General features: G+C 48.5%; 1 protein-coding gene, 3 long non-coding RNA genes and 1 pseudogene across 4 annotated transcripts; 4 read left to right on the plus strand and 1 right to left on the minus strand.

Moving 5' to 3' along the window:
* The first annotated feature begins 5678 nt into the window (after positions 1-5678).
* LOC130366854 (uncharacterized) lies at positions 5679-6499 on the plus strand. The gene is made up of 3 exons (XR_008891951.1): positions 5679-5817; positions 5918-6082; positions 6185-6499. It is a non-coding gene; the product is annotated as an uncharacterized LOC130366854 (long non-coding RNA).
* Positions 6500-17069: 10570 nt separating this feature from the next.
* LOC130366855 (collagen alpha-2(I) chain-like) lies at positions 17070-20663 on the plus strand. The gene is made up of 2 exons (XM_056569231.1): positions 17070-18005; positions 20606-20663. The coding sequence occupies exons 1-2, from the start codon at positions 17172-17174 to the stop codon at positions 20639-20641; spliced, it is 870 nt and encodes a 289-aa protein (XP_056425206.1). The 5' UTR covers positions 17070-17171; the 3' UTR covers positions 20642-20663.
* Positions 20664-27172: 6509 nt separating this feature from the next.
* LOC130366856 (uncharacterized) lies at positions 27173-27854 on the plus strand. The gene is made up of 3 exons (XR_008891952.1): positions 27173-27330; positions 27431-27595; positions 27698-27854. It is a non-coding gene; the product is annotated as an uncharacterized LOC130366856 (long non-coding RNA).
* A 5719-nt stretch (positions 27855-33573) lies between these two features.
* LOC130267906 (U2 spliceosomal RNA) lies at positions 33574-33711 on the minus strand (annotated as a pseudogene).
* Positions 33712-54841: 21130 nt separating this feature from the next.
* LOC130368171 (uncharacterized) lies at positions 54842-55566 on the plus strand. Its single transcript, XR_008892313.1, has 3 exons — positions 54842-54961; positions 55062-55226; positions 55329-55566. It is a non-coding gene; the product is annotated as an uncharacterized LOC130368171 (long non-coding RNA).
* The last annotated feature ends 15591 nt before the right edge of the window (positions 55567-71157 follow it).

Raw genomic sequence — 71157 nt, forward strand, 5'->3', positions numbered from 1 at the left:
AAGGCCTGGGTGACTGCCAGGCCCGCAGGAGCCCGCCCCCCCGACTGGGGGGCGGGGTCAGCTGGGGCACGTGTCGTCCTCCTCCCCCTGGCCTGCTCCCCCATCATCGTCACTCCCATGGAGCAGGCCGCCGCACCACGCTCCCGTTGCAGTGAGCGAGGCGCGCCGCCCGCACGCCCCGCGGTCCCCACTAGCGCAGCATCCGAACCGGCAGGCGTTCCCCCCCGACAGCACACCGCTGGCCGCCACGGACCTCAGGCCAGCGGCAACGGCCGAAGGGCTCACCCGCCGGCGTCTAGCAGAGGGAGAGGCCGCAGGTGAAAGGTGCTCCGGAGGGCGAGAGCGCCGGCTGCTGGACCAGGGCCCGATCTCCCCCACCGACTGCGCCGCGAATCCCGGAAACTGCTCCGCGAACCACTGGGGCCCACGGAGCAGGGCCTCCTCCCTCACTCGCCTCAAGATCGCGTCCATGTCCTCCATCAGGTAGGGAGCTCTTCTCACGTTCCACCTCGTGTCCCGACTGGCCCTACCTACTTATGACCCCTGTACCTAGCTCCTCCCTTTCCTCCTTGAACCTCCCGCTGTAACCCATTAACCCTTTCCTCGCTGCCTAATCCCCCTGTCATGTGCCCCTACAGTCCAATGCTTTCCCTTCCAGGGCATTCTGTTCTCCTCCACACTGGTCCCTGTGGTCCGGTCAGATGGTTCTGGACTGGGGCTGAATGGTTGCTTGAGGGATTTAGTGGCAGATTTTTTTGGGACTTCAGTTGTTGGATGACCTCTCTTCAGTGGCTGCTGATATTCGTAGTGCAGAATTTACAGGTGTTACGTAAAAGGGGTACTCCGGGGGAAAACATTTTTTTTTTTTTAAATCAACTGGTGCCAGAAAGTTAAACAGATTTGTAAATTACTTCTTAAAAATCTTAATCCTTACAGTACTTATCAGCTGCCGTATGCTATAGAGGAAGTTGTATAGTTCTTTTCGGTCTGACTACAGTGCTCTCTGTGAGTAGGAGCAAATCTCCATAGTAAACTTCTCCTACTCCGGACAGTTCCTGACATGGACAGAGGTGTCAGCAGAGAGCACTGTGGTCAGACTGGAAAGAAATCCAAAAAGAAAATAACTTCCTCTGTAGATTACAGCAGCTGATAAGTATTGGAAGGATTAAGATTTTTAAATAGAAATAATTTACAAATCTGGCAAATTTCCCCAACCTCAAGGTTAGTGTTTAACCACTTAAGGACCTAGGGCGTATGGATAAGCTTTGACGTCCTGGTACTTAAGGACCCAGGGCGTATCCATACGCCCGTGGGAATTTCAGTCCCCGCCGCGCGCCGGACGGGGACCGGGCCGGGGTGACTGCTGATATGAATCAGCAGGCACCCCGCACAAATGCCCAGGGGTGCATTTGTGATGACCCCCCCCCATCGGTGATCGGCGCAAATCGCAAGTGAATTCACACTTGCGATTTGCGCCGATTCCGGGTCATACGGGTCTATTGTGACCCGGTGACCCGAAATAGAAGGGAGATCGCGGTTGTCTAAGACACCCACGATCCCCCTGTAGGCATAGGAGTGGGGTGGCAGGGTTGCCACCCCTCCTATCCCTGCTATTGGTCTGCTATTGATCGTCAGAGGGGACGACCAATAGCAGACCGGGGGCGGGGGGGTTAACTTTCATTTTCCCCGTCTTGTCCACCCACAATAGGCGGGGCAGAACGAGGAACCAAAGGGGACCGGGCGCCGACGTCCACTTACCCGTCACTTGCTTCTGAAGAGGACGGCTCCGGGGATGGTATGGAAGCCGGTAAGTTGATCTGGAGGGCTACAGTCTGAGACTGTGGTCTCTAACTGTAGCCCTCCAGATGTTGCAAAACTACAACTCCCAGCATGCCCAGACAGCTGTTTGGGCATGCTGGAATATGTAGTTTTGCAACAGCTGGAGGGCTGCAGTTTGAGACCACTATACAGTGGTCTCTAAATTATATCCCTCCAGATCTTGCAAAACTACAACTCCTAGTATGCCCACATAGCTGTTTGTTGTCTGGGCATGCTGGGAGTTGTAGTTTTGCAACATCTGGAGGTCCACAGTTTGGAGATCACTGTGCAGTGATTTAAAAACTGTAGCTCTCCAGATGTTGCAAAACTTCAATTCCCAGCATGCCCAGAAAACAAACAGCTGTCTCGGCATGCTGGGAATTGTAGTTGGGTATCTCAAGCTGTTGCATAACTACATCTCCCAGCATGCCCTTCGGTGATTAGTACATGCTGGGAGTTGTAGTTTTGCAACAGCTGGAGGCACACTGGTTGGAAAATACTGAGTTAGGTAACATAACCTAACTGAAGGTTTTCCAACCAGTGTGCCTCCAGCTGTTGCAAAAGTACAACTCCCAGCATGCACGGTCTGTCAGTACATGCTGGGAGTTGTAGTTTTGAAACAGCTGGAGGTTTGCCCCCCATGTGAATGTACAGGGTACATTCACACGGACAGGTTTACAGTAAATTTCCTACTTAAAATTTTTCCCCGCAGCGCAAACTCCTAGCGGGAAATTAACCGTAACACGCCAGTGTGAATTTACCCTAAAAACACTACACTACACTAACACATAATAAAGGGTAAAACACTGCATATACACCCCCTTACACTGTCCCCCCCCCCCCCCCCCAATAAAAAATTTAAAACGTCTTGTACGGCAGGGTTTCCAAAATGGATCCTCCAGCTGTTGCAAAACAACAGCTCCCAGCATTTCTGGACAGCCACTGACTGTCCAGGCATGCTGGGAGTTTAGCAAAAGCTGGAGGCACCCTGTTTAGGAATCACTGGCGTAGAATAGCCCTATGTCCACCTCTGTGCAGTCCCTAATTTAGTCCTCAAATGCGCATGGCGCTCTCTCACTTCGGAGCACTGTCGTATTTCAAGGAAACAGTTTAGGGCCACATATGGGGTATCTCCGTACTCGGGAGAAATTGCACGACAAATTTTTGGGGTCTTTTTTTCCCTTTACCGCTTGTGAAAAGGAAAAGTTGGGGGCTACACCAGCCTGTTAGTGTAAAAAAATAAAAATGTTTACACTAACATGCTTGTATTGCGCCATACTTTTTATTTCCACAAGCGGTAAAAGGAAAAAAAGACCCCCAAAATTTGTAATGCAATTTCTCCTGAGTACGGAAATACCCCAGATGTGAGCGTAAAATGCTCTGCGGGCTCACAACAAGGCTCAGGAATGAGAGCGCACCATGTACATTTGAGGCCTAAATTGGTGATTTGCACAGGGGTGGCTGATTGTACAGCGGTTCTGACAAACGCAAAAAAAATAAAAATACCCATATGTGACCCCATTTTGGAAACTACACCCCTCACCGAACGTGACAAGGGGTATAATGAGCCTGAACACCCCACAGGTGTTTGATGAATTTTCATTAAAGTTGGAAGGGAAAATGAAAAAAAAATTTTTTTTTTTCACTAAAATGCTGGTGTTACCCTAAATTTTTCATTTTCACAAGGGAAAATAGGAAAAAAGCTTCCCCCAAATTTGTAACCCCATCTCTTCTGAGTAAGAACATACCCCATATGTGAATTTAAAGTGCTCTGCGGTCGAACTACAATGCTCCGAAGAGAAGGAGCGCCATTGGGATTTTGTAGAGAAAATTTGTCCGGAATTGAAGGCACATGTGTTTACAAAGCCCCCATAGTGCCAGAACAATGGACCCCCGACACATGTGACCCCATTTTGGAACTACACCCCTCACGTAATGTAATAAGGGGTACATTGAGAATTTACCCCCACAGGTGTCTGAAAGATTTTTGGAACAGTGGTCCGTAAAAATGAAAAATTCAATTTTTCATTTGCACAGCCCACTGTTCCAACGAGCTGTGGGGTGTAAATACTCACTGCACCCCTTATTAAATTCTGTGAGGGGTGTAGTTTCCAAAATGGGGTCACATGTGGGGGGTCCACTGTTCTGGTACCACGGAGGGCTTTGTAAACGCACATGGCCCTGACCATTCCAAACTAATTCTCTTTCCAAAAGCTCAATGGCGCTCCTCCTCTTCTGAGCATTGTAGTTCGCCAGAACTTTCACAGAAAGAAAGCCGTTCACTGCGGCATCTTGGTCATTAGATCGGTCAGCCTGGTCCCAGCCGGAGTGGTTGTGGTGCAAAACTGTGCAGCTAGGAAAAAACCGCCAGTAAGTGCCCGCTGCATTCACCAGCACAGAAAGCCATATATGCCAGCGGAAAGCCGCCACATAAATGCTGCACGTGCTGTATGCCGCAACTATGCAAATATATCTAGCACAGCCTGCAGCCTGTTCACACCTATTGTGAAAACATTCATTTCAGCTGGGATTACACTTGGCGTGTTTGTCATAAAAAACACCATGCTCGCTGCGGGCACATGTTAGGTTGGAATCAATAGGGTAATATGAAACACCAGACACTAATGGGGGTTTCTTCATCCTTTTATGGTGTTTTTAGGCTATCAAATCTGTGGGATGCCGAGAGCATGTTTTTTTTTTTTTTTGGGGGGGGGGGGGGGGGGGGGGTTATTTTCTCACAATTTTTTTTTTTAGAAATCCTTCAGTCAAATGATGAAAGAATCACATGACTTGTAATTAGAAAAGCCAGAGGGAAAAAAAACACTAAAGAAAAAACACTTCCTATAATAATAATAATAATAATGATGATGATGATGATGATGATGATGATAATAATAATACACATTGGGACAGATGTATGAAAACCTGTGCAGAGGTCAAGTGGACCAGTTGCCCATAGCAACCAATCAGATCGCTTCTTTCACTTTTCAGAGGCCTTTTTAAAAATGAAAGAAACTACCTGATTGGTTGCTATGGGCAACTGGTCCACTTTCCCTCTTCCCTGGTTTTGATAAATCTCTAAGACAACCCCTCCCCCCCCCCAGTGCTTTTAGCAAAAATAACACAAGGATAACTGAGAAAAGAAATGAGGGGGAAGATTTTGATGTTTGTTTTTTTTTGCATAAAAAAAACAAAACATCAAACAAGAATTGTGTTTGTTCCTAGGCTTAGGCTGTGATTAAAAACAACATATAAATGGTGTTTTTCAAAGCCCACATTGCTTTATTTCTGGTGCTTTTTCCCCCCTTTCGACAGACGTCTGTCCAGCTATTGCAAAGCTACAACTCCCAGCATGCCCTGACAGCCGAAGGCTGAGAGTTGTAGTTTTGCAACAGGTGGGCAGCCACAAGGGATCGGTTTTGCAGTATGTCAATCTAGGGCCATGGTGTCTGATCTGGAACTGGCAGCAGGAGCCACGACCACTTTAAATCAATGGCTGCTGGGACGTCTGACTAGTGACATCCTTCGCTCCAGACCGCAACGTCAGGGACGTCACTCGTCAGACGTCCCGGCGGCCAGCGCTGCTCATTGAGCCTACCGGAGTAGCATTGATCTATGTAAGAAACCTATGGGCCCAGGCTGTTGGGGCCACCAAATGATATTACATATACAGAATGTCTGGTTAGGAGAAATAAATATAACGCACCCACAGGGAGTGGCGCCATTTTAATAAAAATTGTCAAAAACCTTAGATAACAGTCATACAGAATATATTAGAAAGCTTTTTTGATTTTCAGCCAATCAGAGAGCAGCACTACTGAAATAGAACTCCCAGGAGGTAACAGCGTGTCACACATGTGATGTCATAACCATTGTCCACCAAAGAGCAGCACTGAGCAGAAATAACACGGCTCCTGTTCATTCTCCATCAGTGAGGGGCCGGTGCTGGACACTGTGTAGGGACGCGGGAATGCAAAGTCATACACATGACTGTGACTGGTAAGTGTTACATTGTTGTGTCCAAAAGATCTTTAGTGCAGTTCCATGTGTATTTCTATGATAAACATGTAAATAATTTATCTTTTTTTTCTTATCTTAGATGCACTATCCCCAGGACATGGAGTAGCATTTCCGGACCTACAGCAAGACGTTGGATGAAGGCATAGCCCCAGAAATAACACTGGTCCTGTTCATCAGTGAGGGGCCGGTGCTGGACACTGTGTAGGGACACGGGAATGCAAAGTCATGCACATGACTGTGACTGGTAAGTGTTACATTGTTTTGTCCAAAAGGTCTTTATTGCAGTTCCATGTGTATTTCTATGATAAACATGTAAATAATCTATCTTTTTTGTCCCCTATCTTAGATGCACTATTTCCAGGACATGGAGTAGCATTTCGAGACCTACAGCAAGACGTTGGATGAAGGCACAGGCCTAGGAATCATGCACATACACAGAAACATTTGCCCAAATTCTAGAGGTAACCTCCTTTAGTATGCCCAGAGGAAGGGCCATACAGTAGCCATGGATTCCCTACAGGTTTCCTCCCCTCTGGAGGTTTTTCCTGTCCTGAGTATTAGTTACTGTACGCTCTTTGTGAGTGATGGGAGGTTACAAAAAATCCCCTACACAAACATTTTAATAAATAATAAATAAAGTTCCCCTTTTTTTAAACTGTTCTTTGACTTGTTCGACTCATTTATTTATTTCTGTGTGTGAAAATAGAGTTAGCAAAACATGGATGACCAAAGCTGCTCTCCTGCACGATCTGCATAATGCGGTGCGGAGAGAGGCAACTGGTGCTGGGTGGTGCAGCTTATGAGGCAAACGTAGAACACCCAGCAAGTTCCATGCACAAGCCTTTTTCTGATGAATGGGACTCATGCAGGGAACTTGCTAGGGGTCATACGGTTGCAAAGGATCAACTTTTGGGTACATGAACTGTCCCTTAAAGGGGTATAGATATCTTATCCCCTATGTAAAGGATAGGGGATAAGATGTCTGATCAATGGGATCCTGCTGCTGGGACCCCAGCAATCTCCATGCAGCAACCAAAATTCTAAATAGTATGTTTAGCTCACTGGTTCCTGTGGTGGGATTCGTGACATCATGCCACACCTTCTTGTGACATCACACCACCTCCCATAGACATAAATGGAAAGGGCGTGGCGTGAGGTCACGACCCGCACCACGAGAACCCAGAGTTCTAAATATATTATTCAGAACGCCGGGTGCTGCATGAAGATCGCGGGGGTCCCAGTGATCAGTCATCTTTTGTCCTATCCTTAAGGTAGGGGATAAGATATCTAGGGGCGGAGTACCACTTTAAGGAATTAGAGAGTGTAGGCATGCCTTACAAGCAGGTAGAAAAAGAACAGCTGGGAGAAATGACAGGACACAAAGCAATATTTGGCTGGGACCGATTTTGGGTGTGTTCTGGCCAATTAAAGGAGAACTATGGCAAAAATTAACTTATCCCCTATCCATGGGTTATGGGATAAGTAGCTGATCGTGGGGGGTCCCCCTGCAATACCTGGGATGAGACCCGTCGTTCAGTGAGAAGCGCTCGCTGCAGACGTCAAATCTCAATTTCCCTGGACCCCCCCCTTCCTTCATGTCCACCACAGACGCCCCCAGACTGCTGTCTCTTACAGAGTTTTATGCCCAGAAATGGTTGGCTACTCACTTTGTCAGTAGATTCTCATCCTAAATATGAAGACAATCGGGGAAATGTACCTGTGGAGAGGAAATGTTGTCCAGTTGCTCTTAGCAACCAATCAGATTACTTCTTTTATTTTTCAGAGGTCTTCTCAAGAATGAAAGAAGCAATCTGATTGGTTGCTATGGGCAACCTGATGAAAACATCTTTTTTTTCTTTAACAACTACAGTACTACAACTCCCATTGTAGTGTGTCTTTTCAACCTGTTCATCCTCCAACCCTGACCCTTAGGGTGGCATAGACGGACCACACTGGGGGTTGTAGTACTTTCATTTTTACAGTTCCCCTATAACTCTGCAGCTTCGGTAGAAGTATGAGGCTCAGCCTTAGAGTCAGTGTATCTGGCTGCTCCAGTGTTCTTCTCTTTTACAGCCTGGACACTGTTCTCCTCCACACTGGTCCCTGTGGTCCGGTCAGATGGTTCTGGACTGGGGCTGAATGGTTGCTTGAGGGATTTAGTGGCAGATTTTTTTGGGACTTCAGTTGTTGGATGACCTCTCTTCAGTGGCTGCTGATATTCGTAGTGCAGAATTTACAGGTGTTACGTAAAAGGGGTACTCCGGGGGAAAACATTATTTTATTTTAGTTTTTTTAAATCAACTGGTGCAAGAAAGTTAAACAGATTTGTAAATTACTTCTTAAAAATCTTAATCCTTACAGTACTTATCAGCTGCCATATGCTACAGAGGAAGTTGTATAGTTCTTTTCGGTCTGACTACAGTGCTCTCTGTGAGTAGGAGCAAATCTCCATAGTAAACTTCTCCTACTCCGGACAGTTCCTAACATGGACAGAGGTGTCAGCAGAGAGCACATCCTGTGAAACACAGCTGTTCAGTGTGAGAAGTGTGCGGGTGTGTCCCTGTTTGAGCTCTCCAGGACTTCCAAGAGAACTACAGAGGCAGGTGTTCTAACTGCTTTTCCCAGGAGGGTGGCAGACTCCTGGGGAGAGCCTCCCCTGCATGGAGCCCCGGAAATCTCGAGCCTCCACTTCCCGTTCTTCCAGGCTGGCGGGGGGTGGAGAGAAAACTGCAACAGCCATTGTTCCGGCCGGAGGAAGAAAATCTGGCAGAGTCTGCAGCAATGCAAGCTCTGCTTCCACGGCGACGGGTGCCAACCAGAGATCTGGAGGAAGCAAGGCGAGGAGGAAAAAAGTGGAGATGTGGGCCCAAGGAGTCGAGCGATACATACTGCTCCCGCATGGCCGCACGCTTTGCGGAATATGACCAGTGCGGTAAGGAGCTGAGGATGGCCAGGGAGGATCTACGTGTGGCTCAGAATCTGGTGAGCACGGGGTCCAAAAAGAACAGGCCAGAGCTAAGAAAGAGGATCACAGCGCTGAAAAGCGAGATTGTGAAGCTGGAGGAGAGGAGAGACGAGATCCTGGAGGGAAGCGGTCTTTTCCAGGAAAAGCTGATTAATGAAGACCGGTTTGCCGCCACGAAATCCCCAGGTAAGGTGGAGGTGGATGATGGGGAGAGTAGTGGCGGTGAACAAAGTGAGGATGGTGGTGATGAGGAAAAGGATGAGAATGTGGAGGAAGACGCTGTGCCTGTGGCTGCTCCCTGTGACACCCAGGCCACCCAGGACAGCTATATTGAACCAGCCCAGGTGGCTCTTCCTTCAAGTGAGAGCGGTGAGGATGATGTGGAGAGTGAGGCTGGGGGATTGCTAAGGGCGATAGTCATGCAGGAGTCCCCAGCCCACCTCCAGCATTTCACCTTTGGTGATGATCTCTGTGATGATGTGGCAGTTAAGAGGAAAAAGCAAAAGACACAAGAATCAGTGAAGTACGTGTTTGTTCCTTTCCAGCAGTCTGGGCCAGCTGCAAAGCTGGTTCAGGCTGCTGGGCCCCCCAGACTGCCAGACTCCGTTTCTGTGGTGGAATGGAGCCAGCATGGGGGGTACAGCATGGCGTCAGTAAAAGCTGCAGACGCAATAGATGTGAAGCCCACCCATCCTGCCGGTAGGGAGGGGCAGGATGGGCTTATGGTGGGAAGCGCGAGTTATGCCCCTGTGTGCTCGGGGGGCGGTTCCCCGAGTACTGTGGGCATTACCGGCACTGCGGGGCACTCCCCTGTGAGGGGGGGGAGTGTCCGGGCGCCGGGATTATCCACAGAGCCTGTGAAGATGGGTGAAGCAGGTGCTGGCGCTGTGGGAGGAGCTGGGGTGCGCCCGGTGGGGCAGCCCCAGAATCAAGATATGATATCAGCCATGAAGGCGAAACCATCGGCGTCGACCCCAGCAGCGGCTAAGCCAGCACAAAGGACTTTACTAAAGCCAGCCATACTACAAGTCCCAGCCAGCCCAGAATTTGTTAGTCAGGACAAGAATGTAGGATGTGATATTGATGGGTGTAGTAGTGTTGTGGGTGAGAGGAGTGTATGTGGGAGTGTCAGTGGATTGAATGTTGATGGGAGTGGTAGTAGTATGGCTGGAAATAAAGAGGTTGAGAGTTGTGGTGTGAATGGTGTTGTAAGTGGTTCTGGCTCTGGGTCTGGTCCGGCTGCCCCCCCGGCAGTGACTGCTCCTAGGAGCTATGCTAATGTCGCTGCCGGGGGTTCAGGGGGGTCCCCGTCTCCGTCCGGCCCTGGGGGCCATTTGCAACAGCGCCTCCTGGAGGCTCTACGCAGGGGTGACAGGTCGATCCAGGTAGAGGGAAGGGGTGAGGTCGACCTGTCTTTCTGGATAGAGAGGCACGGTTTGGGGGCTTTCCGAGAGCGGAATGGGGAGGTGGTCTGGTCCCTCCCGACAACCGGGCAGGACAATAACCGTAGGAATGTGGTCCGTCTGATTTGGAGGGGCGAGGATGCGTGCCCACCTCGCGCTAAAGTGGTTGAGCTCCTCCTTCAGATGGAATTCAGGGCGAGTGATATCTTTGCCCTGATTCACCCCTATGGATCGTCTGAGTTTGACGTCAGTTTCTTTCGGCCAGAGGGTCTCGAACTCTTCTGGTCGAATTACGAAGTGGCAAAAAACGAGCCCGGCTGGCGGGATTTCGCCGTAAAGGCGATTTCCCGTCAGAATGCTGTCAAGAAGGTGACCGTTTTGACCCGTAACGAGTCACTTTCTTGTTATGACATCATGACCTGGCTCGGACGGTATGGGGATGTGACGGACATGCCCAAGAAAAACTTGGATGAGCACGGGATCTGGTCCGGGGCCTGGACGTTTTCCGTCAAACTCAAGCGTTCAGGGAGTACGGTTGCCCACATTCCGTCAGCCGCCTTCCTTGGACGTGATAGGATCCAGGTCTTCTACCAGGGGCAGCCTAAGGTCTGTCACAGGTGTGGCAGCCCCACCCACTTTAGCGCAGCCTGTACTGTACAGGTCTGCGCTTTGTGTGGTGGGGTGGGACATCTGGCCGCATCCTGTAGACAGATCCGGTGCCACCTGTGTGGTGTCCTTGGGCACCCATTTAGCCGTTGTCCTAGCGCCTTCGCCCGTGCAGCGGCCGCTCCGGCTGAGGAGAGCTGTGAAGTTGCCTCGGCCGGGGAGGGTATGGGCAGGGATGGGGGTGCAACAGGGCTCGTGAGGAGGAAAAAGGGCCCCGCCAAACTAAGGCGGGAGGAAAATCGTAGAAGGAGTAGGGAGCTGGAGAGTGCCCAGGTGACGGGGGTAGCCCCGGCCTCTGCTCCTGAAGCTGGCCCTGTAACCGCTGAAGCCCTGGAGGAGGATGTGCTGGATGGGGAGATCAGGAGGCTTCACAGAGAGGAAGGCAATATGGCCGACCCTTCCGATTCCTCCCACTATGAAAGTGTGGATGAGGAGAGTGGGGAGAGGCCTAAAAAGAAAGACAAGGGCAAAAGGAAAGGGAGAAAGAAGAGGTCAGAGCCCTCTGTTCCTTGTACTTCGGGCCAGGTTCAAAACGGAAGCCTGACTGCCCCCCCTCTGGTTGACCTGTCAAACCGGTACCTCGTCCTCGATACCATCTCCTCCCCCTCCTTGGCTGGGGAGGGTGAGGGCGAGGTGCCTAGGGAGAAAGAGCCTCTGGGAGGAACTGGGCCCTGTCCTATTGAGGCACCTTCCTCAGAGGGCAGGGCTAGACCGGGGCCGGACGGAGACGGAGATAATATGGATCTATCTGAATCGAAAAAAAGATCCAAGAGTGGTCCTGCCCTCTCGTCTTCTTCGGGGGATGAGGGGGCAAAAAAGAAGGGAAAACAAAAGTAAAGGGTGTGGCCGTCTAATTTAATCACCCTGTATGGCGGCACTCACCCCATTGACGCTGGCATCTATTAATTGTGCCAGCATAAAGTCGGATACGGCTAGATTCGCAGCCTTTGATTTTCTCGGCCGCGTTGAAGCCGACATTTTCTTTTTACAGGAGACCAGGTTGTCAGATCTAGCCTCTCTGGTAAAAGCCAGAAGAGAGTGGAGGCGTGGTCCCTCCCACTGGTCTCTTGCGGCTGAGCCGTATAGTGGGGTGGCGGTCCTTTTTACCGCTCCTGTTGAATGCCGACGGGTTATTGAATTAGAAATGGGGAGGTGCCTGATCTTAGATGTCTTCATGAAGGGACAAGAGCTCCGGCTCATTAACATCTACGCCCCGCAAAGTAAGCGGGGCCGTAAAGATCTCTTTATGAGGATTAAGCCCTTTCTTTTTACGAGTCGGCAGGTGATCTTTGGAGGGGACTTCAATAATGTCACGAGGTCCCAAGATAGGAGAGGCTCCAATAGTCCGCTGACTTGCGATAGTGTGGCGCTGATTAGCATAGCTAGAGAAGCTCGCCTAGAGGATGCCCACATCCGGAGCCCCTCGGGCCACGCGGGTTTCACTTATCATCAAGGTAGTCGCAGGTCTAGGATAGATAGGTTTTATTTAAAGGAGGAAGCCGTCTCTTCTGCAGTGTCCGTGGTTGAGGTGGAGTTCTCCGATCACTGTATGATTTTGTTTTCCCTGAATGTTTCAGAAACCCCCCGGATGGGAAAAGGTTATTGGAAGCTGAATTCGTCCCTCCTGGAGGAAGCGGAGATAAGACAGTCCTTTGAGGATTTTCTTCAGAGTCAGGTACCTTTACTGGGCCTATGTAGTAGTAAGTCAGAGTGGTGGGAGATATTCAAGAAGCGGGTTGCGGGGTTCTTCCGCCAGCTCTCGAGCCTCAGGTCCCTGAACAGGTATCGCCTGTATCAGGGTCTGAGGAGGAAACTCGAGCTTCTTGTCTCGACTGGAGGTAGCCGGGAGGATATCTCCAGAGTGAAATCCTTGCTGATGAGGTGTCAGTACGATAGGCACGCATCTTTGGTTTTTGAGAGGGATTTCGGGAAGTACCGCTCGCCCGACCCTTACAGAAACTGTAAGATGTCAGTGAGTAGTAAAGTCATTTCAGGACTGATTGATAGTACAGGATCTCTGAATCGGTCCAGATCAGGGATCTTGGAGATCGTCAGATCCTTCTACTCTCACCTCTTGGGAAGGAAGGATCTGGATCGGGATGTGATGTCGGGTTTCCTGGCTGAAACCATTCCTGAGCCAGGGGTAGACCCCTCTCTTGGCGTTTTGGCAGAAGAGATCAGGGAAGAGGAAGTGAGACTGGCGATCGAGGGGCTTGCCCCCAAGAAGTCGCCAGGTCCGGATGGCTTAACATCTGATTGGTACAGGACCTTTAAGGAGTCTTTAGCTCCCCTCTTGACTGAGGTATTCAATGAGTGTCTCTCCTCGGGCACTCTGCCAAAGTCAATGAGGAGGTCAGCCCTGATTCTTCTCTCAAAGGGTAAAGATCCCAGCCGTATTGAGAATTGGAGACCCATAGCTCTTCTCAATACGGACAGGAAGCTTCTGGCCAAGATACTGTTTAATCGGCTGGTGAAGTTTGCACCCCGGCTCCTTTCGGAGGCCCAGCACTGCACTGTTCCAGGCCGAAGCACCTTAAGTGCTGTCCTTAGTGTCAGGGAGGCAGTGGAGCGGAGTAGTGCGGGTTTCTGGAAGGGGTACTTGCTGTCCTTGGATCAGGCCAAAGCATTTGATCGGTTGAACCACGAGTACCTCTGGTCCGTCCTCCTGAGATATGGCTTACCGAGTACTTTTGTTAATTGGCTTAAGATCTTGTATGCAGGGGCAGAGAGTTTCCCACTGGTGAACGGGTGGTCTGGCCACTCTTTTGGAGTGGGGTCTGGAGTCCGTCAGGGTTGTCCTTTGAGCCCGCTGTTATATGTGTTCGTGATCGATCCCTTCCTTAGGAGGGTGAGTTGCGGACCATTGGCGGGAGTCGGGATGAGTTTGGCGGAGCCGGGGGCCATCCAGGGGGTAGTGGCGTACGCCGACGATGTCACTATTTTCGTCTCCTCGAGAGAGGGGGTTGATGTGGTGATGTCGGAGGTGGAACGCTACTCGGAGGCATCCGGGTCTAAGATCAACCGGGATAAGTGTGAGAGTCTCTGGCTGGGAGGGGGGGATCCCACGTTTGATCTCCCGGACACCCTTCCAGGGCCCCAAGAATCAGCAAAAGTCTTAGGCATCACATTTGGCCAGGATGATTATCCCACCAAAAACTGGGATGGTAAGCTCCAGGTTGCCACTCAGAAGGTGGACCAGTGGAAGGGTTGGTCTTTGACCCTCAGGGAAAGGGTACACCTGATCAAATCGTACCTGCTCCCCTTGTTTATCTATCTGGGCAGCGTATGTATCTTGCCAGAGGCTTACTACACTAGGATCTACAGCCTGTTTTTTCAACTGTTATGGGGGAACAGGATGAACCTAGTCAAGAGGGAGGTTACGTACCGCACGAGGAGACTAGGGGGTTTATCTATGGTAAACCCTGTGGTGTTCTTAACAAACACCTTTTTAAAAGCTAACATCTCAAACCTCTGGTCAGAGAGGGCTTCTCCGTGGGTACTCTCCTGCAGGGAGTGGTTTCGGCCTTTCTTCCAGGAATGGGAGACAGGAGGGCAAGTGAAGGACCTCCGTACGCCCCATGGATATCTTCCGGCTTACGCTACCCCGACTCTGAAGGCGATACGTCGGTGGGGTCTGGGAGTGTGGGAGATCAGGACCCAGTCAAGGCAGTTCCTTGACAAACGGGTTCTGTTGACCCACTTCCAGAAGCCTCTGGCACTCAGGGACTGCCCAGGTCGGGATCTGAGGGTGGGGTTGTACCTTTTAAACATGAAAAGGATCCCCCAGAAGTTTTGGGACTTGGCCTGGCGCTGCTTTCAGGGGAAGCTATATGTAAGGGACAACCTGAAGTGCAGGAACTCTGATGACCGGGGATGTCCCCGAGAAGAGTGCGGGGACACGCTGGAAAGCATGGACCACTTCCTGCTTCATTGTCCCTTTAATATAGGGGTTTACAACCGGGTGGGCGCTTCCATCGGCTGGAGTCAACTTGCCGGCCTTACCTATCCGGAGTGGGCTTATGGGGCATTCAGGACACTGGGTGGCCGAGACCGGGGCACTTTATTCTTAGTTAGTTTAGTGGTTAGGTACTACACGTGGAATGCACGGTGTTTAGTGTCGACCCAGCAGAAAATCCTCTCCGAGGTGGAGGTCTGTAGGAATATCACCGGTGACCTCGGGAAGATCAGGTCTTTGGAGTATGGCAGTCTTGGTACCAGTAGGGCTTCTCTCCTGTGGAGAGGGTTTTCTTTTGATGTGCCCTAGGTACTAGATCTTTTGGGTAGAGTACCTTTATTTTGGATAGGGGAAGTGTGATAGGGATAGAGATAGGGTGAGAGTAGGGTTAGCTTTAATGGAGGGATAGAATTAGGGAGAATTGTAGGGGGAGTTAGGAAAAGAGTTAAAAATTATTTTGGTGTATCAAGTCTGCCATCCTTCTTTCTGGTGGTGGGCTAATGCATGTGCACGCTAGCTTTTTTGTTTTGTTTTAAGCTGATATGGCATGAAGGGCTTACAGGCGACCAAACTTGGGCCTAAAGTGGGTTGTGGTTCAGTGTCTGTTAGTTAGTATGTATAAGTTTGTGTATAAGTTGGTTGGGTGGAGTGCTAGGTGGGGAGGGTGTATTTGTGGGTGGTGGTGTGTTTTCGTGTTTTTGGGGGACCTGACATGGGTCAGTTAAGGACAGAACTTTGTAAACTGTAGAGGAACGGTATGGACTCTGACCCATGTGCAGGAGGGGTGGTGTGGGTGAGGGCACAGTTCTAGTGTAGGGATTTCCTGTATTTATTTATTTATTAATTTTTTTTTTCTTTTTGTAGGTTTCTGTAAATAGGGTGCATATAGTTATGTTTATATACTATATTTTATTAATTTCTATTAGTGATTTTGTATCTATTTGGTTTTGTATCTACATCGTTTTATATTGTCTCATATTATAGTTATGGCAGTCGGACCAGTTGTTGTGTTATGTGTTTGTTTATTTATTTATATTTTTTATTTTTATATTTTTAATTTATTTATTTTCCCCTTTTGTTTTGTTTCCCGAGTATGGATGGTTTTGAGTCACAGCCGGGTAGTGCTAATTTTATGTTTATGTTTAAGCCAAGTTGTGCTGTTTATTTTTATTTATTTATTTCTTTATTTTTATAATTATTATTATTTATTTATTTATTTATTATAATTTTTTTATTTTTTTTTTATCCCCCCCCCCCCGAGTATGGATGGTTTGAGTTACAGCCAGGTAGTGCTAATTTTATGTTTATGTTTAAGCCAAGTTGTGCTGTTTTTATGTTCATTTTTGGTATGTGTGTCAGTGTGTTTTTGTTTGTTTGTTTTCTTTTTGCTTTGCAAAGCTGGGCTGGCCGGTTAGGCAGGGTTTTGTTTTTGATTTATATTATAGCTGGTTAAGCTTGTTTTTTGTTGTATTGGATAAGTTTTGTATTTTTATAATAAAAAGAGTGTCAGCAGAGAGCACATCCTCTGAACACAGCAGTTTCAGTGTGTGAAGTTGTCGGGTGTGTCTCCTTTGAGCTCCAGACTTCCACACAGAGAGAAGCAGCGTTTTTCACCTGCCTTCCCAGGGGTGTGGCAGGCCCCTGGGGAGAGCTTTCCTGCATGGAGCCAAGGGAGTCTCGGGCTTCTACCTCTCGTTCCCGGCTGGCGAGAGGGGGGAAGATAGCATCTACAGCCGGTTCCAAGGTCGGGGTGAGGCGTTCCAGCAGGGCCCGCAGAAATGCGGAGCCCGCTCCCCCGTCCAAACCCGAAGGACGCAAGGCTACAGCCAAGAACAGCGGACCTTCTGCTACCCCTGAACCCCAGCAATGGGGGGTACGGGGTCCAAGGGAGTCTCTGGAGATGTATGGGTCACGGATCCAATCCAAGATGGCGGAGTATGAAGAGTTGGGAAGAAAACTTAGGAGCCTGAGGGAAGACCTGAAGTTTTCACGCTACCAGGCTGACAATGCCTCTGCAGGTAAGAGGCAGAAGTTTACTGCTCAGGTGCGGGCTCTTAAGGCAAAGGTGGCTGAGGTGGAGGAGGCCAGAAGGAACATTGCTGAGGATGCAGGGTTCTTTAAGGAAAAACTTACTAACAATGAAAGATTTAAAAACCCGCATGCATGTGCAGACAGCCATGAGGACAGCAGTGAGGAGGAAGATGGAGAGGAGGAAGGTGATGGAGAGTCAGGTGAAGCTGTGGAGAGTGAGGGGGATGCTGCCCCTGGTGCATGTGACCCCCAGCCCCCCCAAGATAGCTACCCAGAGCCCTATCAAGTGGCGTTACCTTCCAGTGATGGGGAGATGGAGGATAGCTGTGAAGAGGACGCAGCTAGTGGGGGTTTGCTGAGAGCTATTGTGCAGCAGGAGTCACCTACCCGCTTTGAGGATTTTGCCTTTGGTGAAGATCTTGGCAAGAATGATGTAGTGAAGAAAAGGAAGAAGCAGAAAGTTCAGGAAACGGTATCTTTTGTTTTTCATTCATTCAAGCAGTCTGGGCCAGCTGTGAAGTTGGTTCAGGCTGCTGGGCCCCCCAAACTGCCAGACCCCGTTCCTGTCATGGACCGGGGCCAGCAAGGGGGGTACAGCATGGCGTCTGAAAAGGCTGTAGGCGCAATAGATGTGAAGCCCACCCATCCTGCCGGTAGGGAGGGGCAGGATGGGCTCATGGTGGGAAGTGGCGAGGCAAGCTATGCCGCCGCGTGCTCGGGGGGCGGTTCCCCGAGTGCTGTGGGCATTACCGGCGCTGCGGGGCACTCCCCTGTGAGGGGGGGGAGTGTCCAGGCGCCGTTGGCAGAGAATGGTGGGTCCAGGTGCTCGGGGGGCGGTCCTCCGAGTACTATATGTTCTGTGGGCGCTGCGGGGCACTCCTCTGTGAGGGAGGGGAGTGTCCGGGTGTCAGAGTCTGCTGCAGAGCCCGTGCGGACGGGCACAGCTGGCACGGTGGGGATTCCCTGCGTGTCAGAGAGTGTGGGCGGAGCTGGGGTGCGCCCGGGGGGGCAGCTCCAGACTCCAGAAGGGACATCGCCCATGGAGGAGGAGCCCTTGGCGTCAACCCCAGCAACAGCTAAGACAGCAAAGAACATTATTAAACCAGCTATACTACAAGTCCCAGCCAGCCCAGAATCTGTTAGGCAGGTAATGAGTGGAGGATGTGAGAATGCTGAGTGTAGTAGTGTTGTGGATGAGAGGAGTGCATGTGGGAGTGTAAGTGGAGTGAATGATGGTGGGACTAGTAGTGGTAAGAGTGGAAAGTCGGGTATGAATGGGAATAAAGATGGGAGTAGTGGTGTGAGTGGCTGTACTGACGGTTCTGGGTCTGGTCTGGCTGCCCCCCCGGTAGTGACTGCTTCTAGGAGCTATGCCAATGTCACTGCCGGGGGTTCAGGGGGGTCCCCATCTCTGTCCGGCTCTGGAGAACACTTGCAACAGCGCCTCCTGGAGGCTTTACGCAGGGGCGACAGGTCGATCCAGGTAGAGGGAAGGGGTGAGGTCGACCTGTCTTTCTGGATAGAGAGGCACGGTTTGGGGGCTTTCCGAGAGCGGAATGGGGAGGTGGTCTGGTCCCTCCCGACAACCGGGCAGGACAGTAACCGTAGGAATGTGGTCCGTCTGATTTGGAGGGGCGAGGATGCGTGCCCACCTCGCTCTAAAGTGGTTGAGCTCCTCCTTCAGATGGAATTCAGGGCAAGTGACATCTTTGCCCTCATTCACCCCTACGGTTCATCCGAGTTTGATGTCAGTTTCGTACGGCCAGAGGGTCTCGAACTCTTCTGGTCAAACTACGAAGTGGCAAAGAACGAGCCCGGCTGGCGGGATTTTGCCGTCAAGGCGATTTCCCGTCAGAACTCTGTCAAGAAAGTTACCGTTTTGACCCGTAACGAGTCACTTTCTTGTTATGACATTATGACCTGGCTTGGTCGGTATGGGGATGTGACGGATATGCCCAAGAAAAACTTGGATGAGCACGGGATCTGGTCCGGGGCCTGGACGTTTTCCGTCAAACTCAAGCGTTCAGGGAGTACAGTTGCCCACATTCCGTCAGCCGCCTTCCTTGGACGCGATAGGATCCAGGTCTTCTACCAGGGGCAACCCAAGGTCTGTCACAGGTGTGGCAGCCCCACCCACTTTAGCGCAGCCTGTACTGTGCAGGTCTGCGCTTTGTGTGGTGGGGTGGGTCATCTGGCCGCATCCTGTAGGCAGATCCGGTGCCACCTGTGTGGTGTCCTCGGGCACCCCTTTAGCCGTTGTCCTAGCGCCTTCGCCCGTGCGGCGGCCGCTCCGGCTGAGGAGAGCTGCGAAGTTGCCTCAGCTGGGGAGGGTACGGGCAGGGATGGGGGCGCAACAGGGCTAGTGAGGAGGAAAAAGGGCCCCGCCAAACTAAGGCGGGAGGAAAATCGTAGAAGGAATAGGGAGCTGGAGAGTGCCCAGGTGACGGGGGTAGCTTCAGCCCCTGCTCCTGAAGCTGGCCCTGTAACCGCTGAAGCCCTAGAAGAGAACGTGCTGGATGAGGAGATCAGGAGACTTCACAGAGAGAAAGGCAATATGGCCGACCCTTCCGATTCCTCCCACTATGAAAGTGTGGATGAGGAAAGTGGGGTGAGGCCCAAAAAGAAAGATAAGGGCAAAAGGAAAGGGAGAAAGAAGAGGTCAGAGCCCTCTGAAGTTCCTTGTACTACGGGGTAGGTCCAAAACGGAAGCCTGACTGCCCCCCCTCTGATTGACCTGTCAAACCGATACCTCGTCCTCGATACCATCTCCTCCCCCTCCTTGGAGGGGGAAGGTGAGGACGGGGTGCCTAGGGAGAAGGAGCCTCTGGGGGGAACTGGGCCCTGTCCTGTTGAGGCACCTTCCTCAGAGGGCAGGGCTAGACCGGAGCCGGACAGAGACGGGGACCATATGGATCAATCGGAGTGTAAAAAAAGATCCAAGAGTGGTCCTGCCCTCTCGTCTTCTTCGGGGGATGAGGGGGCAAAAAAGAAGGGAAAGAGAAAGTAAAGGGTGTGGCCGTCTAATTTAATCACCCTGTATGGCGGCACTCACCCCATTGACGCTGGCATCTATTAACTGTGCCAGTATAAAGTCAGATACGGCTAGATTCGCAGCCTTTGATTTTCTCGGCCGTGTTGAAGCCGACATTTTCCTTTTACAGGAGACCAGGTTGTCAGATCTAGCCTCTCTGGTAAAAGCCAGAAGAGAGTGGAGGCGCGGTCCCTCCCACTGGTCTCTTGCGGCTGAGCCGTATAGTGGGGTGGCGGTCCTTTTTACCGCTCCTGTTGAATGCCGACGGGTTATTGAATTAGAAATGGGGAGGTGCCTGATCTTAGATGTCTTCATGAAGGGACAAGAGCTCCGGCTCATTAACATCTACCCCCCACAAACTAAGCGGGGCCGTAAAGATCTCTTTATGAGGATTAAGCCCTTTCTTTTTACGAGTCGGCAAGTGATCTTTGGAGGGGACTTCAATAATGTCACGAGGTCCCAAGATAGGAGAGGCTCCAATGGTCCGCTGACTTGTGATAGTGTGGCACTGATTAGCATAGCTAGAGAAGCTCGCCTAGAGGACGCCCACATCCGGAGCCCCTCAGGCCACACGGGTTTCACCTATCATCAAGGTAGTCGCAGGTCTAGTATAGATAGGTTTTATTTAAAGGAGGAAGCTGTCTCTTCCGTAGTGTCCGTGGTTGAGGTGGAGTTCTCCGATCACTGTATGATTTTGTTTTCCCTGAATGTTTCAGAGACCCCCCGGATGGGAAAAGGTTATTGGAAGCTGAATTCGTCCCTCCTGGAGGAAGCGGAAGTAAGACAGTCCTTTGAGGATTTTCTTCAGAGCCAGGTACCTTTACTGGGCCTATGTAGTAGTAAGTCAGAGTGGTGGGAGATATTCAAGAAGCGGGTTGCGGGGTTCTTCCGCCAGCTCTCGAGCCTCAGGTCCCTGAACAGGTAGCGCCTGTATCAGGGTCTGAGGAGGAAACTCGAGCTTCTCGTCTCGACTGGAGGTAGCCGAGAGGATATCTCCAGAGTGAAGTCCTTGCTGATGAGGTGTCAGTACGATAGGCACACATCTTTGGTTTTTGAGAGGGATTTCGGGAAGTACCGCTCGCCCGACCCTTACAGAAACTGTAAGATGTCAGTGAGTAGTAAAGTCATTTCAGGACTGATTGATAGTACAGGATCTCTGAATCGGTCCAGATCAGGGATCTTGGAGGTCGTCAGATCCTTCTACTCGCACCTCTTGGGAAGGAAGGATCTAGATCAAGACAAGATGTCGGCTTTCCTGGCTGAAACCATTCCTGAGCCACGGGTAGACCCCTCTCTTGATGTTTTGGCAGAAGAAATCAGGGAAGAGGAAGTGAGACTGGCGATCGAGTGGCTCGCCCCTAAGAAGTCGCCAGGTCCGGATGGCTTAACATCCGAGTGGTACAGGACCTTTAAGGAGTCTTTAGCTCCCCTCTTGACTGAGGTATTCAATGAGTGTCTCTACTCGGGCACTCTGACGAATTTAATGATGAGGTCAGCCCTGATTCTTCTGTCAAAGGGTAAAGATCCCCAGCCGTATTGAGAATTGGAGGCCCATAGCTCTTCTCAATACGGACAGGAAGCTTCTGGCTAAGATACTGTTTAATCGGCTGGTGAAGTTTGCACCCCGGCTCCTTTCGGGGGCTCAGCACTGCTCTGTTCCAGGCCGAAGCACCTTAAGTGCGGTCCTTAGTGTCAGGGAGGCAGTGGAGCGGAGTAGAGCGGGTTTCTGGAAGGGGTACTTGCTGTCCCTGGATCAGGCCAAAGCGTTTGATCGGGTGAACCACGAGTACCTCTGGTCCGTCCTCCTGAGATATGGCTTACCGAGTACTTTTGTTAATTGGCTTAAGATCTTGTATGCAGGGGCAGAGAGTTTCCCACTGGTGAACGGTTGGTCTGGCCGCTGTTTTGAGGTGGGGTCCGAAGTCCGTCAGGGTTGTCCTTTGAGCCTGCTTTTATACGTGTTTGCGATCGATCCCTTCGTCCGGAGGGTAGATTGTGGGCCGTTGGCGGGAGTCAGGATGAGTCTGGCGGAGCTGGATGTCGCCCAGAGAGTGGTGGCGTACGCTGACGATGTCACTATTTTTGTCTCCTCGCGAGAGGAGGTCGATGTGGTGATGTCGGAAGTGGACCGCTACTCGGAGGCATCTGGGTCTAAGATCAACCGGGATAAGTGTGAGAGTCTCTGGCTGGGAGGGGGAGATCCCACGTTTGATCTCCCGGACACTCTTCCCGGGCCCCAAGAGTCAGCAAAAGTTTTGGGCATCATATTCGGCCAGGATGATTATCCAACCAAAAACTGGGATGGTAAGCTCCAGGATGCCGCTCAGAAGGTGGACCAATGGAAGGGTTGGTCTATGACCCTCAGGGAAAGGGTACACCTGATCAAATCGTACCTGCTCCACCTTGTTTATCTATCTGCAGCGTATGTATCTTGAAAGAAGCTTACTACATTAGAATCTACAGCCTGTTTTTCCAACTGTTATGGGGAAACAGGATGAACCTAGTCAAGAGGGAGGTTACGTACCGCACTAGGAGACTAGGGGGTTTATCTATGGTAAACCCTGTGGTGTTCTTAACCAACACCTTCTTGAAAGCTAACATCTCAAACCTCTGGTCAGAGAGGGCTTCTCCGTGGGTACTCTCCTGCAGGGAATGGTTTCGGCCTTTCTTCCAGGAATGGGAGACAGGAGGGCAAGTGAAGGACCTCCGTAAGCCCCATGGATATCTTCCGGCTTACGCTACCCCGACTCTGAAGGCGATACGTCGGTGGGGTCTGGGAGTGTGGGAGATCAGGACCCAGTGAAGGCAGTTCCTTGACAAACGGGTTTCTGTTGACCCACTTCCAGAAGCCTCTGGCGCTCAGGGACTGCCCAGGTCGGGATCTGAGGGTGGGGTTGTACCTTTTAAGCATGAAAAGGATCCCCCAGAAGTTTTGGGACTTGGCCTGGCGCTGCTTTCAGGGGAAGCTATATGTGAGGGACAATTTGAAGTGTAGGAACTCGGATTACCGGGGTGTGGGTGAGGGTACAGTTTTAGTGTAGGGTTTTTCCTAGGGTTTTCTATTGATTTTGTAGGTGTTTTCTGTAGTGCATATATTTTGTTTATATTATATTTTATTTATATAGTAAATTTAGTAATTTTGTACCTATATTGTGTTATATCTATATTGTTTCATATTGTTTCATGTTATAGCGTTATGGTAGCCGGACCAGTTGTTGTGTTGATATGTGGTTTATTTTGTTTATTTCAGTTATTTGGTCTGTTTTATGTTTTCTTTGGTATTTTCTTTAGTCCCGGATAGAGGATCCAGTTACTTTGGACGTTTTGTAAGTGAATGTATGTGTGATATGATTATTTTTATTATTTTTATTATTATTATTATTATTACAATATACATTTTTTTTTGTAATTTTTTTTTTATTTATTTATTATTTTAATATATGAGAAAAAAAATATATATAGATAGATTAAAAAAATATAAAAAATGTAAAAAATAAATTAAAAAATATATAAAAAAAATAAAATGTAAAAAAACATACAATAATTATTTTTTATTTTATTTATTTATTCATTTTTTTTTTTTTAGGTGTGCTTGCTACTTTTCTGTTTAGTTTTCTTGTTGCGTGTTCCCAAGTATGGATGGTTTTGAGTTATAGTCGGGTAATGATAACTTTTATGTTTATATTTTGACAAGCCAAGTTGTGCTATTTTATTTTATTTTATTTAGTCCGGAGGCTGCGGCGACGTTGATCGGCGGGCGGCGTAACGTGCTTCTGAAGAGGACGGCTCCCGGGATCCTACAGAAGCCGGTAAGTTGATCTGGAGGGCTACAGTCTGAGACTGTGGTCTCTAACTGTAGCCCTCCAGATGTTGCAAAACTGCAACTCCCAGCATGCCCAGACAGCTGTTTGAGCATGCTGGAATATGTAGTTTTGCAACAGCTGGAGGGCTGCAGTTTGAGACCACTATACAGTGGTCTCTAAACTATATCCCTCCAGATCTTGCAAAGCTACAACTCCTAGCATGCCCACATAGCTGTTTGTTGTCTGGGCATGCTGGGAGTTGTAGTTTTGCAACATCTGGAGGTCCACAGTTTGGAGATCACTGTGCAGTGGTTTAAAAACTGTAGCTCTCCAGATGTTGCAAAACTGCAATCCCCAGCATGCCCAGAAAGCAAACAGCTGTCTCGGCATGCTGGGAATTGTAGTTGGGTACCTCCAGCTGTTGCATAACTACATCTCCCAGCATGCCCTTCGGTGATTAGTACATGCTGGGTGTAGTTGTAGTTTTGCAACAGCTTGAGGCACACTGATTGGAAAATACTGAGTTAGGTAACAGAACCTAACTGAAGGTTTTCCAACCAGTGTGCCTCCAGCTGTTGCAAAAGTACAACTACCAGCATGCACGGTCTGTCAGTACATGCTGGTAGTTGTAGTTTTGAAACAGCTGGAGGTTTGCCCCCCCCCCATGTGAATGTACAGGGTACATTCACACAAACAGGTTTACAGTAAATTTCCTGCTTCAAGTTTGGGCTGCGGCAAATTTTTCGCTGCAGCGCAAACTCCTAGCGGGAAATTCACCGTAGCACGCCAGTGTGAATGTACCCTAAAAACACTACACTACACTAACACATAATAAAGGGTAAAACACTACATGTACACCCCCTTACACTGTCCCCCCCCAATAAAAAAGTAAAAACGTCTTGTACGGCAGGGTTTCCAAAACGGAGCCTCCAGCTGTTGCAAAACAACAACTCCCAGCATTTCTGGACAGCCACTAACTGTCCAGGCATGCTGAGAGTTTAGCAACAGCTGGAGGCACCCTGTTTGGGAATCACTGGCGTAGAATACCCCTATGTCCACCCCTGTGCAATCCCTAATTTAGTCCTCAAATGCGCATGGCGCTCTCTCACTTCGGAGCCCTGTCGTATTTCAAGGAAACAGTTTAGGGCCACATATGGGGTATCTCCGTACTCGGGAGAAATTGCACTACAAATTTTGCGGGTCTTTCTTTCCTTTTACCGCTTGTGAAAAGGAAAAGTTGGGGGCTACACCAGCCTGTTAGTGTAAAAAAAAAAAAATAATTACACTAACATGCTGGTGTTGCCCCATACTTTTTATTTCCACAAGCGGTAAAAGGAAAAAAAGACCCCCAAAATTTGTAACGCAATTTCTCCTAAGTACGGAAATACCCCAGATGTGAGCGTAAAATGCTCTGCGGGCTCACAACAAGGCTCAGGAATGAGAGCGCACCATGTACATTTGAGGCCTAAATTGGTGATTTGCACAGGGGTGGCTGATTGTACAGCGGTTCTGACAAACACAAAAAAATAAATACCCACATGTGACCCTATTTTGGAAACTACACCCCTCACCGAACGTGACAAGGGGTATAATGAGCATGAACACCCCACAGGTGTTTGACGAATTTTCATTAAAGTTGGATGGGAAAATGAAAAAATATATATTTTTTCACTAAAATGCTGGTGTTACCCTAAAATTTTCATTTTCACAAGGGAAAATAGGAAAAAAGCCCCCCCCAAATTTGTAACCCCATCTCTTCTGAGTAAGAACACACCCCATATGTGAATTTAAAGTGCTCTGCGGGTGAACTACAATGCTCAGAAGAGAAGGAGCGCCATTGGTATTTTGTAGAGAAAATTTGTCCGGAATTGAAGGCCACATGTGTTTACAAAGCCCCCATAGTGCCAGAACAATGGACCCCGGACACATGTGATTTCCATTTTGGAAACTACACCCCTCACGTAATGTAATAAGGGGTACATTGAGAATTTACGCCCCACAGGTGTCTGACAGATTTTTGGAATAGTGGTCCATAAAAATGAAAAATTAAATTTTTCATTTGCACAGCCCACTGTTCCAAAGATCTGTGGGGTGTAAATACTCACTGCACCCCTTATTAAATTCTGTGAGGGGTGTAGTTTCCAAAATGGGGTCGCATGTGGGGGGGTCCACTGTTCTGGCACCACGGGGGGCTTTGTAAACGCACATGGCCCTGACCATTCCAAACTAATTCTCTTTCCAAAAGCTCAATGGCGCTCCTCCTCTTCTGAGCATTGTAGTTCGCCAGAACTTTCACAGAAATAAAGCCGTTCACTGCGGCATCTTGGTCATTAGATCGGTCAGCCTGGTCCCAGCCGGAGTGGTTGTGGTGCAAAACTGTGCAGCTAGGAAAAAAACACCAGTAAGTGCCCGCTGCATTCACCAGCACAGAAAGCCATATATGCCAGCGGAAAGCCGCCACATAAATGCTGCACGTGCTGTATGCCGCAACTATGCAAATATATCTAGCACAGCCTGCAGCCTGTTCACACCTATTGTGAAAACATTCATTTCAGCTGGGATTACACTTGGCGTGTTTGTCATAAAAAACACCATGCTCGCTGCGGGCACATGTTAGGTTGGAATCAATAGGGTAATATGAAACACCAGACACTAATGGGGGTTTCTTCATCCTTTTATGGTGTTTTTAGGCTATCAAATCTGTGGGATGCCGAGAGCATGTTTTTTTTTTTTTTTTTTTTTTGGGGGGGGGGGGTATTTTCTCACTATTTTTTTTCTATAGAAATCCTTCAGTGAAATGATGAAAGAATCACATGACTTGTTATGAGAAAAGCCAGAGGGAAAAAAAACACCAAAGAAAAAACACTTCCTATAATAATAATAATAATAATAATAATAATAATGATGATGATGATGATAATAATAATACACATTGGGACAGATGTATGAAAACCTGTGCAGAGGTCAAGTGGACCAGTTGCCCATAGCAACCAATCAGATCGCTTCTTTCACTTTTCAGAGGCCTTTTTAAAAATGAAAGAAACTACCTGATTGGTTGCTATGGGCAACTGGTCCACTTTCCCTCTTCCCTGGTTTTGATAAATCTCTACGACCACGACCACTTTAAATCAATGGCTGCCGGGACGTCTGGCTAGTGACATCCTTCGCTTCAGACCGCAACGTCAGGGACGTCACTTGTCAGACGTCCCGGCGGCCAGCGCTGCTCATTGAGCCTACCGGAGTAGCATTGATCTATGTAAGAAACCTATGGGCCCAGGCTGTTGGGGCCACCAAATGATATTACATATACAGAATGTCTGGTTAGGAGAAACAAATATAACGCACCCACAGGGAGTGGCGCCATTTTAATAAAATTTGTCAAAAACCTTAGATAACAGTCATACAGAATATATTAGAAAGCTTTTTTGATTTTCAGCCAATCAGAGAGCAGCACTACTGAAATAGAACTCCCAGGAGGTAACAGCGTGTCACACATGTGATGTCATAACCATTGTCCACCAAAGAGCAGCACTGAGCAGAAATAACACTGCTCCTGTTCATTCTCCATCAGTGAGGGGCCGGTGCTGGACACTGTGTAGGGACGCGGGAATGCAAAGTCATACACATGACTGTGACTGGTAAGTGTTACATTGTTGTGTCCAAAAGATCTTTAGTGCAGTTCCATGTGTATTTCTATGATAAACATGTAAATAATTTATCTTTTTTTTCTTATCTTAGATGCACTATCTCCAGGACATGGAGTAGCATTTCCGGACCTACAGCAAGACGTTGGATGAAGGCATAGCCCCAGAAATAACACTGGTCCTGTTCATCAGTGAGGGGCCGGTGCTGGACACTGTGTAGGGACACGGGAATGCAAAGTCATGCACATGACTGTGACTGGTAAGTGTTACATTGTTTTGTCCAAAAGGTCTTTATTGCAGTTCCATGTGTATTTCTATGATAAACATGTAAATAATCTATCTTTTTTGTCCCCTATCTTAGATGCACTATTTCCAGGACATGGAGTAGCATTTCGGGACCTACAGCAAGACGTTGGATGAAGGCACAGGCCTAGGAATCATGCACATACACAGAAACATTTGCCCAAATTCTAGAGGTAACCTCCTTTAGTATGCCCAGAGGAAGGGCCATACAGTAGCCATGGATTCCCTACAGGTTTCCTCCCCTCTGGAGGTTTTTCCTGTCCTGAGTATTAGTTACTGTACGCTCTTTGTGAGTGATGGGAGGTTACAAAAAATCCCCTACACAAACATTTTAATAAATTATAAATAAAGTTCCCCTTTTTTTTAAACTGTTCTTTGACTTGTTCGACTCATTTATTTATTTCTGTGTGTGAAAATAGAGTTAGCAAAACATGGATGACCAAAGCTGCTCTCCTGCACGATCTGCATAATGTGGTGCAGAGAGAGGCAACTGGTGCTGGGTGGTTCAGTTTATGAGGCAAACGTAGAACACCCAGCAAGTTCCATGCACAAGCCTTTTTCTGATGAATGGGACTCATGCAGGGAACTTGCTAGGGGTCATACGGTTGCAAAGGATCAACTTTTGGGTACATGAACTGTCCCTTAAAGGGGTACTCCGCCTCTAGATATCTTATCCCCTATGTAAAGGATAGGGGATAAGATGTCTGATCAAGGGGATCCTGCTGCTGGGACCCCAGCAATCTCTATGCAGCAACCAAAATTCTAAATAGTATGTTTAGATCACTGGTTCCTGTGGCAGAATTTGTGACATCATGCCACACCTTCTTGTGACATCACACCACCTCCCATAGACATAAATGGAAAGGGCGTGGTGTGAGGTCACGACCCGCACCACGAGAACCCAGAGTTCTAAATATATTATTTGGAACGCCGGGTGCTGCATGAAGATCGCGGGGGTCCCAGTGATCAGTCATCTTTTGTCCTATCCTTAAGGTAGGGGATAAGATATCTAGGGGCGGAGTACCACTTTAAGGAATTAGAGAGTGTAGGCATGCCTTACTTTTTTTTTTTTTAAAGCCGAGGAACGTGCTCTCGATTCACCCAAAGTGCAAGAAAAAGTGCAAACGTGTTACACTAAAAAAACATGCACAAAGGATGCGGTCTATCGCAAGCCCTTCTCCGATAGGAGAGAGGCCCCCCAACAAACCTTACCCTTCACCTCCGGACCAAAAGGTACCTGCGACGTTCCAGGTTCAATGTCCCTTTTCGCCGAAGCTACTAGGGGACCACAAATGCTCCCGGCATCCCCCTTGGCGTTAGCCAAGATATTTGCCCGCAGAGCCGATAACGGTAGGTACCCTGCCAAAGCAGGAGTACCCGGGGTGTTTGCAGGGAGGTGTGGAACCTAATGGCCACACACCTCCCCTAGACCGCCAGGAGGGACACCCAGAAGGGCTACCGCATCCTGACAAATCCTGTGAACACACAACACGCAAAAAGTGACACAGTGAGACAAAAAGAAATAAATAAGTGAATGTGTGCAGATATACTGCCCGGACATCCGGCCGGATCTATAAAAATTTCTCTGATCCTAGCCAGAAGGCCGGGAATCAAGAGGTGAGTGCCACAAGGTAGACTTGTGCATTAGAAAAAGTTTTGTTTCATTTCGTTTCGTTTTTTCGTTTTGGAAAAAAATTTTGGTTCGGCAATATTTTCGGTTTAGATTTTTCGGATACATTCGGTATTCGGGTATTCGGGTTGATTTTTTTCAGATACATTCGGTATTCGGGTACATTCGGTAAATTTTTTATTTTTTTTTGGACTTTAGCGATCCTAAAAAAATATGGCCATACCTTTTTTATTAAAATTTTGTAGGGTACCATAAAAAAATCATAATAAGAAAGATACAGTAGTGATGGAAAAAATTGTATCTAACGAAATGTATCTTTTTTATTATGAAATGTTTATTCATTTTTAAACAGGGATCAATTTATGTGAGCGGGTAAAGCACTAAAAATGCAGCCGACAATAGTAAAAATGTAGTGTGTGCGTGTTTTTCACTTTTTTATAAAACATTTTTTAGGTAGTACTACTACTCTCAGCATGGAACACACTCTTCCATGATGGGAGTAGTAGTTACCTGTACTAATTGACAGATCGCAGGGGTCCCTTGCGATCCTCTTGTATAATGTATAGATGCGGCGGCTGCTCTTCTATGGTCCCCTGCACTCACGTATATATACACATATTCATATTTCCCGCAGAGCTGTGATTGGCCAGATGGTTCCAGCCAATCACAGCTCTCTGTGAGAAATAGGAATATGTGTATATATATGGCCGTGCAGGGGACCATAGGAGAACGGCCGCCGCATTCATACATTATACTGGAGGATCGCAGCGGCTGTCAGGATTGATACCCGCAGTGATCTTTCCTTTACTACAAGTACTACCACTCCCAACATGGAGTACACTCTGCTCCATGCTGGGAGCTGTAGTACCTGCATTAATAGACAGATCGCAGCGGGTGTCAGAAGTTACACTTGCTGCGATATGTCTATTAATGCAGGTACTACAGCTCCCAGCATGGAGCAGAGTGTACTCCATGTTGGGAGTGGTAGTACTTGTAGTAAGGAACAGATCCCAGGGATGTCACTTCTCATGACACCCGCTGCGATCCTCCTGATGTGAATGTCGGGATCAGCTGTTCTCAGGGCTACAGAGCCGGGAGAACAGCTGACGCTGAGCCGTAGGTATACATCGTATATCTACTGCCCAGCAAGAACTTACAGTGAGCCTGCAATGTGTATACAGTATACACATTGCTGGCTCACTTAACCCCTTGCTGAGCTGTGCGCTATGCGCAAGCCCAGCAAGGGAAGAGTTAACTTACACTGCTGGACAGTGTAGGTTAACCCTTTGGGCGGTATACACTATATACAGCTATCTATAGATAGCTGTATACAGTGTATACAGAAGACGAAGTCCAGCTTACTTCCCCCGAGTCCCGGGCAGGTCCGTGTAGCTCCGCCCCCTAGTGATGACGTCATTAGGGGCGGAGCTACAGAAGGGAACAGGGCTAGTTTATCTGAAGCTCTGTTCACATTGTACGTTTTGTATAATGTGAACAGACCCTTCTGGCAGTGTCTACCCAGACAGGGAGACTCCAGCTGTTGCTAAACTACAACTACCAGCATGCCCAGACAGCCAAAGGCTGTCTGGGCATGCTGGGAGTTGTAGTTGTGCACCAATTGGTGGCTCCCTGTTTGGGTAGACATTGCATCATGGGTGCTCTCCCCAGCGGACAGCGCCAAAAATGTCATAACCAATTTTTTGTGTTTTTTTTCTTCTCGTTTCAGATCCGTGTATGCAGAGGATTACTGCGGATTCGATGGATTACGGTGGATTTTTTATTTTTTTTTCCTTTAATAAAATGGTTAACGAGGGCTGTGGGGGAGTGTTTTTTTTAAATAAAATAATTTTTCCAATGTGTTGTGTTTTTTTTTATTTTTATTGAATTTTCAGGGTTAGTAGTGGAAGCTGTCTTATTGACTGAATCCATTACTAGGCCAGGGCTTAGTGCTAACCCCCAATTATTACCCCGGTACCCACCGCCACAGGGGTGCCGGGAAGAGCCAGTACCAACAGGCCCGGAGCTGTTGCTGTTTGGTTGGTATTGTGCTGAGAATGAAAATACGGGGAACCCTATGCGTTTTTTTTTTAAATTTAAATAAAAAAAAAATAAAAAATAAAAACGCATAGGGTTCCCCGTATTTTCATTCTCAGCACAATACCAACCAAACAGCAACAGCCTGACGTTACCAGTGTGGGCGAGGACCATTGTTACTGGCCCTCCCCAGCCTAAATAACGCCAGCCTGTTACCGCCTAGGCCCAGGAGCGCCATTTTTGACGCTCCGGGCCTGTTGGTACCGGCTCTTCCCGGCACCCCTGTGGCGGTGGGTACCGGGGTAATAATTGGGGGTTAGCGCTAGCTGTTTTTGTGGCGAGCACTAAGCCCTGGCCTAGTAATGGATTCCGTCAATAAGACAGCTTCCACTACTAACCCTGAAAATTCAATAAAAAAAAAAAACACAACACATTGGAAAAATTATTTTATTTAAAAAAGCACTCCCCCACAGCCCTCGTTAACCATTTTATTAAAGGAAAAAAAAATAATCCGCCGTAATCCATCGAATCCGCAGTAATCCTCTGCATACACGGATCTGAAACGAAAAAAAACACAAAAAAAATGGTTATGACATATCTGGCGCTGTCTGCTGGGGAGAGCACCCATGATGCAATGTCTACCCAAACAGGGAGCCACCAATTGGTGCAAAACTACAACTCCCAGTATGCCCGGGACTCGAGGGAAGTAAGCTGGACTTCGTCTTCTGTATACACTGTATACAGCTATCTGTAGATAGCTGTATATAGTGTATACCGCCCAAAGGGTTAACCTACACTGTCCAGCAGTGTAAGTTAACTCTTCCCTTGCTGGGCTTGCGCATAGTGCACAGCTCAGCAAGGGGTTAAGTGCGCCAGCAATGTGTATACTATATACACATTGCAGGCTCACTGTAAGTTCTTGCTGGGCAGTAGATATACGATGTATACCTACGGCTCAGCGTCAGCTGTTCTCCCGGCTCTGTAGCCCTGAGAACAGCTGATCCCGACATTCACATCAGGAGGATCGCAGCGGGTGTCAGGAGGAGTGACATCCCTGGGATCTGTCCCTTACTGCAGGTACTAATACTCCCAACATGGAGAACACTCTGCTCCATGCTGGGAGCTGTAGTACCTGCATTAATAGACATATCGCAGCAAGTGTAACTTCTGACACCCACTGCGATCTGTCTATTAATGCAGGTACTACAGCTCCCAGCATGGAGCAGAGTGTACTCCATGTTGGGAGTAGTCGTACTTGTAGTAAAGGAAAGATCACTGCGGGTATCACTCCTGACAGCCGCTGCGATCCTCCAGTATAATGTATGAATGCGGCGGCCGTTCTCCTATGGTCCCCTGCATGGCCGTATATATACACATATTCCTATTTCTCACAGAGAGCTGTGATTGGCTGGAATGATCTGGCCAATCACAGCTCTGCGGGAAATATGAATATGTGTATATATACGTGAGTGCAGGGGACCATAGAAGAGCAGCCGCCGCATCTATACATTATACAAGAGGATCGCAAGGGACCCCTGCGATCTGTCAATTAGTACAGGTAACTACTACTCCCATCATGGAACAGGGTGTTCCATGCTGGGAGTAGTAGTACTACCTAAAAAATATTTTTTTTTAAAGTGAAAAACACGCACACACTACATTTTTACTATTGTCGGCTACATTTTTAGTGCTTTACCCGCTCACATAAATTGATCCCTGTTTAAAAATGAATAAACATTTCATAATAAAAATGATACATTTCGTTAGATACAATTTTTTTCATCACTACTGTATCTTTTTTATTATGATTTTTTTATGATACCCTACGAAATTTTAATAAAAAAAGGTATCTCCATAATTTTATAGGATCGCTAAAGTCCAAAAAAAGAATAAAAAGATTTACCGAATGTTCTGGAAATAACGAATGTATTCGTTACTTTGCTATTCGTATTGTCGTGGCAATTCGGGAATGTTCAAAATATGTTTTCGTGCATTCGGATCGGTCCGAATGCACGAAAACGGTAAAATTCGGTAAATTAGACATTCGTGCCGAACCGAATTGCACATGTCTACCACAAGGTGAAGAGATTATGGTGCCCGTGCTTCAACTCAGTGAGCCTATCCTCCCAGTGAGCTTCGGCACCTCGGGGTCACCACTCCCCGAGGCACAAAAGTACCTCGGCTCTAGACCCTCTCAGCCTCATGGCGAGACCCGGAGGGAACAGGTCACATCGGGGCAGCCGTCGAGCTGATTCCTCAGAACCAGCCCCGGAAAGCCCTGGTACACCTGCATCCTTCATGCAGCACCCATCCCCACCAGCCCCATACCGGCGTCACCGTACACCGACATGAAAAACTGTTAAGAACAGATACTACACTTGATCTTAGCCAAAAGGCCGAGAAGCGAACAAACAGCAAGTTCCATGCACAAGCCTTTTTCTGATGAATGGGACTCATGCAGGGAACTTGCTAGGGGTCATACGGTTGCAAAGGATCAACTTTTGGGTACATGAACTGTCCCTTAAAGGGGTACTCCGCCTCTAGATATCTTATCCCCTATGTAAAGGATAGGGGATAAGATGTCTGATCAAGGGGATCCTGCTGCTGGGACCCCAGCAATCTCCATGCAGCAACCAAAATTCTAAATAGTATGTTTAGATCACTGGTTCCTGTGGTAAGATTCGTGACATCATGCCACACCTTCTTGTGACATCACACCACCTCCCATAGACATAAATGGAAAGGGCGTGGCGTGAGGTCATGACCCGCACCACGAGAACCCAGAGTTCTAAATATATTATTCAGAACGCCGGGTGCTGCATGAAGATCGCGGGGATCCCAGTGATCAGTCATCTTTTGTCCTATCTTTAAGGTAGGGGATAAGATATCTAGGGGCGGAGTACCACTTTAAGGAATTAGAGAGTGTAGGCATGCCTTACAAGCAGGTAGAAAAAGAACAGCTGGGAGAAATGACAGGACACGAAGCAATGTTTGGCTGGGACTGATTTTGGGTGTGTTCTGGCCAATTAAAGGAGAACTATGGCAAAAATTAACTTATCCCCTATCCATGGGTTATGGGATAAGTAGCTGATCGTGCGGGGTCCCCCTGCAATACCTGGGAAGAGACCCGTCGCTCAGTGAGAAGCGCTCGCTGCAGACGTCAAATCTCAATTTCCCTGAACCCCCCCCCCTTCCTTCATGTCCACCACAGACGCCCCCAGACTGCTGTCTCTTACAGAGTTTTATGCCCAGAAATGGTTGGCTACTCACTTTGTCAGTAGATTCTCATCCTAAATATGAAGACAATCGGGGAAATGTACCTGTGGAGAGGAAATGTTGTCCAGTTGCTCTAAGCAACCAATCAGATCACTTCTTTTATTTTTCAGAGGTCTTCTCAAGAATGAAAGAAGCAATCTGATTGGTTGCTGTGGGCAACCTGATGAAAACATCTTTTTTTTCTTTAACAACTACAGTACTACAACTCCCATTGTAGTGTGTCTGTTCAACCTGTGCCTCCTCCGACCCTGACCTTTAGGGGGGCACAGACGGACCACACTGGGGGTTGTAGTACTTTCATTTTTACAGTTCCCCTATAACTCTGCAGCTTTGGTAGAAGTATGAGGCTCAGCCTTAGAGTCAGTGTATCTGGCTGCTCCGGTGTTCTTCTATTTTACAGCCTGGACCCTGTTCTCCTCCACACTGGTCCCTGTGGTCCGGTCAGATGGTTCTGGACTGGGGCTGAACGGTTGCTTGAGGGATTTAGTGGCACATTTTTTTGGGACTTCAGTTGTTGGATGACCTCTCTCTTCAGTGGCTGCTGATATTCGTAGTACAGAATTTACAGGTGTTACGTAAAAGGGGTACTCCAGGGGAAATTTTTTTTAATTTTTTTTTAAATCAACTGGTGCCAGAAAGTTAAACAGATTTGTAAATTACTTCTTAAAAATCTTAATCCTTACAGTACTTATCAGCTGCCGTATGCTATAGAGGAAGTTGTATAGTTCTTTTCGGTCTGACTACAGTGCTCTCTGTGAGTAGGAGCAAATCTCCATAGTAAACTTCTCCTACTCCAGACAGTTCCTGACATGGACAGAGGTGTCAGCAGAGAGCACTTCCTGTGGAACACAGCAGCTGTTGGGTGTGTCTGACTTCCAGAGTTTTCCAGAGAGAGAGGATTGTAGCAGTGTTTCCTACAGCCATTTCCCCAGGAGGGTGGCAGCTTCCTTGGGAGAGACTCCTGCTATGGAGCCCCAGACTTCCACCCCTCGAACTAGGCCGGCAGGGGGTGGGAGTGAGAGAGCTACGGCCGATTCCCAGGACAGGGTGAGAAGATCCAGCAGGCTCCGCAGTAATGTGGAGCCCACTCCCCAGTCCGTCGCTGGAAACCGCAAGGCGTCCGATAAGAAGTTTATGATTATGTCTTCGGGGACTGTGTCTGATATTATGGAACCCCAGCAATGAGGGGTGAAGGGTCCCAGGGAGTCGCTAGCTACTTTCGGTTCCCGCATGCAGACAAATCTAGTAGAATATGAGCAGCTGGGGAAAAAGCTGAAAATCATAAGGGAAGACCTGAGGTTTGCTCGCTACAAAACAGATAACTCTGCCAAGGCTATGAGGGCTAAGTTTGCTGCCAGGGTGTGTCAGCTGAAGGCAGAGGAGCAGAAGGTGGTGAGAGCCCGAATGCTGATTGTAGCGGGAGCGGCCATGTTTAAAGAAAAATTGAAGAATGAAGACCGCTATAAAACCATGCGGACCCCTGTGAAGGAGGAAGAGGATAGTCAGGGGGAGGAAGAGTGCTTGTGTGTCACGGAGGAGAAGATGGAGGAAGGTGGTGAGGGAGATGGCGGCAGTGAGGGTGATGAGAGTGAGGGGGATGTGTGATACCCTGTGTACCCCTAAGACCTCTGTCACCCCGAGTGCGGATTACATCAACCCTGCCCAAGTCGCCTTACCAGCCACCTCTGAGGAAAGTGACAGTAATGATGGCGGTGACAGTGGACTGGTCTGTGGGGGGCTCTTGCGGGCCATAGTGATGCAATAGTCACCCACCCATCTGGAAAATTTCAGTTTTGGCCAGGACCTGGGCCCTGAGGAGAGGAAGAGGAAGAAAAAGAAGAAGAAAAAAAAGGCTGAGGAGCAGATAAAGTTTGTTTTCTCTCCTATCCAGCAGTCTGGGCCACCTGAAATGTTGGTTCAGGCTGCTGGGCCCCCCACCCTGCCAGATCCCGCTTCTGCTGTGGAATGGGACCAGCACGGGGGGTACAGTGCTGCATCCAATATGGCCGCGGGTGCTACAGTCAAGCCTCCTGCTGGTAGGGAAGAGCAGGAAGGGCTAATAGTGGGCAATAGCTATGCGGCAGTTTGCAAGGGGAGCGGTTCCCCGAGTATTGTGAGCAATGTTACTAGCCCTGCGGGGCACTTCTCTGAGAGGGGGGGGAGTGTCCAGGCGCCTGAGGTGTGTGGTGAGATCTTCTGCTCGGGGGGCGGTCCCCTGGGCGCTGCTAGTAGTGTCGGTGCTGCGGGGCACTCCCCTGAGAGGGGGGGGAGCGTCCAGGTGTAAGAACCTGCTGCTGAGCCCGTGCGGTTGGGCGCAGTGTGTGGCGCAGGCACTGCAGGGATCTCCCCTGTGAGAGAGGGGAGTCCCTGCGCATCAGTGGCAGGAGGAGTGGTGGAGGTGCGCCTGGAGGGGCAGCCTCAGCTTCGGGAGGTGATGTCGGCGGTGACATCTCGAATAGAGGAGGAGTCAGGGTCGCCGACAATGGCAGCCGCCGGTGACCTGAAAATGTACAAAAAGGCCAAGCTAAAGCATGTCCAGGCTAGCCCAGAGGTAGTGGGTGAAGCAGCTGCTGATCCCAAAAATATTGTCAATAAAAGCAATGTTAATACAAGGTGTGTGAAAGATGGGAGAGGTAGTGCTGTGGATAAGAGGGGTGTATGTGGCAGTGGTAGTGGTGCAAATGGGAGGAGTGGTAGTGGTGCAGATGGGAGGAGTGGTAGTGGTGTAGATGGGAGGAGTGGTAGTGGTGTGAATGAGAGTGGTGATAGTGGAGTGAATGAGAGGAGTGGTAGTGGTGCAGATGGGAGGAGTGGTAGTGGAGTGATCGGGAGGAGTGGCAGTGAAGTGAATAAGAGTGGTGATAATGAAGTGAATAGGAGGGGTGGTAGTGGTGTGAATGAGAGGAGTGGTAGTGGTGCAGATGGGAGGAGTAGTGTTGCGAATGAGAGTAGTAGTAGTGGTGTGGATGGTAGGAATAAGAGTGGCTTTTGTGGCAGTACAGGTGGCCTAGGCGGGGATGTAGGGACGGTGTCTGGTCCGGCTGCCCCCCCCCCGGTCGTCAGGAGTTATGCAAGTGTGGCGGCTGGGGTTTCAGTAGGATCTTTACCTCCTGCATCTGGTGAAGGTCAGTTGCAACGGCGCCTCCTGGAGGCACTAAAGAGAGGAGAAAGGACGCTCCAGGTAGAGGGAAAGGAGATGGGCCTGTCTTTTTGGGTGGAGAGACATGGTCTGGGAGCGTTCCGAGAGAGGAATGGGGAGACCGTATGGTCCCTCCAGACACCCGGGCAGGAGGTAGGTTGCAGGAATGTGGCCCGTTTGGTCTGGAAAGGCGAAGATGCGTGCCCCCAAAGGGGCATGGTGGTGGAGCTTCTTTTCCAGATGGGTTTCAGGGCTGGGGACATCTTTGCCCTGATCCACCCCTTCGGCTCCTCCGAGTTTGACGTCAGCTTTGTTAGGCCGGAAGAACTAGATCTCTTTTGGTCTAATTATGAGCTGATGAAAAACGAGCCCGGATGGCGAGATTTCGCTGTAAAAGCGGTATCTCGCCAGAGTATGGTAAAGAAAGTGACCGTTTTGACCCGTAACGAGTCACTTTCTTGTTATGACATTATGACCTGGCTGGGCAGGTACGGGGAGGTGACGGACGTCCCCCGGAAGAACTTTGACGAGCACAATATATGGTCTGGGGCCTGGACGTTTTCCGTTCGTCTCAGGCGTTCAGGGAACATGGTCACCCACATCCCTTCGGCCGTCTTTCTGGGACGCGACAGGATTCAGATCTTCTACCAGGGGCAGCCGAGGCTGTGTCACAGGTGTGGTGACCCAAACCACTTTAGTGCCAACTGCACTCAGCAGATATGCGCCCTCTGCTGTGCGGTGGGTCATCTGGCGGCCACCTGTGGGCAGATCGGTGTAACTTGTGTGGTGACTTAGGTCACCCGTTCAGCCGGTGTCCACGCTCGTTCTCTAACACTGTGACCGCCCCGGCTGGGGAGAGCCTAACGGTTGCCCCTGCGGGGGAGGGGACTAGTGGAGGAGAGGGGGCACCAAAGCCAGTGAAGGAAAAACCTAAGACCCCCTCTATGCGGAGGCGAGAGGAGAAGCGCAGGTTTGAGAGGGCCCTTGAGAATGCCCAGGTGCCAGGGGTGGCTCGGGGTCCCACTCCAGACACTGGCTCAGAAGGAGGTCAGAATAACTCTGAGGCTTTGGGTGGGGCCGAACTGGATGAGGAGATAGGGAGACTGCGTAGGGAAGAAGGTCAAGATGCTCCTTCCTCCAGTCATGCCTCTGAATCCGAAACTGTGGATGAGGAGGAGAAGGAGGGGCAGACAGTAAATGGTGGCCAGGAAAAGAAGAAGAGGAGGAAGAAGGGTAAGAGTAAGGCAGCGCCGTCCTCTTCAGTTGTAGCCTCAGACCATAGAAGGAACAACTCAGTCTCTGACCCTCTGATCGTCCTTTCAAATCGATATGAGGCCCTTGGGGATACCATCTCCCCTCCTCTTCTCGAGGGTCCGGAGGCAGTGCGGCCTCCAGGAGGTGCTGAGCCTCCATCCTCTGGGGCAGTTTCCTCAGGGGCTGAGGTAACACCAGATGCTGAAGGTAAAGATCCTGGGATGGATATATCCCTGAGTTTAAAAAGAGGCAAAGGGTCTTCTTCCGATTCAGATGGGGGTGGAGGGAAGGAGAGGAAGAAGGTTTAAGGGGTGAGGCCATCTAACTCAATCACCCAGGATGGCGGCACTCACCCCACTGACGTTGGCATCCATTAACTGTGCCAGCATAAAATCAGATACGGCTAGATTCGCAGCCTTTGATTTTCTCGGCCGTGTTGAAGCCGACATTTTCTTTTTACAAGAGACCAGGTTGTCAGATCTAGCCTCCCTGGTAAAAGCCAGAAGAGAGTGGAGGCGTGGTCCCTCCCACTGGTCTCTTGCGGCTGAGCCGTATAGTGGGGTGGCGGTCCTTTTTACCGCTCCTGTTGAATGCAGATGGGTTATTGAGTTAGAAATGGGGAGGTGCCTGATCTTAGATGTCTTCATGAAGGGATAAGAGCTCCGGCTCATTAACATCTACGCCCCGCAAACTAAGCGGGGCCGTAAAGATCTCTTTATAAGGATTAAGTCCTTTCTTTTTACGAGTCGGCAAGTGATCTTTGGAGGGGACTTCAATAATGTCACGAGGTCCCAAGATAGGAGAGGCTCCAATGGTCCGCTGACTTGCGATAGTGTGGCACTGATTAGCATAGCTAGAGAAGCTCGCCTAGAGGACGCCCACATCCGGAGCCCCTCAAGCCACATGGGTTTCACCTATCATCAAGGTAGTCGCAGGTCTAGAATAGATAGGTTTTATTTAAAGGAGGAAGCCGTATCTTCCGCAGTGTCCGTGGTTGAGGTGGAGTTCTCCAACCACTGTATGATTTTGTTTTCCCTGAATGTTTCAGAGACCCCCCGGATGGGAAAAGGTTTTGGAAGCTGAATTTGTCCCTCCTGGAGGAAGCGGAGATAAGACAGTCCTTTGAGAATTTTCTTCAGAGTCAGGTACCTTTACTGGGCCTATGTAGTAGTAAGTCAGAGTGGTGGGAGATATTCAAGAAGCGGGTTGCGGGGTTCTTCCGCCAGCTCTCGAGCCTCAGGTCCCTGAACAGGTATCGCCTGTATCAGGGTCTGAGGAGGAAACTCGAGCTTCTTGTCTCGACTGGAGGTAGCCGTGAGGATATCTCCAGAGTGAAATCCTTGCTGATGGGGTGTCAGTACGATAGGCACGCATCTTTGGTTTTTGAGAGGGATTTCGGGAAGTACCGCTCGCCTGACCCTTACAGAAACTGTAAGATGTCAGTGAGTAGTAAAGTCATTTCAGGACTGATTGATAGTACAGGATCTCTGAATCGGTCCAGACAAGGGATCTTGGAGGTCGTCAGATCCTTCTACTCGCACCTCTTGGGAAGGAAGGATCTAGATCAAGACAAGATGTCGGCTTTCCTGGCTGAAACCATTCCTGAGCCAGGGGTAGACCCCTCTCTTGATGTTTTGGCAGAAGAAATCAGGGAAGAGGAAGTGAGACTGGCGATCGAGGGGCTCGCCCCTAAGAAGTCGCCAGGTCCGGATGGCTTAACATCCGAGTGGTACAGGACCTTTAAGGAGTCTTTAGCTCCCCTCTTGACTGAGGTATTCAATGAGTGTCTCTCCTCGGGCACTCTGCCGAAGTCAATGAGGAGGTCAGCCCTGATTCTTCTCTCAAAGGGTAAAGATCTCAGCCGAATTGAGAATTGGAGGCCCATAGCTCTTCTCAATACGGACAGGAAGCTTCTGGCCAAGATACTGTTTAATCGGCTGGTGAAGTTTGCACCCCGGCTCCTTTCGGGGGCTCAGCACTGCTCTGTTCCAGGCCGAAGCACCTTAAGTGCGGTCCTTAGTGTCAGGGAGGCAGTGGAGCAGAGTAGTACTGGTTCCTGGAAGGGGTACTTGCTGTCCCTGGATCAGGCCAAAGCGTTTGATCGGGTGAACCACGAGTACCTCTGGTCCATCCTCCTGAGATATGGCTTACCGAGTACTTTTGTTAATTGTCTTAAGATCTTGTATGCAGGGGCAGAGAGTTTCCCACTGGTGAACGGTTGGTCTGGCCGCTCTTTTGAGGTGGGGTCCGGAGTCCGTCAGGGTTGTCCTTTGAGCCTGCTTTTATACGTGTTTGCGATCGATCCCTTTGTCCGGAGGGTAGATTGTGGGCCGTTGGCGGGAGTCGGGATGAGTCTGGCGGAGCTGGATGTCGCCCAGAGAGTGGTGGCGTACGCTGACGATTTCACTATTTTCGTCTCCTCGCGAGAGGAGGTCGACGTGGTGATGTCGGAAGTGGACCGCTACTCGGAGGCATCTGGGTCTAAGATCAACCGGGATAAGTGTGAGAGTCTCTGGCTGGGAGGGGGAGATCCCACGTTTGATCTCCCGGACACCCTTCCAGGGCCCCAAGAGTCAGCAAAAGTTTTGGGCATCATATTCGGCCAGGATGATTATCCCACCAAAAACTGGGATGGTAAGCTCCAGGATGCCGCTCAGAAGGTGGACCAATGGAAGGGTTGGTCTATGACCCTCAGGGAAAGGGTACACCTGATCAAATCGTACCTGCTCCCCTTGTTTATCTATCTGGGCAGCGTATGTATCTTGCCAGAAGCTTACTACACTAGGATCTACAGCCTGTTTTTCCAACTGTTATGGGGAAACAGGATGAACCTAGTCAAGAGGGAGGTTATGTACCGCACGAGGAGACTAGGGGGTTTATCTATGGTAAACCCTGTGGTGTTCTTAACCAACACCTTCTTGAAAGCTAACATCTCAAACCTCTGGTCAGAGAGGGCTTCTCCGTGGGTACTCTCCTGCAGGGAATGGTTTCGGCCTTTCTTCCAGGAATGGGAGACAGGAGGGCAAGTGAAGGACCTCCGTACGCCCCATGGATATCTTCCGGCTTATGCTACCCCGACTCTGAAGGCGATACGTCGGTGTGGTCTGGGAGTGTGGGAGATCAGGACCCAGTCAAGGCAGTTCCTTGACAAACGACTTGACCAACTTCCAGAAGCCTCTGGCGCTCAGGGACTGCCCAGGTCGGGATCTGAGGATGGAGTTGTACCTTTTAAACATGAAAAGGATCCCCCAGAAGTTTTGGGACTTGGCCTGGCGCTGCTTTCAGGGGAAGCTATATGTGAGGGACAATTTGAAGTGTAGGAACTCTGATGACCGGGGATGTCCCCGAGAAGAGTGCGGGGACACGCTGGAAAGCATGGACCATTTCCTGCTTCATTGTCCCTTTAATATAGGGGTTTACAACAGGGTGGGTGCTTCCATCGGCTGGAATCAACTTGCCGGCCTGGGCTTATGGGGCATTCAGGAACCTGGGTGGCCAAGATCGGGGCACTTTATACTTAGTTAGTTTAGTGGTTAGGTACTACACGTGGAATGCACGGTGCTTAGTGTCGACCCAACAGAAAATCCTCTCCGAGGTGGAGGTCTGTAGGAACATCATCGGTGACCTCGGGAAGATCAGGTCTTTGGAGTATGGCAGTCTTGGTAACAGTAGGGCTTCTCTCCTATGGAGAGGGTTTTCTTTTGATGTGCCCTAGGTACTAGACCTTTTAGGTAGAGTACCTTTATTATGGTTAGGGACAGTGTTATAGGGATAGAGATAGGATGAGAACAGGGTTAGTTTGAATGGAGGGATAGGATTAGGGAGAATTGTAGGGGGAGTTAGGGAAAGAGTGTAAAATTATTTTGAATGAATCAAGTCTGCCATCCTTCTTCCTGGTGGAGGGCTAATGCATGTGCACTTTTTCAAGAAAAAGAAAAGAAAAACAGTATAAAAATCCAACGATAGAGCAAAACATTCGCCATTTGGATACAGAGCTGTGAAATAGGGTCATTAGGACATGTGGACATATGGACTGATACATGAGCAGTATGTAGTCAGAACAGTATTTCATCATATCAACAGTAGAGCTACACACTTCAAGAATCCCATTCAAACGTGTATGCATAAACATTGTAAACGTGTACCCCCTTGACAGATATAGCAATGGTGTATTCATGATGGAAGTTGTAGGGCCCCCAAGGTATACCCGATGACTCCCAAACAGTACCACTCAGTGGAACTGAAGGGCCTAACTATTTCTGCAATTTCGTCTGTTGAATAATGCTCTAGAATAAACACTTCCCACTTATCAAAGAATTTGGTAGTGCGTGTGGTCTCATGTCTCTCCGAGTCAAGCCTATCGAGGTTGCATAGACGCTTCATTTGGGAAGTCACCATAAAAATAGTAGGTGGTGAGGATGACAGCCATGAATCAAAAATACATCTCAATGCCACCAATAGTATAATATGGACCAATTGGGGTACTTTCGGTAGGGAGTGTCGTGAGTGGTCAGGTGGTCTGAATTGATGAAACAGTAGAGCTCTTGGAGAGTTAGACAGAGTCACATTCCATGTTTGTGTAATATAGGTGAGCAGTATTCTCCAGTAGGGTACTATGTGAGAGCAAGTCCAAACGCCATGCCAAAGGTCAGTTAGGGGAGTGGAACATTTGGGGCAGGCAGTGATCCTATCCGGGAAATTGGGAGTCGGTAAGATGTTAAAACCATAGATCGCCCTATGAGCAAGTTTAAAGTACGTTTCTCGCCATCGTTCATTAATGACACACCTACGTATGATCGACCACCCACGTAATATACAGTCAGAGATATCCACATCAGGGATCCATTTGGACCAGGAAGCAAATATTTTAGAGGGGTCCGTCTTGATCAACATCTTTTTAAGTGTCACGTATATGGAGGATATCGACAGCTTATGAGGGACCGAACCAATAAGGTAATCTAGGGCATGGTCATGTGTTTCTATCTTAGGGTTGCGTAAGCGTGAGAAAAAAAAAGAATATAACTGATTTAAAGGGAATATATGGGAGGGTGGCAGTTGAAAGGTGTTCAATAAGGTTTGAGGAGATAGCCAGCGTTTGTTGGGTTTATCAATAAGATCGCATGCAGAAGATAGACCCTGGTGTGCCCACAAAGTGAATGTGTGTGTAGGGATGGTTGCAGGCAATTCGGGATGACAAGTCAACGGGTGATATTTAGAGACCAGGAATGGTAGCTTAAATAATTTACGAACTTCCTTCCATGTGGCCACGGTGTCCCTTAGAAGGACAGATCGTTTCATTAAGCTGGGCATTTTCGCATAAGCGATGTGTAACAGGATCCGCAGATCCCAGGGGTGCGCGAGCGCCCTTTCCAAATCGCCTACCACATGAATGGAAGAGCCATGGATCCAATCGATCACAAAACCAAACAAGCAAGAAAGATTGTATCCCCTCACGTTAGGGAAATTCAGTCCCCCCTCCTGCTTGTCTAGCATTAATTTGTGTAGAGCAATGCGGGGACGCTTGCCCACCCATATAAATTTAGTGAAGGCCAAATTTAATTTATGTATATCTGCGTGTTTAAGGAGTAGTGGTAAGGTCTGGAGTGGATATAGGAGCCGCGCGAAACTAATCATTTTAACTAAATGACATCTCCCCATGAAGGTTAGAGGAAGGCCATGCCATCTTGTCAGTTCTGTGCATATTTTGGATATGATTGGGGGGAAGTTAAGAAAATAAATCGTATTAGGAGTTTTTCCCACTTTGATCCCCAAATAGGTAACCGAGGAATCCGCTATGCGTATACCCAATTGAGTTATGTTAGCCACCCATCGCGGCGGGTGTACACCCAATGGAAGTAGTTCCGATTTGGAGACGTTGACCCTATATCCCGAGAAGGTGCCAAAGAGGGTTAGGTGGTCAAGAATAACATGCAGTGAGGTGTCTGGGTCATTTAAGAAGAGCAAAATGTCGTCTGCGAACATGGTAAGTTTCACCTCCCGCTCTCCGACCTTGATGCCCTCGTACACTGGGGATGTCAGTAATGATCGCGCTAGAGGTTCCAATACAAGGTCGAAGAGAAGGGGCGAAAGAGGGCAACCCTGTCTCGTTCCTTCAAATAATGCAATGGGTGATGACAGTATCCCTGGCGTGTAGATCCTGGCCGTGGGCGCCCTATATACTCCCGTTAAATAATTACGAAACGCACCGTGCAGGCCCGCCCGGTCTAGCACCATCCCCAACCAGTCCCATCTCAAATTATCGAAGACCTTTTCGGCGTCAAGAGCCAGTAGAGCTGGTCGATCTCCTGGTTGAGGGCTATGCTGGAGCCGGTCCAAGACGGCCACGACCGTTCTGATATTCATGGTTGCGGATCATTGTCTGATAAAGCCTACCTGGTGGGTATCCACTAGTGTCGGCATGAACCTCGCCAGTCTGTCTGCTAGAATTTTGGACAAGATTTTGACATCCTGGTTTATCAATGATATGGGCCTGTATGAGCCGGGATCCCTTAAGTCTTTACCCTTTTTAGGCAATACTTTAATATAGGCCATAGAAGCTTCATCAGGGATATTGCCCGTAGATAGAAATTCCTTGTATACATCGGTAAGTAGTGGTGAAAGTTGTGGTAAAAGCGATTTAAAGAATTCCCCGGTGTACCCGTCAGGGCCTGGCGCTTTATTGTTATGTAAATTGCGGATGACAGCCTGAATTTCTGCCTCTGTGACTGGAGCATTAAGCACCTCCCTCTGGTCATCCGACAGAGAGGGGAGATCAAGACTCCTCAAAAATGTTTCTCCTGCCAGTAGGTTAGAAGGGGAGTCTGCATATAAAGTGGCATAAAAGTTTTCTAAAATTTTATTAATGGCGTGAGGGTCGTGTTTTAAAGTACCCGTGGAGTCGGTAAGTGTAGTTATGTGGGAGGGGGGCTGTCTCCCTTTCGCCAGGCAAGCCAAAAGACGTCCAGCTTTGTTGCCGTGACGGAAGAGATCAACCTCAAATTGGGATCTTTTCATACGCTCATGTCTGTCTAGCCATATCTCGTAGTCAGATTTGGCCTGTTTCCATGCCTCCTTATGTGATTCGTTCGGGGAATTAAGAAAAAGAGCGTAGGCTTCCTTTAGGCGAGAGCTGGTGGCTAGAAGTTGTGTGCGGGATTTGCGCTTTAGTGCCGAGATATGGGCTATCAACCGTCCCCTGAGGACTGCCTTCCCTGTTTCCCAGAACAATACCGGGTTTTGCCTGTGTGAGTCATTTGTAGTCGCAAATTCTAACCACCAGGCCCTGAGCAACTCCACGAAGTCCTCGTCTTTTGTCAGATAGGAAGGAAATCTCCAGAGTATATCAATTCGCTTGGGGCAAGAGGGAAATAGGTGTAAGATTATTGGGGCATGGTCTGATAATGCCAGATCTCCAAAGTCCACCGAACACAACCGATAGCTCAACTCCATGCTCATAAGAAAATAATCTAATCTCGACCATGATCCGTGGACACTGGAGAAATGCGTAAACTCTCTATCGTCCGGATGAACAAGTCTCCAGGTATCCACTAAGCCCAATTGGTCCATGAAGGGTGCGAGAACACAATCCCGAGCTCTCGGTAATGGGTTGTGAACATTAGGGTTGTTCCGGTCTACTCGGACATCCAGAACGGTATTAAGGTCGCCCCCTATCAGTTTCCTGTCTACTGTATCCGATTGGATCTCACTAGCCAATTCCCTAAAAAAAGATCCATTCTCCCCATTAGGTGCGTAAATATTGTATAGGCTCAGGATGTCCCCATTGTGTTCTATGGTGAGGTGTGATACTCTGCCGTCCGAGTCAGTACTGTGAGAGATAAGAGAAAAGGCAAATGACTTGTGCAATAGTGTGAGGACTCCCGCTTTGCCGTCTTTGGCGGAGGACCCGTAAACCTGACCCACCCATTGTTGACGCATCCTGAAGAAATCCTGGTCTGTTAGGTGGGTTTCTTGTAATAACACAATATCCGGAGAATAGGACCTCTTCAGGAAGCGTAAAAACAATCTCCGCTTGTGTGGGGACCTAAGGCCCTTCACATTCCAGGATATAATTTTAAGTATAACAATACCCTGCTAATGAGACCGGCAGATATATATCAGAAAACACTAAAGAATATGCAGTCGGAAGAAGGCATGTCATAGTAGTGACTAAAAGAAACCAATGTGTGTTCTGACAATAATGTGTAGCCTTAGTGTGTGGTATGAAACCCATGTCCTGTAAAGAAAAACAGCGTGGAGAATAATGCAACATAGTCATCATAATGAAAACATAAACTAAAACAATCAAAAAAACACTAATGAGAACCCAGTGGGCCGACAGATGGAACCAGTCGCACCAGGTCGGGTTAAGGGACTTCCTTTTTTCTGACGACATAGGTAGCATCAAAAACAGCAGGACAATGAGGCCCCCCGCCCCCTCCCCCTCACTAGTCGGCTCCGAGACCCGGTGATATCAACGTTAGAACACATGTTAGAGACACGCTAACCCAGGGAGAAGTAGTCTCCAATCTTGGCCTCTTGCAATGGTATGCCCCCTCCCCAAAAAGAAAAATATACACACATAACAGAGTAATAGGAGAGGAGAAGAAAAACCTGTTCCCAGTGGCTCGCGTAGCGGTCGGTCTGTCCGAAAGGGAGGATCAGTCAGCGAGGCAGTGCAAAAAGGAATACAAGTCTCAGTCTGGTGAGGAGGTGCGTTCCCCGCCGTGTCCATTCCTTGGAGAGTGTTGTCTACGTCGGCGACTTCTCGGCGCAGGAGAGCATGCTACATCTCTGGCAGGTGATCTGGAGCGGTCGTCTCGCCTGGAAGAGCGGGATCTCCTACTAGGGGTAGCGCGTGCAGATCTTCTGGATGAGGAATTCAGGATTTGTTCCAAAGATGAGGAAGCGGCTTCTGGAGATTTATAGGTGGAAATAGATCCGTCAGGGTGGAACACTCTCAATATAGCAGGATACTGTAACTGGAATCTGTATTTGGCTTTAAAGAGTGCAGTACAGATGGCGCTGAAAGCTCGTCTCCGTTTAGCCACCTCCACAGAGAAATCTTCAAATATGAGAAGGCTCATACCCTGGACTACAAGGGGTTGGGACAGTCGTCTGTAAGCACGTAATATCTCCACCTTATCATTGAAGTCCAGGAGTTTCAAAATTACTTGCCGAGGGCGATGTGCCAAAGCTGCAGGACCATTTGAAGGAGGATCTGGAGGCGGGCCGATCCTGTGTGCCCTTTCCACCCAGCAGTGGTGCGACAGGCCCAGTGTTTTGGGTAAGTCCCTCTCACAGAACCATTGCAGATCAGCGGGGTGTATAGATTCCTGTACACCCACTATACGCAGGTTATTTCTTCTGGACCTGTTTTCAAGGTCCTCCATTTTCTCCGATACTCTGGACAGTTCAACTTCTGCCGCTTTCAATCGTCGTTCCATAAGAGAATCACCATCCTCCAAGTGGGACACCCTCTGCTACACGTCAGTGATTCGCCCTGTATGAGCAGACACTTCCAAAGTCAGGTTCTGTAAGGTAGCTTTAAGAACCTCCTCCACTATCTGTTGCACATTAGGGGTAATGCGGAGTGCCATTTCAGTGGCCAGCATTTGATAGTCAAAGTGGACTGGCAGTCCTTGTGAGACAGGAGGTTATGACAGGACAGGTGTTATGTATGCCCCTGCTATCTGCATTATCCACCTGTCCTGGAGGTAAGGCACTGGCAGGTGAGGGGGCTGACAAAGTGACCTCCATTTCCCCCTGAGAGTCCTCAGTGTGTGGAGAGGGCTGAAGAGGCTGTGGGAGTGCAGCGCAGGCCGCCAGCGGCACTGCGGTATTATCAGTCGCGGCCGCGGCCATTTTGAGTGAGCCGCCGGCTGATTTCATGGCGGAGGCCAGTGGCGGCGTTGCGGGCGGACCTCCACTGCGCTGAATGAAGCGCTCCATACCTGGAGGTGAGCAGCGTCTCCGGGGGCCTGTCACCGGGACGAGAGGACGTATGGAGCCAGGTACAGGCAGGTACAAGCTGGGGAGGTGCGGGAGCTCACTGCAGAGGCTCCTACATCGGACGCCGGAACCGGAAGTCCTCTTTGTTTTGTTTTTAAGCTGATATGGTATGAAGGGCTTACAGGCGACCAAACTTGGGCCTAAAGTGGGTTGTGGTTCAGTGTGTATAAGTTTGTGTATAAGTTGGTTGGGAGGAGTGCTAGGTGGGGAGGGTGTGCTTGTGGGTGGTGGTGTTCATCTTTGGGGGACCTGACATGGGTCAGTTAAGGACTGGACTTTGTGAACTGTAAGAACGGTATGGACTCTGACCAATGTACAGGAGGGGTGGTGTGGGTGAGGGTACAGTTTTAGTGTAGGGTTTTTCCTAGGGTTTTCTATTGATTTTGTAGGTGTTTTCTGTAGTGCATATATTTTGTTTATATTATATTTTATTTATAAAGTAAATTTAGTAATTTTGTACCTATATTGTGTTATATCTATATTGTTTCATATTGTTTCATGTTATAGCGTTATGGTAGCCGGACCAGTTGTTGTGTTGATATGTGGTTTATTTTGTTTATTTCAGTTATTTGGTCTGTTTTATGTTTTCTTTGGTATTTTCATTAGTCCCGGATAGAGGATCCAGTTAATTTGGACGTTTTGTAAGTGAATGTATGTGTGATATGATTATTTTGATTATTATTATTATTATTATTATTATTATTATTACAATATAATTGTTTTGTTTTTTTGTTTTTTTTTATTTTAATTTATTTTTTATTTTTTTTATTTATTTATAATTTTTTTTTATAAGAAAAAAAAATAATATATATATATATATATATATATATAGATTAAAAAAATATAAAAAATTTAAAAAATAAATAAAAAAATATATAAAAAATAAAATGTAAAAAAACATATAATAATTTATTTTTTATTTATTTATTTTTTTTAAATTTTTTTTAGGTGTGCTTGCTACTTTTCTGTTTAGTTTTCTTGTTGCGTGTTCCCAAGTATGGATGGTTTTGAGTTATAGTCGGGTAATGATAACTTTTATGTTTATATTTTGACAAGCCAAGTTGTGCTATTTTATTTATTTATTTATTTTTCTTATGTTCATTTTCGGTAAGCGTGTGAGTGTTTGATTAGATATTTTGGGCATATTTTAATATCTCAGTATTTTAGTATCTTAGTAAAGCTGGGCTGGCCGGTTAGGCAGGGTTTTGTTTATGAGTTTTTTTTTTTGGTTCTAGAGTATTTCTTATTTATGTTATAGCTGGTTAAGCTTGCTTTGTGTTTTGTATTTGATAAGTTTTGTATTTTTCTAATAAAAAGAGTGTCAGCAGAGAGCACTGTGGTCAGACTGGTAAGAAATCCAAAAAGAAAATAACTTCCTCTGTAGAATACAGCAGCTGATAAGTATTGGAAGGATTAAGATTTTTAAATAGAAATAATTTACAAATCTGGCAAATTTCCCCAACCTCAAGGTTAGTGTTTAACCACTTAAGGACCTAGGGCGTATGGATACGCTTTGACGTCCTGGTACTTAAGGACCCAGGGCGTATTCATACGCCCGTGGGAATTTCAGTCCCCGCCGCGCGCCGGGCGGGGACCGGGCCGGGGTGCCTGCTGATATCAATCAGCAGGCACCCCGCGCAAATGCCCAGGGGGGTCATCAGACGTCCCCGTCCCCCCCCATCGGCGATCGGCGCAAATCGCAAGTGAATTCACACTTGCGATTTGCGCCAATTCCGGGACATACGGGTCTATTGTGACCTGGTGACTCGGAATAGAAGGGGGATCGCGGTTGTCTAAGACACCCACGATCCCCCTGTAGGCATAGGAGTGAGGTGGCAGGGTTGCCATCCCTCCTATCCTTGCTATTGGTCTGCTATTGATCGTCAGAGGCGACGACCAATTGCAGACCGGGTGCGGGGGGTTAACTTTCGTTTTCCCCGTCCTGCCCACCCACAATAGGCGGGGCAGAACGGGGAACCGAAGGGGACCGGGCGCCGACGTCCACTTACCCGTCCGGAGGCTGCGGCAACGTTGATCGGCGGGCGGCGTCATGTGCTTCTGAAGAGGACGGCTCCCGGGTTCCTACAGAAGCCGGTAAGATGATCTGGAGGGCTACAGTCTGAGACTGTGGTCTCTAACTGTAGCCCTCCAGATGTTGCAAAACTACAACTCCCAGCATGCCCACATAGCTGTTTGTTGTCTGGGCATGCTGGGAGTTGTAGTTTTGCAACATCTGGAGGTCCACAGTTTGGAGATCACTGTGCAGTGGTCTAAAAACTGTAGCTCTCCAGATGTTGCAAAACTGCAATCCCCAGCATGCCCAGAAAGCAAACAGCTGTCTCGGCATGCTGGGAATTGTAGTTGGGTACCTCCAGCTGTTACATAACTACATCTCCCAGCATGCCATTCGGTGATTAGTACATGCTGGGAGTTGTAGTTTTGCAACAGCTGGAGGCACACTGGTTGGAAAATACTGAGTTAGGTAACAGAACCTAACTGAAGGTTTTCCAACCAGTGTGCCTCCAGCTGTTGCAAAAGTACAACTACCAGCATGCACGGTCTGTCAGTACATGCTGGGAGTTGTCGTTTTGAAACAGCTGGAGGTTTGCCCCCCCCCCCATGTGAATGTACAGGGTACATTCACACGGACAGGTTTACAGTAAATTTCCTGCTTCAAGTTTGGGCTGCGGCAAATTTTTTGCCGCAGCGCAAACTCCTAGCGGGAAATTCACTGTAGCACGCCAGTGTGAATGTACCCTAAAAACACTACACTACACTAACACATAATAAAGGGTAAAACACTACATATACACCCCCTTACACTGCCCCCCCCCCCCCAATAAAAAATTAAAAACGTCTTGTACGGCAGGGTTTCCAAAACGGAGCCTCCAGCTGTTGCAAAACAACAACTCCCAGCATTTCTGGACAGCCACTGACTGTCCAGGCATGCTGGGAGTTTAGCAACAGCTGGAGGCACCCTATTTGGGAATCACTGGCGTAGAATACCCCTATGTCCACCCCTGTGCAATCCCTAATTTAGTCCTCAAATGCGCATGGCGCTCTCTCACTTCGGAGCCCTGTCGTATTTCAAGGAAACAGTTTAGGGCCACGTATGGGGTATCTCCGTACTCAGGAGAAATTGCACTACAAATTTTGGGGGTCTTTTTTTTCCTTTTACCGCTTGTGAAAAGGAAAAGTTGGGGGCTACACCAGCCTGTTAGTGTAAAAAAATAAATTTTTTTACAATTACATGCTGGTGTTGCCCCATACTTTTTATTTCCACAAGCGGTAAAAGGAAAAAACAGACCGCCAACATTTGTAACACAATTTCTCCTGAGTACGGAAATACCCCAGATGTGAGCGTAAAATGCTCTGCGGGCTCACAACAAGGCTCAGGAATGAGAGCACACCATGTACATTTGAGGTCTAAATTGGTGATTTGCACAGGGGTGGCTGATTGTACAGCGGTTCATACAAACGGAAAAAAAAAATACCCACATGTGACCCTATTTTGGAGACTACACCCCTCACCGAACGTGACAAGGGGTATAATGAGCCTGAACACCCAACAGGTGTTTGACGAATTTTCATTAAAGTTGGATGGGAAAATGAAAAAATATACATTTTTTCACTAAAATGCTGGTGTTACCCTACATTTTTCATTTTCACAAGGGAAAATAGGAAAATAGCCCCCCCAAATTTGTAACCCCATCTCTTCTGAGTAAGAACATACCCCATATTTGAATTTAAAGTGCTCTGCGGGTGAACTACAATGCTCAGAAGAGAAGGAGCGCCATTGGGATTTTGTAGAGAAAATTTGTCCGGAATTGAAGGCCACATATGTTTACAAAGCCCCCATAGTGCCAGAACAATGGTCCCCCGACACATGTGACCCCATTTTGGAAACTACACCCCTCACATAATGTAATAAGGGGTACATTGAGAATTTACGCCCCACAGGTGTCTGACAGATTTTTGGAACAGTGGTCCGTAAAAATGAAAAATTACATTTTTCATTTGCACAGCCCACTGTTCCAAAGATCTGTGGGGTGTAAATACTCACTGCACCCCTTATTAAATTCTGTGAGGGGTGTAGTTTCCAAAATGGGGTCACATGTGGGGGGGTCCACTGTTCTGGCACCACGGGGGGCTTTGTAAACGCACATGGCCCTGACCATTCCAAACTAATTCTCTTTCCAAAAGCTCAATGGCGCTCCTCCTCTTCTGAGCATTGTAGTTCGCCAGAACTTTCACAGAAAGAAAGCCGTTCACTGCGGCATCTTGGTCATTAGATCGGTCAGCCTGGTCCCAGCCGGAGTGGTTGTGGTGCAAAACTGTGCAGCTAGGAAAAAACCGCCAGTAAGTGCCCGCTGCATTCACCAGCACAGAAAGCCATATATGCCAGCGGAAAGCCGCCACATAAATGCTGCACGTGCTGTATGCCGCAACTATGCAAATATATCTAGCACAGCCTGCAGCCTGTTCACACCTATTGTGAAAACATTTATTTCAGCTGGGATTACACTTGGCGTGTTTGTCATAAAAAACACCATGCTCGCTGCGGGCACATGTTAGGTTGGAATCAATAGGGTAATATGAAACACCAGACACTAATGGGGGTTTCTTCATCCTTTTATGGTGTTTTTAGGCTATCAAATCTGTGGGATGCCGAGAGCATGTTTTTTTTTTTTTTTTGGGGGGGGGGGGGGGGGGTATTTTCTCACAATTTTTTTTTATAGAAATCCTTCAGTCAAATGATGAAAGAATCACATGACTTGTAATGAGAAAAGCCAGAGGGGAAAAAAACACCAAAGAAAAAACACTTCCTGTAATAATAATAATAATAATGATGATGATGATGATGATGATGATGATGATAATAATAATACACATTGGGACAGATGTATGAAAACCTGTGCAGAGGTCAAGTGGACCAATTGCCCATAGCAACCAATCAGATCGCTTCTTTCACTTTTCAGAGACCTTTTAAAAAATGAAAGAAACTACCTGATTGGTTGCTATGGGCAACTGGTCCACTTTCCCTCTTCCCTGGTTTTGATAAATCTCTAAGACCCCCCCCCCAGTGCTTTTAGCAAAAATAACACAAAGATAGCTGAGAAAAGAAATGAGGGGGAAGATTTTGATGTTTGTTTTTTTTTGCAAAAAAAAGAAAAAAACATCAAACAAGAATTGTGTTTGTTCCTAGACTTGGGCTGTGATTAAAAACAACATATAAATGGTGTTTTTCAAAGCCCACATTGCTTTATTTCTGGTCCCTTTTCCCCTCTTTCGACAGACGTCTGTCCAGCTATTGCAAAGCTACAACTCCCAGCATGCCCTGACAGCCGAAGGCTGAGAGTTGTAGTTTTGCAACAGGTGGGCAGCCACAGGGGATCGGTGTTGCAGTATGTCAATCTAGGGCCATGGTGTCTGATCTGGAACTGGCAGCAGGAGCCACGACCACTTTAAATCAATGGCTGCTGGGACGTCTGACTAGTGACATCCTTCGCTCCAGACCGCAACGTCAGGGACGTCACTCGTCAGACGTCCCGGCGGCCAGCGCTGCTCATTGAGCCTACCGGAGTAGCATTGATCTATGTAAGAAACCTATGGGCCCAGGCTGTTGGGGCCACCAAATGATATTACATATACAGAATGTCTGGTTAGGAGAAACAAATATAACGCACCCACAGGGAGTGGCGCCATTTTAATAAAAATTGTCAAAAACCTTAGATAACAGTCATACAGAATATATTAGAAAGCTTTTTTTGATTTTCAGCCAATCAGAGAGCAGCACTACTGAAATAGAACTCCCAGGAGGTAACAGCGTGTCACACATGTGATGTCATAACCATTGTCCACCAAAGGGCAGCACTGAGCAGAAATAACACTGCTCCTGTTCATTCTCCATCAGTGAGGGGCCGGTGCTGGACACTGTGTAGGGACGCGGGAATGCAAAGTCATACACATGACTGTGACTGGTAAGTGTTACATTGTTGTGTCCAAAAGATCTTTAGTGCAGTTCCATGTGTATTTCTATGATAAACATGTAAATAAGTTATCTTTTTTTTCTTATCTTAGATGCACTATTTCCAGGACATGGAGTAGCATTTCTGGACCTACAGCAAGACGTTGGATGAAGGCATAGCCCCAGAAATAACACTGGTCCTGTTCATCAGTGAGGGGCCGGTGCTGGACACTGTGTAGGGACACGGGAATGCAAAGTCATGCACATGACTGTGACTGGTAAGTGTTAAATTGTTTTGTCCAAAAGGTCTTTATTGCAGTTCCATGTGTATTTCTATGATAAACATGTAAATAATCTATCTTTTTTGTCCCCTATCTTAGATGCACTATTTCCAGGACATGGAGTAGCATTTCGGGACCTACAGCAAGACGTTGGATGAAGGCACAGGCCTAGGAATCATGCACATACACAGAAACATTTGCCCAAATTATAGAGGTAACCTCCTTTAGTATGCCCAGAGGAAGGGCCATACAGTAGCCATGGATTCCCTACAGGTTTCCTCCCCTCTGGAGGTTTTTCCTGTCCTGAGTATTAGTTACTGTACGCTCTTTGTGAGTGATGGGAGGTTACAAAAAGTCCCCTACACACACATTTTAATAAATAATAAATAAAGTTCCCCTTTTTTTAAACTGTTCTTTGACTTGTTCGACTCATTTATTTATTTCTGTGTGTGAAAATAGAGTTAGCAAAACATGGATGACCAAAGCTGCTCTCCCGCACGATCTGCATAATGCAGTGCGGAGAGAGGCAACTGGTGCTGGGTGGTGCAGTTTATGAGGCAAACGTAGAACACCCAGCAAGTTCCATGCACAAGCCTTTTTCTGATGAATGGGACTCATGCAGGGAACTTGCTAGGGGTCATACGGTTGCAAAGGATCAACTTTTGGGTACATGAACTGTCCCTTAAAGGGGTACTCCGCCTCTAGATATCTTATCCCCTATGTAAAGGATAGGGGATAAGATGTCTGATCAAGGGGATCCTGCTGCTGGGACCCCAGCAATCTCCATGCAGCAACCAAAATTCTAAATAGTATGTTTAGATCACTGGTTCCTGTGGTGGGATTCGTGACATCATGCCACACCTTCTTGTGATATCACACCACCTCCCATAGACATAAATGGAAAGGGCGTGGCGGGAGGTCACGACCCGCACCACGAGAACCCAGAGTTCTAAATATATTATTTGGAACGCCGGGTGCTGCATGAAGATTGCGGGGGTCCCAGTGATCAGTCATCTTTTGTCCTATCCTTAAGGTAGGGGATAAGACATCTAGGGGCGGAGTACCACTTTAAGGAATTAGAGAGTGTAGGCATGCCTTACAAGCAGGTAGAAAAAGAACAGCTGGGAGAAATGACAGGACACAAAGCAATGTTTGGCTGGGACCGATTTTGGGTGTGTTCTGGCCAATTAAAGGAGAACTATGGCAAAAATTAACTTATCCCCTATCCATGGGTTATGGGATAAGTAGCTGATCGTGGGGGGTCCCCCTGCAATACCTGGGATGAGACCCGTCGCTCAGTGAGAAGCGCGCGCTGCAGACGTCAAATCTCAATTTCCCTGGACCCCCCCCTTCCTTCATGTCCACCACAGACGCCCCCAGACTGCTGTCTCTTACAGAGTTTTATGCCCAGAAATGGTTGGCTACTCACTTTGTCAGTAGATTCTCATCCTAAATATGAAGACAATCGGGGAAATGTACCTGTGGAGAGGAAATGTTGTCCAGTTGCTCTTAGCAACCAATCAGATCACTTCTTTTATTTTTCAGAGGTCTTCTCAAGAATGAAAGAAGCAATCTGATTGGTTGCTATGGGCAACCTGATGAAAACATTTTTTTTTTCTTTAACAACTACAGTACTACAACTCCCATTGTAGTGTGTCTGTTCAACCTGTGCCTCCTCCAACCCTGACCCTTAGGGGGGCACAGACTGGCCACACTGGGGGTTGTAGTACTTTCATTTTTACAGTTCCCCTATAACTCTGCAGCTTCGGTAGAAGTATGAGGCTCAGCCTTAGAGTCAGTGTATCTGGCTGCTCCGGTGTTCTTCTATTTTACAGCCTGGACCCTTGACTAGGGGATATTATAGCTGCTAAAACCTACCATCCACCAACCCCCAAAAGCCCCCTTTGTAACGAGGAATCCCTTACCTTAAACATGACAGACACAGTGTTGGTGGTAACAAGGCCACAGCAGCCCCTTTATTAAATATCAAACAATAAATAACAATAAAACATTGTAAGGCAACCTTGTATGAACATCATACATAACATTGAATTAAACATTCTTTTTTTTTTCAAAGTAAAGTTTTATTAAGGTTTTCAACATACAAGGTAAAATGAAAATTACAACATGAGAAGTGTCTACACTGGTCAGGCAACAAAGCCCACATGGCTCAAGTAAACAAGGAGTTTGGGTCACTCAGCGAAGTTAAACATTACAGCAGTCCGAGCCTCACATCATAAATGAACTCCAGAGAACAGAGGTTGTGAGTAGCTAACAGGATTCAGAACTACGTATAAATTCGATAACTATAGCGAAAATTCAAACATCGCCAGTAGTGAAGCAGCGAACCAGGGCAGACAAAGGAAACACAATAGCGGTAGAGGGAACTGGAAGATAGGAGAGGAGGGAGAGAGAGGAAAAGATACAGGGGGGGATAGAGGAAGGAGGGGGGGGGTGTAGAAAAATCGAAGAGGGGGAGATAGGATGCAGCAGACTTAGTGTAATATGGCAGAGAGTCTTACCTGTTCGGACTGAACCTCTCCACCTGTCTAAGCAGTAAACAGCAACTGTGGGTGAGCTATTGCGGAGTTGGACAGAGGGGGATGAGCGTGCGTGGTGACAGATCCAGGTTATCATCAGTGAACTCCTGAAAGGCAACATAGGATAGCCAAGGCGACCAAACAGCATGGTATTTATCGAACTGTCGGGTAGAGTCTGCCCGGAGTTCTTCCATCCTACAAGTATAGGTAACTTCCCTCAGCCATGAGGAGTAGGTCGGGGGTAGTGGAGATTTCCAAAGGCGAGGGATCACAGCTCTAGCCGAGATAAGTAAATAGTGTGCTAAAGTGGCTGACAGACGGGGGCATGTGTTAGGGAATATGGACAGGAGGATAGGTCGTGGGTCCTTATCGATGGAAAGGGTCGTCAGCCTATTTACGGTAGATAAAACTTGTGTCCAAAACGTATTCAATGTCGGGCATGTCACCCAGATATGGGACATTGTCCCTTTTGAGCGTCCGCACCTCCAACATGCATCAGAAGCCTGTGGGAACATCTGCGCCAAAAGAGACGGCACTCTGTACCATCTCGTGATGATTTTATAGTTAGTTTCTTGTGCCTTGCATGAGATACTAGATTTGTGACAATGTAGCAGGGCACGAGACCAGTCATTGTCAGGAATAGAACATTGTAGTTCCCTTTCCCATGCCACTCGATAGGGCAGGGGAATTTCAGAGCGTTCCCCTATGATCAGGGCATAGAGAGTTCCGATTGCATGGGGGACAGGAGCGGAGGCCGCACAAAGGGTTTCAAAGGGGGTCAGTTGTCTATGAAGACGGAGTGCGGCTTTGTTGGTGTTATAGAAGTGTAGAAGTTGACTATATTGGAACCTATGTATAGTTGAAGGCTGAGTTCCACCCAAAAGGTCGGAGAGGGATTTCAAGCCTGTGGGTTGCAGTAAGGAAGAGAATAGGACATAATCAGACTTTTTACGCGTTAAGAAAGTGGCAGAAGTCTGCGCTGGCGGGAAGAGCACATTGCCAAACAGGGGCATAAGGGGGGCCATCCGGGAAATAGTGAGATGTATTTTTCAGGTAGGACTGATGTGCTCGCAGTATTGAATGTGTTACCGGGGGTAAATGGTCAGGTGGGTGCAAGGGGGCGGGCAGTCTTTTGGTCCACAAGGTAGACCTAGCATCCATACCACAGAGATTTCTTTCAAAGACAACCCATTGCTTAGCAGTCTGACTGTGGTAGCAGTCTAGCATTCTGGCTAATATGATCGCCTTGTAATACGATAGGCAGTCTGGCAGTGCGAGGCCACCCTCCCTCTTGCGTCTATAAAGCACCTTCCCTGCCAAGCGGGGATGTTTCTTACTCCAAACAAAGTGAGACTGCATTGCAGAGAGGTCCTTAAAGAAAGAACAGGGGATATGACAGGGGATACAGGCAAAGAGATAGAGTAAGCGGGGTAGGATGTTCATTTAAAAAATATTTACCCTGCCAATCCTTGAGAAGTTTTTATTGTCCCATTTCGACAAGTCAGTTCTCAGGGTGTGGAACAATGGGGGAAAATTTAATTGAAAAGTGCTAGCCAGATCACTAGGGACTAGGATCCCAAGATATTTCAGTGATGACCTCTGCCATTTAAAAGGGTAAGTGGAAGAAATGTGAGTGATCATTTGGGAGGGCAGTGTGATATTCAAAGCTTCGCTTTTGGATGGGTTCAGTTTATAGTTACTATAAGCCGAATATTGTGCTATGGTGGAGAGGAGGGAAGGGAGGGTAGTGAGCGGGGAGGAGAGAAATAGAAGGATATCGTCAGCGAACGCTGAGCATTTGCAACTGCACGAGGGAGAGGAGAGGCCTCTTATATCTGGATTCGAGCGTATTGCATTGAGCAAATGCTCCATGCATAGGACATAAAGGATAGGTGATAATGGGCAGCCTTGCCTCGTACCGTTGCGAATGCTAAAGGGAGCCGACAGCTGTCCATTGATTCTGATTCTAGCCTGGGGTGAGGAATACAGCGCCATGATTCTGGCAAACATATGGGGGCCCAAACCTATTTGTCTCAGAGTCGATCCCAAAAATTCCCAGTCCACCCAGTCAAAGGCCTTCTCCGCGTCCAGAGAGAGCAAGAATAGGGGAGAAGCGTGTAATCGAGCACAATGCACTGCAGAGAATGCTCATAGAGTATTATCTCTTGCCTCCCTTCCGCGGACGAAGCCCACCTGATCCGGGTGGATGAGGGAGCTCATGTAGGGTGCCAATCTATTTGCTATTAATTTCGCGAATAATTGCCAATATTCACCACACCGTTGGTAGACAGGTGGAGGGTCCAGCCCATCAGTCAGGCAAGTGTCCAAGGATTCAAGTCTGCGTATAGAAGAGAGCACAAGTAAGTGGGGAGGAAGGGAAAAGGGAGGAAAGCAAGGGAAGAGAAGCTTCTGCACAGACACAGAAGCAAAGGGACTAAAGGAATAGACCATAAGGGTCAGAGGTACCAACGGAACCAGTCCGATGTACATACTAGTGGGGTAACGTGGTAGACAAGCCAGAAAGGACAGCATTTAGTGGTCCTGGGTTGGACTTATGAGTAACAGGTCAGAGCTTCATCCCCGCTTAAGGGGATGAGGCGAGTATGAAACGGGCTAAGTGAGACAACAGTAGCAACTAAATTAGGGGAACAATGGTAGTTGGTAGGTTATGGGCATTATGTAAGCAGGTAGTAAATTATATTTAGGAAGAGTGGGTACCATGGGAGCAAAGGAGACATAAAATAAACAAGTTAAGAATATAAGACTAACAGGCCAGGAAACAGTGACCATATGAGGACAAGCTATAAAAGACAAGAAATATCAGTAATCTATCTGCGGTGACATAATGCAACCACATTTGACAGTGTTAAACTACATATGAGGTAATACACTAATATCTCAGATAGGCAGCTCAGGTTTTACGTTTCGATCTTTGCTGCAGCGGGACACTTGTGGTGACCTCGGATGGACGGTCTCTCGGAGATCGATCAGGACGGTTTTGCGGTGCAGCAGGAAGGGGAGATAAGAACAAGGCTTCCCACTCAGGCAGACTGACATGGGGGATACGGAAGGCTTCAAGGAAGGCAGGCAAATCTTCCGGTCTCTTGAGCGTAGAGATATTGGATCCATACTTTGCAATCAGAGAGAAGGGGAAGCCCCATCTGTAAACAATTTTAGCATTTTGTAACAGAGTCAGCAACGGTTTCAAGGAGGCTCTCAAACAGAGGGTCCGTAGAGAAAGATCTGGGTATATCTGTATAGGGGAACCATTATAGGAAAGGTTTTTAACCTGTCTAGCACCTCTCAGGATTGCCTCTTTCTGGAGAAAATGATGCACTCTGCAGACAACATCACGGGGCTTTTTCGGATCAGGATGTTTCGCTCTGAGAGCCCTGTGAGCACGATCCAGTTCTATGTTCGAATACGGCGGTTTCTTTAGTAGTTCATTAAAGAGACGTTGCAATGTATCTGGCAAGTTCTGAGGTAGAACTGTTTCCGGAAGGCCCTTGATCCTAAGATTATTGCGCCGATTCCTATTATCAAGATCGTCCAAGTGATCAATTGTGTGGATTTGCTGTAATGTCAATTTCTCTGTGGCTTCCTGTAGTTTCTGGAGGTGGGTTGTAGTAGTAGAGCAAAAATCCTCCAGTCTCTGGACCTTCTTATGTAAGTTAGACACCTCAGCCTTAACGGGTTCCAGGTCACGGTTCCAAGCAAGTTTGAGATCGGTCGCCAGCGTTGCCAAGTCAGCTTTAGTGGGGATCAGGGTCAAGAGTGCTTGCAATTCAGGGTGTCCCTGCAATGTCGAGAGCGCCATCTCAGGAGTAAGTGGAAAGGTAGGAGGCGGCACATGTGACTGAAGCGTGGCAGTTATGGCTGGCATCTGCTGTCTAGAGGGTGCAGACCTATGAGGGGCATCCTCCGTTGGAGTATGAGAGTCCTCAGAGGATGAATGGTCACGGGAACGGCGTTTATTATGTCTCACTTTCATCGGGGTCTTGAATAATTTTTTCTTTGCAGGGGGACTTTTACCCCAGTACTCAGGGGCGTCACTATCCACAGATGAGTCTTGAGAGTCTCTATCAGAGTTGGAGCCATCAGAGTACATTTCATTGGCCCAGTCAGTTATGTCGCATGCCGGAGGGCCAGGAACCTTTTCTGGGAGCACAGGTAGCTGGGGTGGCGCAGCCGCTCCGCGTACAGGTGGTGTACGTAAAGTCCCTTGCGATTTATGTCGTTTCTCAACCAGCCTCCAATCGCCATCTTTTGACTGCTGGGCATTCCCCGAGTCCTGGCAGGTAGGTAATAAAGGTGTCATAGATGCAGGATTTGTATACTGGATCTCACGTGAAACGTGTTGGCCAGTGGCAGGAGACGGCAAGGATGGCGAGGGGCCAGCAGCCTGTGGATTCATTGCGGCAGGACCGGCAGCCATGGAGGAGGCTATTGTGTCGGGTGATGTATTATTGGGAGTTGGGGACTCAGGCTGCAAGCCCTGGCGAAATTCAGGTGCAGGAAGTACCTGATGTTCAGGTTATGGCATCAAGCTGTGGTCAGGAGCCGGGGAGGCAGGTATTGCAGACTGCCCTTCTGGTTTGTCATCAGTAGACTGTGAGGATCCCATCCCTATCTGTGTCACATAGAGGTTGGTGGATATAGGCTGTATGGCAGGGCCTAGCTTCTTAGCGGGTTGATGCCCGGGCATTGGTGGTCTGACAGAGGCAGATAAGCACTCAGGTAGGGATGTGGAGGTAAGTGGGGAAGGAGTCTCTAAGTTAAGTGCAGTTCCGCACCAGTAGGTGACCGGGTGCTGGACGGCACAGGTCTGTGCCGGACGCTGTGGCGCAGCAGGAGATGGCAGCAGTGGAGGCCGTGAGGTAGCCGAGCACTGGTGCTGGAGGGAGGCGGCGGCACTTACTTTCAGTATCGCGCACGGCGCGTTGTCAAAGCCCGGAGCAGAGTCCTGTGTATTGTCGCCGGTCTCTCTCTGTCTGCAGGCCGTGTGAGTTGCACTGTCAGCGGGGTCACTTGCTGCAGACGCCGCGTGGAGCGCCTGCTCACTCCTTCTCCCCGCCTCGCACTGCTGTTGTTGGGGAATGGCGTCTGAAGGCCGCACCACAGGTTGGTCGGTCCGATCGGATGGCTGAGATGCGAAATAGCGGGCGATACCGCTCAGAGGAGGCACAGTGGGTGCAGGTTGCTTCTTCTTCCGTTTGGCAAGAGATCTACCACCCATAACCTTCAGATTAGCCCGTTTTCAGTCCAGTCCGGCGGGAGCTCTCACACCATGCTTCCTCTCTCTAGCGAGTCCAGTCACGCCCTGAATAAAACATTCTTAACATAAGTTAACCAATTAACATGTCCCTAACACAGGAGGAGGACCTGAAGGCACTGTTACCGAGCCCAAGCTAGAATGGGGCCTCACTTGCTCCTAGCCGTTAGCGCCTGCACAGGAGCACCATTTTGTGAGGCCCCCCAACAATCCTGGGAACCCATGTTCCCTTGCAGAATTTTCCATCGGGCTGGGACCGCTCCCAGCCCACCTCCACACTGTATCCCATCACCTCCATGCCATCCACTTGTACCTCCAGGTCTCTCTCCTGCCACCGCCACAATGGCGACAAGTGACTCCTCACTTGTCCCCGTTCCACCACAGACTAAGTGCTCGCTCCACCACCTCCCGAATCTCAAAGATCCACAGATCCATACCAAAAATATTCAGATGAACGCCATCATCATCCAAGAACTCCGAAGAGCTCCCCTCCAATTCTCTATGACGCACCACCAGGCCCCCATTACGGGCCACGAATTTGCCCACCACCTTATTGAGTTTAATCCGTGCTCTATTAATGGCAACCACAGACCTGGCCTGCCTCCATTTCCTCCTGGCCACCATTTCAGACCACACGATGATCAGGCCTGGAAAGGACGACCACAATCGCATCAAGTCCAGCTTGATGTCCCAGGTCAGATCCCGGGATCTCCTCACACCCAAATCATTCCCTCCTAGGTGTATGACAAGGTCGTTGGGGGCTCTGTCCAAGTGTACAAAAAACTGAACCCTGGCCAACAATTCCGCATTCCGCTCTTCCCCAACCAGTGGACCTGACCTGCCGAACTCGTCAAGCCCAACTGCTGGCCCGCTGGACGAACACCAGCCCGCACCCCACCCCTCACCACATAGGAGTGGCCGATAATCCACACAAGTCCCGGGCCGCCACCTGAAAGACAAAAAACAATAACAAAATACAAACCGCACTCCCCCAACACACAACAATCACAGCAAATGAGGACGAACATACAACTGAAACCTCTCTGACTCCCACTTCCCAATCCGCCTAATGATCTCGGGTCCCAAGCCCCAACGAGACGCCTCGGTAGCCGCCCCAATGCGGAACGCATGCGAGCTATAATCCCGTGCCACAAAACCCACCACCGCCAAACACATCCAAAAAAAAACCACGAATTGAAAACGCAATAAAAAACTCCCGTCTGCGTGTACCAATAAAGGACCCACAACCCCCACCCTCACCTCCAAAAAAGCCGCATAGCAAAAAACGGACACATAGCCGAGGCCCCGTAAGGCCGCCAAACGCACAGTAACCCCACGACCCTCCTGATCCGTTTTGGAACGGCGCAGCAAAGAACGCAAAACCCCACCTTCCAAACTAACATCCGAAATGCCCCAAAAAGCACCAAAACAAACGCCAATCATAACAAACAACGCTCGTAATCCGAAATAGAAATCCCATCCAACGCCGTCCCCAACCGACACAAAAGCGGAAAAGTCACCGGACGCCTCGAATCCCTGGACACCGCCCCCCTCCGAAACCCCCGCAGTGCCTAACGCACCAAAAACGACTTAGAGACGTCCGGCAAACCACGAACTTTGAACCAGAACGCAAAAGACGACATCCGACGGCCAATCCCCGCCGGAGACACGTCCTCGCAAAACGGCCTACCAACATAATACAATAGGGCCGCCTCCCAATCTGCAGGGGCGCCCATAAACGACAACTGTCCCAGTAGCGTCTCCCAGTCCGACCACCAGCGTCGATAAGAAGCCCAAGTAGCCTGGCTTACTGACCGACAGACTAAAGCGAGCGCCAACTCTAAACCAGATGCCATTCCGGACACGGAAGGCCGGTCACCTCGGCCTCTGGCGCCAGTTCCCGGAAACGGTCCCACTGTAAGCGAGAGAGAGCGTCAGCCACCGAATTATCCACCCCCGGCACATGCAACGCCACCACCTGAGAATTAAGCTCTAGCACCCTCAACACTAATCGCCTCAGCAACGTGACCACTGGCGGAGAACTCGCCGTCTGGTTGTTGATAGCCAAAACCACCCCAGGTTGTCACAATGGAAGCACACATTCCTATTGCGAAACAGCTCCCCCCATACAAACACTGCAACCACGATCGGCAACAATTCCAGGAATGCAAGGTTCCTAGTCAGCCCAGTCTCCCGTCATACCTCCACACACCACTGACCCTGAAGGTAAGCCCCAAACCCGCAGGCCCCAGCCGCATCGGTATACAGATCCAGGTCAACGCTCGATACCGGCCTCCCCATCACCACAGAGCGCCCATTATACCGACCCAAAAAATCCTGCCACACCCTCAGGTCCTCACGCAACCCCACCGGCAACCGCACATAGTGATTAGGCCGAGAAACACCCACCGTGACCGCCGCGAGACGTCTGCAAAAAACCCTCCCCATAGGCATGATCCGGCACGCAAAATTGAGACGCCCCAGCAAAGACTGGACCTCCCGCAGCTGCAGCTTCCGAACCCGACACGCCCTCGCCACCTCCTCCCTCAGATCGCCCAGCTTATCTTCTGGCAGCCGGCACTCCATGGCCACAGTGTCGATCACTATGCCCAAAAACTTCACCGACGTAGACGGGCCCTCAGTCTTGTCAGGCGCCAACGGAACGCCAAACCAGCCCGACACCCTCTCCATTTCCTGTAGTAAAATAGCACACACCCTAGACCCCGCCGGGCCCAAAAACAGGAAGTCATCAAGGTAGTGCAAAACCGAATCCAAACCCGACTCTACCCGCACCACCCACTCCAAAAAGGAGCTAAACTGCTCAAAAAACGCACATGAAACTGAGCAGCCCATGGGCAAACACATGTCTACAAAAAAACGCCCTCCCAAACAGCACCCCAATAACGCAAAACTGTCCGGGTGTACCGGCAACAGACGAAAAGCGGCCTCAATGTCCGTCTTGGCCAACAAGGCCCCCTGGCCGTACCTCCGGACCCACGCCAATGCCGCATCAAAAGAAGTATAAGTCACAGCACAGATAGCTGGGTCAATGCCGTCATTCACCGACCCTCCAGAAGGATGTGAAAGGTGGTGAAACAGGCGGAACTTATTAGGCCCACCAACGGAGGCGAGTCAAAAGGACCAGCCATCCGACCCAAAGACACCTCTTTCATCAGTTTCTCCTCCACCAAATCTGGCCGGACAAGAGCCGAGACCAAATTCCTAACCTCCCCATTCCCATCCAGAACCCCCTCAAAGGTGATACGGAATCCGTCCGTAAACCCCGCCCTCAAAAATTCCGCCGCCGCCCTATTTGGGTACTTGGCGAGGAAAGGCTCCATCCTTGCCACCTGCACCGGGGTCGCCCCTCTTCGCATCAACCTCCCCCAATTTGCCTTTACCTCGCCAGAAACAGCACGACAGCCCGTGGCCACCCACTCCGCACCCGGAGCATTCGTGCTTAAAACGGCACTCTGCTCCGAACTTGCAATTCCCTTTATTGAATTGCCAGCAAACACCCTGACCCCGGCCCTGCACCTCCGGCGCTGTCCCGAAAGGACTGCAGGCCACCCCCACTGCGTGGAGCCGCCATAAGCCGCATCCACAGCCCTATGTCCTTATGGTCCCACCTCAAATCATGACGCACCGCCATCCGCTGCCTAAACTGTTCATCGTACCAAAGCCACGCCGAACCCCCATACACCCAATACGCCTCCCCAACAGCTTCCAAATAACAAAAGAGACCAGAGCAATGCTCCGGCGACTTTTCTCCCACAACGCTGGCCAAAATAGCGAACGCCTGAAGCCAGTTGGAGAAGGTCCGCGGTATCAGCCGATACCGCCGGCGCTCCTCCTCCTCAACCTTCTCCATACGCTTCGACTCATCCGGCCTAACCCTGTCCAGATTAAATTTTTCAAGCAGGAGTAGCGAAAAAATATCCACATACTCCCGCTTCCAAATCCTTTCCCACACCTCAGCCTTAAGGTGCGCGCCCAAGGGGCCCTCGAAACACACGTACACCTCCCCCTGAGCAGAAGCAGCCAAACGAACCCCCCCACCGGATCCCGACGCCCCCACCACCTGGGGTGAGCTCGCCCGAGCAACCCCAGGACCCCGACTATATCCACCAGCCCCTTGGACAAAGTCGCTGCGCCCCACACAGGTACCGGCGACCCACCCGCAGACAACCCGCTACTGCGCAGCAACGCTTGCAACCCATCTACGAAATATTGCAAACCCTCCAACCCCCCCACCCCCCCTGAACCCGCAGCAGTGGAGACAGTGGTGTACTCACCCGACCTTACCGGCTCTGGACCAGCGGCCGTAACTCCAGCTGCGGGACGGCTCCGGACATCACGGACTCGGCTACCATCGACGACAGGAGGCTGGACCCGAAGAACCCCCTCCGTGCGGAATGCAGCAACACCAGTCAAATCACCCCCAACAGCGGCATCATAGTAACATAGTAACATAGTTAGTATGTTCGAAAAAAGACATATGTCCATCAAGTTCAACCAGGGAATTAAGGGGTAGGGGTGTGGCGCGATATTGGGGAAGGGATGGGATTTTATATTTCTTCATAAGCATTAATGTTATTTTGTTCCAGGAATGTATCTAATCCTGTTTTAAAGCTGTTAATTTTTCCTGCTGTGACCAGTTCCTGAGGTAGACTGTTCCATAAGTTCACAGTTCTCATGGTAAAGAAGGCGTGTCGCCCCTTGAGACTAAAGTTTTTCTTCTCCAGACGGAGGGAGTGCCCCCTCGTCCTTTGGGGGGGTTTAACCTGGAACAGTTTTTCTCCATATTTTTTGTATGGGCCATTAATATTCTTATATACGTTTATCATATCCCCCCTTAAACGTCTCTTCTCAAGACTAAACAATTGTAACTCCTTTAATCGCTCCTCATAGCTAAGATGTTCCATGCCCCATATTAGTTTATTTGCGCGTCTCTGCACCCTTTCCAGCTCCACAGTGTCCCTTTTATGTACAGGCGACCAAAACTGAACAGCATACTCCAGGTGAGGCCGTACCAATGCTTTATAAAGGGGGAGTATTATGTCCCTGTCCCTTGAGTCCATGCCTCTTTTGATACATGACAATATCCTGCTGGCTTTGGAAGCAGCAGCCTGACATTGCATGCTATTCTGTAGTCTGTGATCTACAAGTACACCCAGATCCTTCTCTACCAGTGACTCTGCCAGTTTAATCCCCCCCTAAGACATATGACGCATGCAGGTTATTAGTACCCAGATTCATAACTTTACATTTATCCACATTGAACCTCATTTGCCAAGTGGATGCCCAGACACTTAGTCTATCCAAGTCATCTTGTAACTTATGCACATCCTCTATAGACTGTACCGTGCTACAAAGCTTGGTGTCATCTGCAAAGATAGAAACAGAGCTGTTAATACCATCCTCTATATCATTGATAAATAAATTAAACAACAGCGGTCCCAGTACTGAACCTTGGGGTACACCACTAATAACCGTGAACCAATCAGAGTACGAATTATTGACCACCACTCTCTGGGTACGATCCATGAGCCAGTGTTCAATCCAGTTACAAACTAAAATTTTCAAACCCAAAGACCTTAACTTACCTGTCAGACGTCTATGAGGGACAGTATCAAATGCTTTAGCAAAATCCAGAAACACTATATCCACAGCCATTCCTCTGTCAAGGCTTCTACTCACCTCTTCATAAAAGCAAATTAAATTGGTTTGACAACTTCTATCCTTAGTAAACCCATGCTGGTTATCACTTATAATACAATTATCCCCTATGTATTCCTGTATGTAATCCCTTATAAGTCCTTCAAACAATTTACCCACAATGTACGTTAAACTTACCGGTCTATAGTTTCCTGGGGAAGACCTAGAGCCCTTTTTGAAGATTGGCACCACATTCGCCTTGCGCCAGTCCCTTGGCACAATACCAGACACCAGAGATTCTCTAAATATCATGAACAGGGGTACAGATATTACTGAACTTACCTCTCTAAGAACTCTTGGGTGCAATCCATCTGGCCCTGGAGATTTGCTTACATTTATATTACTTAACTTACCTTGTACCATCTCTACATTAAGCCAGTTCAGTACATTACATGATGTGTTACCAGCACTGACCTGTCCAATGTCAGCTCCTTTTTCCATAGTGTATACAGAACTAAAGAACCCATTCAGTAGCTCCGCTTTCTCTTGATCGCCCGTGACAACCTCCCCATTATCATTATTAAGGGGTCCTACATACTATGTCCTTGATTTTTTTGTATTTATATATCTAAAAAAATATTTAGGATTAGTTTTGCTTTCTTTGGCCACCTGTCTCTCGTTTTGAATTTTTGCTGTTTTTATTACATTTTTACAGATTTTATTAAGCTCCTTGTACTGTTTAAATGTTATAGCTGACCCATCAGATTTGAATTTTTTGAAGGCAATTTTTTTGTTGTTTATTGCTCTTTTAACATCATTTGTCAGCCATGTAGGATTTAGTTTTAATCGTTTATATTTGTTCCCCTTTGGTATATATTTAGCTGTATAGTTATTTAGAGTTGATTTAAAGATGTCCCATTTACCTTCTGTATCAGTATTTGAGAACACCTCCCCCCAGTCTATGTCCTGTAGTGCAGCCCTCAGCCCAGGGAAGTTTGCCTTTTTAAAGTTATATGTTTTTGCCTTCCCCGCCTGTCTTTGTTTTCTACATTTTAAGTCAAAAGTAACTATATTGTGGTCGCTATTACCAAGGTTTTCCCGCACAGTTACATTACCAACCAGCTCTGCTTTGTTGGAAATGATCAGATTCAACAAGGCATCACTTCTTGTTGGGTCCTCCACAAACTGGCCCATAAAATTATCCTGCAATAAATTTAGAAATTGTCGCCCCTTTGTAGTTTTAGCCAACCCCGGACCCCAATCTATATCTGGATAGTTAAAATCTCCCATTATTACCACTGTACCTGCCCGGGCGGCCCTCTCTATTTGTTTATGCAGCCGACCTTCTATCTCTTCAGTGATATTAGGGGGTCTGTAGATTACACCAAATATTATTTTTTCAGTATTTCTCTCCTTTTGTAATTCTACCCACAGTGATTCCACCTCCTCAGAATCATCACACACTATGGCATCGTTCACACTGACTTTCATACCACTTCTTACATACAGACAGACTCCACCACCTTTTCTGTTCATTCTATCCTTGCGAAACAATGTAAACCCCTGCAGATTGACAGCCCAGTCATGCGAGGAGTCCAGCCATGTCTCAGAGACCCCAACTATATCAATATGTTCCTCCAGTATCAAGGCCTCAAGCTCCCCCATTTTATTTGCTAGGCTTCTGGCATTTGTGAACATACACTTTACATTTCCATCCTTTATGTTATTGGGGTTAATGGGATTCAAGAGTGTAAGTTTTATTTTCCTATGAAGCCTATTCCTATTAACTATTCTAACCCCTCCCTCCGCTCCACCCCCAGGTACATTTATAATTCCCACCTCTCTATCTACACTATCTTCCCCCTCTTTGCTGTAGGTTCCCTCCCCCCAAGTCCCTAGTTTAAACACTCCTCCACCCTTCTAGCCATCTTCTCCCCAATCAAAGCTGCACCCTCCCCATTGAGGTGCAGCCCGTCCCTACGGTAGAGCCGGTAACCGACAGCGAAGTCAGCCCAGTTCTCCATGAACCCAAACCCTTCCTTCCTACACCAGCTTCTGAGCCACTTGTTTACCTCCCTGATCTCCCGCTGCCTCTTTGGTGCGGCTCGTGGTACTGGTAGTATTTCAGAAAACACTACCTTGGAGGTCCTTGCCTTAAGCTTGCCGCCTAAGTCCTTGGAATCATTTTTAAGGACACTCCACCTACCTCTTACTTTGTCATTGGTGCCAATATGTACCATGACTGCTGGGTCCTCTCCAGCCCCGCCCAGCAACCTGTCAACCCGGTCTGCGATGTGCCGAAGAACTCCGGCCCCCGCTAACCTCCGTGCCTGCGACCCCGAGGGGAAGCAGGGGATTGGCCAACGGGTCCAGGGCAACAGCAGGACCATCAGCCAGCAGCAGCTCATCACCGCTGGCATCGCTAGGGGCGGGGCTAATTTCATTCCCCCCGTACACT

The sequence above is a fragment of the Hyla sarda genome, chromosome 4 (genome assembly GCF_029499605.1).
Source record: "Hyla sarda isolate aHylSar1 chromosome 4, aHylSar1.hap1, whole genome shotgun sequence".
Taxonomy (NCBI): Eukaryota; Metazoa; Chordata; class Amphibia; order Anura; family Hylidae; genus Hyla; species Hyla sarda.

Excerpts from the sequence above, each read along its gene's own strand:
- LOC130366855 (XM_056569231.1), top strand. The coding sequence starts at position 17,172 with ATGGAGGATAGCTGTGAAGAGGACGCAGCTAGTGGGGGTTTGCTGAGA. Across the intron at positions 18,006-20,605 it reads GCCCAGAATCTGTTAGGCAG|AGACCCCCCGGATGGGAAAA; the intron begins GTAATGAGTGGA and ends TGAATGTTTCAG.